The sequence below is a fragment of the Denticeps clupeoides genome, chromosome 15 (genome assembly GCF_900700375.1).
Source record: "Denticeps clupeoides chromosome 15, fDenClu1.1, whole genome shotgun sequence".
NCBI classification, from domain to species: domain Eukaryota; kingdom Metazoa; phylum Chordata; class Actinopteri; order Clupeiformes; family Denticipitidae; genus Denticeps; species Denticeps clupeoides.
This window is the reverse complement of record NC_041721.1, coordinates 18,434,697-18,506,785: the sequence shown is the minus strand read 5'-3', so window position 1 is coordinate 18,506,785 and position 72,089 is coordinate 18,434,697. Positions and strand designations below refer to the sequence as shown.

Sequence of the window (72,089 nt, the reverse complement as noted above, 5' to 3'; positions counted from 1 at the left end):
ACTTCATCAGCACTGGGGTGAGCACTACTGGGCGATAGTCATTCAGGCCGTTGCTCTGCCAGCTGCACTGCGCAGTTCCTCAGCAAACGTCCAGGAACGCCATAAACATTCCTGGGGTTAAAAACCTGGAGCAACCATCTCACCTCATAATACTCCACCTTAAGGGTAGGGGTGATGTTGATGTGAGCTGCTGCTGCTTATGTAACAGCTGCTTCGGGTGGCTCCACCTTAAAATGGGCAAAGAAGGGGTTCAGCTCCTCTGCCATTGAGGCATCACCTTCTGCAACTCCATGACTGCTCCTGTGATGTGCTGGACTCCCTGTCATACCTCCCTGCTGCAGGTTCCTGCCCAGGTTCTCCTCAAGCCCTCTTCACCCTCCTGGCACCTCTCTTCAGGTTGTTTTGTGCCATATTGTAGACAGCCTTATAGTCAGACCTGAAGCTGGTGTTCCTCTCCTTTTGCAGCCACTGGACCTCCTTTAGGATAGACTGGTTCTGGTTAGGATAGACCTAGCCGGATATGTTTCTTTACTGTCACAGTGTCATAGCACACTACACTGTAGAATTCCAGGTCAGGATGTTCAAAAACGTCCCAGTTATTCCTGTCAAAGCAGTCCTGCAGCTGCACAGAGGCATCCTCAGGTCACATTGTGATTGATCGTGTGATTGTTGGAGCAGATTTGCAGACGGGGGTGTATGCAGGAATCCACAACAGTGACATGTGGTCAGACTGGGCCAGGTGTGGAAACTTTTTAGCTCTAGCTCTAGCCTAGCTTGATGTTTGTTGATGTCTAGCAGCACACTTTACTTTTATCTAGTTCTTTCTTGAAGCTGACCATGGAAATCAAAGCCTATGTGATGAGTCTGTCTGCTTACTGGCCCACCAGGTGGCGCCATTTCCTTGTTATGTCTTGTCGTTAATTTAGTTCACCTGTACCTTATTCACTTGCTCCAGGCCGTATATAAATGCTGATGGACTTTTTAAATGTGTTATTTAATTTAAAAAAATTATCTTTTGCATTTGCACCTTGTGCTTTCTGTGTGACAACAGGTTCGATTGCTGGAAGCCTCACTTCTTTGGGAATAGTGAACTTTTTTTTTTACACTGGGCAATGCGCAAAGCTCCCAGGTAGCTGGCCTTCAGTGCACACTTGGACAGCATACACTCATTCCCAAGACATGAATCCAATTGAGCACATCTGGGACATCATGACTCATCAAGACTCCCAATCCTGACCTCCATGGGTTGATAAATTTTGATATCCATCAATATTTTTTTTGCTAAATAAATCATTTTGTTGTCAGCACATTCAACTATGTAAAGAAAAACAAGAATATCTAATTCATTCACATCTAGGATGTGTTCTTTTTATATTCCCTTTATTTTTTGAGCAGTGTATGATGTATGGCAAACCTTTTCCATGCTGAAGGAAGTGATATGCAGCTAATATAGCCTAGAAACATTGGAAACCGTATATTGCAATTGTGGATCTAGTGACCAACCACCGTAACAATGTGACAATCATTCCTTTGCAAATGTGTGGTTCATAACGTATTTGTAGTAAATTAACTAGTCTGCGCTTGTTGTGTAACACGTTATTTCTGCAAAATAAAATTTTTGTGTCTTGTCCAAGATGTATTTCATCTCACAGTTTCAATTTAATCTGTTGTCTAGTACATTCTCTTCCCCCACAATGTGGTCAGTGGAATAAGGCTCTCAGCACTTTGAAATAATTGTTATTGTTGCAGTCAGTTTCTGTGGTTGTTTCCCTCTTTTATGGACCCCTGGTCAATCAGTCACAACTATAGCTGCACGATTAATCTAATCGCAATCGTAATCGCGATGTCAGTCTGTGCGATTACATGAATGCAAAAAGCTGTGATTTAAATGATTAGTAAATGGATTGAATCAGCAACATATCACTCATTCTCTCAAAGTTTGCGAGCTGACTGAAGTCTCACTTCATTTACATTTACATTTACAACATTTATCAGACGCCCTTATCCAGAGCGACTTACAATCAGTAGTTACAGGGACAGTCCCCCCCTGGAGCAATTTAGGGTTAAGTGTCTTGCTCAGGGACACAATGGTAGTAAGTGGGATTTGAACCTGGGTCTTCTGGTTCATAGGGGAGTGTGTTACCCACTAGGCTACTACCACCCACATGACTTTCGATTCGGAGACCTCAGATTCATGACTCACATAGACATATGAGTAGATGCCGCATGACGAGCTGCATCGTACGTCAACGTCGCCGCCATATTGCGATAGGCTCTGCTGTGGCGTGAATCATATACGTCTATGGAGAGAAGTGCATAAAAATGCCTCACTCTTGTGCTGCTTGGGGCTGTACAAACCGCTGTACGCTCCAAACCAGGGATTACATTTCATAGGTAAGGCTGGACAATTGTTTTGAATATATTTGGCCATTATAAAATCCCGTTTTATAAGTCTTAACCTTAGCTAAGCTAGGCTAAGCTAGTGAAGCTATGCATTCCTGTGTTCAAGTCAGCCTCCAAACAACGTTTTGGCTAAACGTAGGCATTAACTATTTAGACTGTTTAGTTAACTTTCTCAAACTTTGAAGGTTTCAAAGTTTCACACCATATGATGAGTCTTTGCAGAGGTTCAAAGACATCACTGACTCAATAACACACTGCTTGGCAAAAAAGATATGATGCCCATTTACACCGTCAGCAATTTCAGAAAATGATTCGCACACTGGACAAGAGGTACCAGCTACCATCGCAAAATAATTTTTTTCTCAAGTTGCAGTCACAGAGCTTTTACAACAAATGTCGTGGCGAGGTTCACCTGGAAATGAATACGGTGAAGTTCTTTTCAACCACTACAGACCTGTGGTCAAGCAGAACGACTGAATTAGTATATTAGTTTAACTAAGGCACAGACTTCATCTTGCCATCGGTAAGAGAAATTGGTTATATATTTTGTTAGGTTACAGCAAATATTTTATACAACTGTATTTTGAAGCAATAGAATGAAATAAGTTTAGAATTGAATGCTATCTGTGTGCCAGAGACCCATTGCATTTAGAGCTAATTATAAGGAAAAACATTTTGTTCTAAACAAGTGTCTAAACATCTGCCTCAGATATGACATATGAATATTAACTGTATGTTGTAATTTATGTATTGTTGTTTTATGCCATTAGTGAGATTATAACCAAATTATAATCAAAGTTAATGTTTGCCAGTCTCACTGTAGTAACCATTCTTATCTGCATGTATCTCACAGAAAATGCTTTGAAAGATGATGCACAACGCATCAGCAGGGCTACTGGAACATGCAGAAAGATTGTGGGCCACTTCTCCCATAGCTGGAAGAAAAGAGTGGCTTTGAAGGAAGCACAAAGAGAGCTCAACCTCCAAGAGCATGCCATAGTGACAGACTGCCCAACACGATGGAGTTCTACTCAGAAAATGATAGCAAGAGTCCTGGAACAACAAAATGCTTTGTCCAAGGTTCTCTCTACAGACCGCAAATTTCGACACCTACTACCCTCATGGCAAGACCTGGAGGTCCTGGAATCTGTTAACAAGGCACTTGGTCCACTCCAGGACTTCACAGATGCCCTCTCTGGTGAAAGTTATGTGAGCATATCTTCGGTGAAGCCTTCACTGCATCTTCTGATCAGTTCTGGCTGAAGAGGAAGGGTCACCGATCTGACCAAATCACTGAAATAAAAAATTCTTAACTACCACAAGACCTGTTGAACATGACTACCTTCCTAGACCCAATACATATCCGCAGAAGAAACCCAAAGCTTAAAAGAACGGGTCATCTCAGAGTTGACAGTGAGTGAAACCACTGAGTTTACTTAACTTCTAATAACTCAGTGTAAGAGATTTCTAAAAGATTGTTTTATTTGTTTTAGGAGATTCTCCATCTGCAGCCTGTAGCACAAAGGACTGCCACAATGGAGAAAGATAACCTGGATGACGTGGAAAACCCACCTGCAGCTAAAGCCAAGAAGAAAAGTCTAGCAAGTTTTTTCAAGGGAAGTACACACACAGCATCACTGTCAGCAACATTTGATCCCATTGCACAGTTTAAAGAAGCAGTGGTTGCTGAACTGAATGCTTGCATTTACATGCCATCTTTAGACCATGAAATGGTGGAAGATCCATTGAAATGGTGGAAGGGCCACAAAATAAACTTCCCAAGGCTGTGCAAACTAGCACAAAAATATCTGTGCATACAAGCAACCAGCTCTGCGTCCGAGAGAGCTTTTAGCACTGGTGATAATGTAGTGTCAGCTCATTGCTCCTGTCTGAAACCAGATAAGGTGGACATGCTTGTTTTTTTGGCAAGGAATCTGTGAATAGATACATGGAACGTTTCTGAGAGATTTCTAAGCAAAAGTTGGTTATTTCCAATAAGCTTGAGATGTGAAAAAACTAATATATTCCATTTATATCCACCAGTTGATTTTTCAAGTAACTGTAGCAAGTATGTTGAATGTCTTTCTTAAAATGTACCTTTTATTTTTGACAAAAATGTTTTCTTTATAAGAAAAAGTAAGTTCTTATTTATTGTTTTATTTTATTTATTTCCACTAAACTGCAGTATTAGGAAAATAACATTTGCAGTAATGTAAAGAGCTTTTTGTGATTATTTAATTTAGTAGAATATTGTATTTTGAAAGCACTGGGCATTTCAAGTTGTTATAAGTAGTTTGTATGTTTCACTTTGAAATTAAACATTTCACCATTAGTAATTTGTATGCGACTTTTCATTGATATACAAGCAAGTGCCCTTTATCATATTGCAAAATATTGATCTCAATAATTGCAATATGACTTTTTTCGTGCAGCCCTAGTCACAACTGAGACCAATCAGGCCTGATTGACCAGGGGTTTATAAAAGAGGGAAACAACCACAGAAACTGACTGCAACAACAACAATAATCATATTGATGTCCCATTTCTGTGCCTCATTCTCCCTTCAACCCAAGTCGTGACCAAATGTTGCAGCCCAAACCCAAAGAACAGAAAGCCCAATAAGCAGAGAAGAAGACGACGAGCATGTAAGAGCAGCACACCTGGCAACGATGGCTATGGACACCAGAGCGGTCATCGTCGTGGGAGAGGGTTGTGCCGTGTTGAGGGAACGACCCCTGTGATCAGCGAGAGTGGTGTCACCCGTGTGACTGGGTTTCACCATGGCAGGGTGAGCCATGCTCCCCAGCAGTGCTCCCCACCGCACAGCATTTTTTCTCTTAGTGGTCAGCTATGTTAAAATAACTGTTCTGCATTAGAGAAAAGCTATTTTAAACCCCATTTGTTTTACACAGGAGCCAGCAGTTGCAAGAGATCTTCTTATTGCTGTGCAGTAAGTTGTCCAAAATAAGGCACTCTTCCCCAACACTGAAGCAAGGACTTCTTCCTCTTTGCTTTTCAAGGTGACATGGTGAAAATTCTTAAAGCATGCATCGATGAGCAGGGACTTTAACATTTAATGGATGGATTTAATGCACCGATTGTTTCCACAAATTGTTTCACTTATTTCCATGTTCATACTTGTACTACTAGAAGTTAAAGTAAAAAGTTTTGTATAAAGTCCTGTATTGTCAGACAATATATTGTCTTAGTTTTACAGTTAATTGATGTAGATGTACAGCGCAAACAAATGATCCATTCAAGTGTTAGGAAAATGTTTTCGGGTTATAGCAAATTGGTTGGCAGGTATCCATGGTTATGACACAATTCACATTGACAATATGACAACCTTTCATGGGACAACCCTTGAAGTTAACCAATATAGCCTTTTCATCCTCACAGTTACTGCAATGCATTTAAAAATCACTAAAATGCATTGTGGACAATTGTTTATTGCAATAAGCAAACAAGACAACAGCCAGCCAGTTGACTGACCCTGCAGCAAATCAGGGCTTATATATCGGCAACAATCTTATTTATCTGTGCTCCCTCACGCATACACAGACAGTTAAAGTTTGCACATAGTTTGACACAAAATTAGACAGTATTGATAATAGTCGTAACTAATGCCATACCGGCTCTGGAGGGCACAATGGCCAAAGTTAAACAAGATATGGCCAAACATGCCAGGCGCATAGAGGAAGCGGAAACCCAGGTGGCCGCGTCAGAGGAGACACTAGAGCACCCATTGGATCCATTTTTTTCTTCTTTGGTTGTACCCAGACCAGCATGGATATAAGAAGAGTGAGTGAACACTGATAGACTTCAGTCTGTTAAATACAAAAAGATGAATAACAATGTTCTGGAAGAGGACAAATGGACATGTTTTGGACATGAGTCTTTCTGACTTCTCCCCCCTCAGCACCTGCACTGTGACTGAAGGAGGTTTTTGTTCAGCTCTGTAGCACTGTGTGAACTCCCAGCTACTGCTGGGTACATGAGCAAAACAGTAATAATCTCCTGTATCTTCAGCCTGGCCCCACTGATGGTCAGACTGAATTCATCACCAGATCCACTGCCACTGAATCGAGATGGAGTCCCAGACTGGAGGCGGTTAATATAGTAGAGAAGAAGTTTAGGAGCTTCTCCAGGTTTCTGCAGGTACATTGTAGACTACACTCTCTAGTGATGTGTCCAGCACGTCTGCAGCTGATCTTCACTGTGTCTCAGTGAAGATCAGCTGTTGGACTTAATGCATCACAGTAACAGTAAGTCACAGTAACCTGTCCAGTGTAATCTAATATTTAAAAAATGTTTACAAACTAATAATAATTAATAAAAAATTAATAAACATAACCTAATTTACAGGACTACAAAAATATATATTGTCAGTTTAAGTTATGATTGGTCTCTGTGGTAATTTTTCTGTTTCACTTTCACAAAGAACCAGCACCATTGAAGATGGAGAAACTAATAAAAGAATAAATTCCCAAAATAGAGACATTAGAGAAGCTGCTGTTTCATACACAGACGCCAGCACTGAAGAGGTTTCCTACACCTGAAAAATTTTTTTTATATTTTAATGTATTAAATATATGTAATAAGACAGTAAATGATTTTCTGGAGGAACATCAGACATAAACTGGTAGTAATGAAAGGCAGCTCAGCTCAGTCCAGCTCAGACGCTTCAGAAGTGCTTGAGAAGGTAGTTTCAGATGACAGAACGTTATCTGGTGTGTTTGCTTGTTGAACGTGTGACTCTGACTGGTTTGGATTGTGGGTTTTACATTTACATTTACGTTACATTTAACATGCTTCCATGTTACCATCGATGAAGTGATCAGTTCTAGTTCATTAGGACCCTCAACTATGAATACAATCTTTTTATTCACTCGTGTTGTAGATTCTGTACATAAGTTAGACTATAAGAAAGTTACAAGTTAATCTAAATATTCTCTAAAGAGGAAGGTCTTGAGCTGCCGTTTGAAAATACTCAGTGACTGAGCTGTTCTGACCTCGAGGGGAAGTTCATTCCACAACCGAGGGGCCAAGACTGAGAAGAGTCTAGATTAATGTCTTCCTTGGAGGGAACGTAGCAGAGGGGTGGTGTGGCAGAATTTGGGAAGGTTGAAGATCAGTCATGCTGCTCCATTTTGTATGAGTTGTAGAGGTTGGTAGACCAGCCAGAAGGGAGTTACGGTAATCCAGCTGTGAGGTTACTAAGGACTGAACCAGTATCTGGGTGGCCTGTATTGACAGATAAGGGTGGATTCATCTGATATTGTAGAGAAGGAATCTACACGAGCGGGAAAGATTGCTGATGTGAGTCGAGAAGGAGAGTTGGTTGTCTATTGTTACTCCAAGGTTGTGTGCTGTTGTAGAAGGAGAGAGCTGTGAATTGTCCAGGTAAATAGCAAGATCCTGATGTGGTGAAGAATCTGCTGGAGCGAATATTAATTCAGTTTTGGTGGGATTGAGTTGGAGGTGATGGGCTGCCATCCAAGATGAGATGTCGGTTAGACATGCAGAGATTTTGGAAGCAGCATGTAGATCAGAGGGAGGCAAAGAGAAGAAGAGTTGTGTCATTGGCATAGCAGTGGAAGGATAATCCATGTGAGGAAATTACCTCACCAAATGATCTTGTGTAGAGGGAGAAAAGGAGAGGACCTAGCACCGAGCCTTGAGGGACACCAGTGGAGAGTCTACATGAGGTAGAGGTGGACCCTTTCCAAGTCACTTGGTAAGATCGGTCAATAAGGTAGGAAGCAAACCACTACCATGCTGAGCCCTGAATTCCAAGCCTCTTCAGGATTGACAAGAGAGTCTTGTGGTTAACGGTGTCAAATGCTGTAGAGAGGTCGAGGAGAATAAGTACAGATGACAGTTTTGCCAATCTGGCCACATGTAGCTGCTCAGTAACAGCCAGAAGGGCCGTCTCAGTAGAATGAGCTGTTCTGAAACCAGACTTGTTAGGATCCAGGAGGTTGTTCTGTGACAGATGACGTGATAGCTGATTGTGGACACAGCGCTCAAGGATTTTAGAAAGAAATGAGAGGAGGGAAACTGGTCTGTAGTTGTTGATGTCTGTAGGATCAGCAGTGGGTTTCTTTAGGATTGGAAGAACCCTGGCTGTTTTAAAGGCAGAGGGTACATGGCCCGATGACATTGAGCTGTTTATGATATAAGAAATGAAAGGGATGAGGTCAGGGGAGATGGTTTGAAGCATTGTAGAAGGGATTGGATCTAATGGACAGGTTGTTGGATTGCCTGTAGATATTATAGGAATCAGATGTGAGCTTGGAAAATTGATTTAGATCAGTTGTGGAATTTTCAGAGGGTAGTGTAGGATTTGTTTGAGAAGTAGATGACAGGGTGGGGTAGATTAGGTTGTCTGTAACAGAGCCTCTGCAGCGTGAGTATGTTTTCCTAGGCCTGTAAGAGATGGTTACTGGAATAGGTTTCAGACACATTGTTACTGTGAAGTTACAGGCTAAATGGAAAAGGAGGATTAAGGAAAGATGCCAGGTTTGGATTTGACAGCTGTTGTTTTAGGAGTGACCTTCACTATAAATCCCTAAATCCAGCCCCCTAATTTACACCTCAGGGAACCCTAAATTATCAGTGATTGACCAGCTGAGTAAGATAATAATGACAACACTTGGTGCTGCTTAAACACAATTTACCTTTCAATACACACCACACAGTACACACACGGTCACCTCAGTCATCTGTGACGCCACCTACAGCTCCCAGCCTGCTGTTACTGGGACACTGAGGAGAAGCAACTGTTCTGAGTAGAACCTGCTCACCCCTCACAGCAGCTACCTGCTCTTTAGTCTTCTATCTTTATTACTGATCACTTCATGAATTCACAATTTAAACCAAGTCTTCTTATGTGCTCTCTTATTGGTAGACTCTGATGTTTTATGCAATAATAAAAGTTTTACCTTCTTCATGCCTGAAACAATCATAAGGAAAAACTTGAATGCCAATCTCCCTGTAAATCTAATTCTGGACAAATATTGAAATGACTTTCAGTTCCTCAAAATGCTGACAGTTCCTCAAAATGCTGACAAATGCTGACATAAAAATGACAAAAATTCATCATTAAACTGGAACATGTAGCCTACACAGAAATCTGTAGAATAAGTACAACACAGCAGCAGATCCCCCTCGTCTTCAAACTGTCCTGCTCAGTTCTGTCCATTTGGACTGATGAACATCTGCGCTCAGAACCACCCAACTGTACCAATGCAAATATGATTCTCAACTCATAAACTCTGTATCCTGCTATAACCACACAGTCTGTGCATCACAGCAGCTGTAATGGAAATTATGAAACTGTTATAGAATATACAATTTATGTTTTCAATAAAAACAAAGCAAATTAACAAATTCATTCATTTAATTACATTTGAAAAAAATAAAGACTTTTTGTAATTGAATTAAGCAGTGAAAATAAGCAATAGTCGGCATGGTGCTTAGTTTTATATATATAAGTAATTTAAACTTATTTTTATATTCTTAAATAGAAATATAGATGAGGTGAATATATTTTTAAGAAAAGATTTACCCTCATGGATGGGGGACAGCCTTTTCATTGTCACCCTGTGTAACCAGGCCAATATTTGGGATTCTAGCCCACTTTTCTTCTGCTGCTGCTCTGTTCTTACAACGTGCTTTCAAGTTACCATTGATGAAGTGAACAGTTCTGGTTCATTAGGACCCCCAATTTTGAATACAATCTTTTTATGCACTTTTTATGCATTCTGTACATAAGTTCGACAATAAGAAAGTTACAGGTTAATCTAAATATTCTGTAAAGAGGAAGGTCTTGAGCTGCCATTTGAAAGTACTCAGTGACTGAGCTGTTCTGACCTCGAGGGGAAGTTCATTCCACCACCGAGGGGCCAAGACTGAGAAGAGTCTACAGGGAGTGCAGAATTATTAGGCAAATGAGTATTTTGTCCACATCATCCTCTTCATGCATGTTGTCTTACTCCAAGCTGTATAGGCTCGAAAGCCTACTACCATTTAAGCATATTAGGTGATGTGCATCTCTGTAATGAGAAGGGGTGTGGTCTAATGACATCAACACCCTATATCAGGTGTGCATAATAATTAGGCAACTTCCTTTCCTTTGGCAAAAGAAGGACTTGACAGGCTCAGAAAAGTCAAAAATAGTGAGATATCTTGCAGAGGGATGCAGCACTCTTAAAATTGCAAAGCTTCTGAAGCGTGATCATCGAACAATCAGGCGTTTCATTCAAAATAGTCAACAGGGTCGCAAGAAGCGTGTGGAAAAACCAAGGCACAAAATAACTGCCCATGAGCTGAGAAAAGTCAAGCGTGCAGCTGCCAAGATGCCACTTGCCACCAGTTTGGCCATATTTCAGAGCTGCAACATCACTGGAGTTCCCAAAATCACAAGGTGTGCAATACTCAGAGACATGGCCAAGGTAAGAAAGGCTGAACAACCACGACCACCACTGAACAAGACACACAAGCTGAAACGTCAAGACTGGGCCAAGAAATATCTCAAGACTGATTTTTAAAAAGGTTTTATGGACTGATGAAATGAGAGTGAGTCTTGATGGGCCAGATGGATGGGCCCGTGGCTGGATTGGTAAAGGGCAGAGAGCTCCAGTCCGACTCAGACGACAGCAAGGTGGAGGTGGAGTACTGGTTTGGGCTGGTATCATCAAAGATGAGCTTGTGGGGCCTTTTTGGGTTGAGGATGGAATCAAGCTCAACTCCCAGTCCTACTGCCAGTTTCTGGAAGACACCTTCTTCATGCAGTGGTACAGGAATAAGTCTGCATCCTTCAAGAAAAACATGATTTTCATGCAGGACAATGCTCCATCACACGCGTCCAAGTACTCCACAGCGTGGCTGGCAGAAAAGGGTATAAAAGAAGAAAAACTAATGACATGGCCTCCTTGTTCACCTGATCTGAACCCCATTGAGAACCTGTGGTCCATCATCAAATGTGACATTTACAAGGAGGGAAAACAGTACACCTCTCTGAACAGTGTCTGGGAGGCTGTGGTTGCTGCTGCATGCAATGTTGACGGTGAACAGATCAAAACACTGACAGAATCCATGGATGGCAGGCTTTTGTGTGTCCTTGCAAAGAAAGGTGGCTATATTGGTCGCTGATTTGTTTTTGTTTTGTTTTTGAATGTCAGAAATGTATATTTGTGAATGTGGAGATGTTATATTGGTTTCACTGGTAAAAATAAATAATTGAAATGGTATATATTTGTTTTTTTGTTAAGTTTCCTAATAATTATGCACAGTAATAGTCACCTGCACACACATATATCCCCCTAAAATAGTTAAAAATAAAAACAAACTAAAAACTACTTCCAAAAACATTCAGCTTTGATATTAATGAGTTTTGTGGGTTCATTGAGAACATGGTTGTTGTTCAATAATAAAATTATTCCTCAAAAATACAACTTGCCTAATAATTCTGCACTCCCTGTAGATGAATGTCTTCCTTTTATCTTCAGAGATGGAGGGACCAGGCGAGCAGTACTTGAGGCTGTCAGCATTTTGATGAACTGATGTCAGCATTTAGAGGAACTGAAAATCAATGACAAGGCTGTCCATGAGTTTAAAGTTTCCATTCTTTTCTAAAATATAGATTCTGTTCATCTATATTTCTATTTAAGAATTCGGAAAATGCTTGAATGAATCATTTGCACAAAGCAAAGCATCATGTCCAACTTCTGCTTAATTTTAACATTTAATTAAATTACTAAAAGTGTTCTTTAAATCTTTTACTTCATATTTTAAGAAAATTATGTAATTAGTCATTTGCTTGTTTTTGCTGAAAAGATAAAGTATATTCTATGATAATAATTCCCATTACAGCTACTGTGATGCACAGTGTGTGGTTATAGCAGGATACAGAGTTTATGAGTTTTAATTACAGCCTCAAGCCTTTTTGAATATGATGCCACATGCTTGGCACACCTCGCTTGGCCAGTTTGGCCCATTTCTCTCACAGCAGCAGATCCTCCTCGTCTTGAAACTGTCCTGCTCAGTTCTGTCCATTGGGACTGATGAACATCTGCGCTCAGAACCACCCAACTGTACCAATGCAAATATGATTCTCAACTCATAAACTCTGTATCCTGCTATAACCACACAGTCTGTGCATCACAGCAGCTGTAATGGGAATTATTAAACTGTTATAGAATATACACTTTATCTTTTCAACAAAATAAGCATTTTTTTTTTAAGTATTTTTGGAATTGAATTAAATACTGAAAATAAGCAAAAGTCGACATGGTGCTTGGTTATATATATATAAGTAATTTAAACTTATTTTTTTATATTCTTAAATAGAAATATAGATGAGGTGAATATATCTTTAAGAAAAGATTTACCCTCATGGATGGGGGACGGCCTTGTCATTGTCACCCTGTGTAACCAGGCCTGGTGTGAAGACTGCTTACTGAAACGCACCTTTCATTTTCAGGAAATTATGCTACATATTCTGAGGCCCAATATTTGGGATTCTGGTTTTGAATCGTGGACTGTAACTAATGCTAGCCACTAGAAAGCACTAGAAAATCAATTCCAATTCAAAACTTGTAATTTTTTGTGGTCAGATTAAGGTGACCGGGTGGTTCATGTCAAGAAGAACAGTATTTGTAAAATACCATTTGATTAATAGTTTCTGAATTTCACATCAGCACAAAGTTCTTGCTGTGCTGTGATTGGTCAGTGTCTTGCATGTGTCTCTCAAGTCACAGTGAAAGTGAAGTGATTGTCATTGTGAAACACAGCACAGCACACGGTGACACAACAAAATGTGTCCTCTGCTTTTAACCATCACCCTCAAACTCGGGTCAACTGCTTGGGAAGCAGCTATACTCACCACTACACCACCAAATGTTAATGTAAGACAGCAGGACAAGTTTTTCAATTCAGGAAACAAACCAGTCAAACTACAACGTGAAGAAGCTGAAGGTTTCCTCCCTGACATGAATCTGCTCATCCAGCTACAGCAGCAGCATGATTTACATAGAGGGGACACTTTGCATTGTCACCACATGCCTCAGTGCTCTCACAGAGTTTATAGCTGATTTAGGTGACGCACTTTCATGCTTCACAACAACACAAATGATCACAATGACGTTCATCATTGTTTTCTGGGTGTTTGCTCTGTGTGTACAAGGTAAATTACATTTAATACAGGAATACATATGTGTAAACTGAGCATTTAATTTTAATACTTTTCTCAAATGTTTTGTTTGATTCTATTTTTCAGAGGTCAGTGGGCAGGTTACTGTAACACAGACTCCCAGAGAAAGAACTTTTCAGCCACAAGATACAGTCATTCTAACCTGCAAAACCAGCTCTGGGATTCATAGTTACGGGTTTGCCTGGTACCAGCAGAAACCTGGAGAAGCTCCTAAACTCCTCATCTATGCTATTAATAGCCGCTACACTGGGACTCCAGAGCGGTTCAGTGGCAGTGGATCTAGAGGTGGATCTGATTTCACTCTGACCATCAGCAGCATTCAGGCTGAAGATGCAGGAGATTATTACTGTCAGAGTGTTCACTATATCAGTAGCAGCTATGTGTTCACACAGTGATACAGAGTCGTACAAAAACCTCCCTCAGTCAGACTGTACAGTGACTGCACTGCTGCAGCTGCTCCTACTGCAGGTGCTGCTGAGAGAGGAACATCTCATGTTCTGTGCTATGAATTCACTTCACTCAAGATTCTTGTGAAGGTCTGTCACACACGGAAAATCTCATTCAAAAACTTGAAGATGAGGTCACGTTGCTAACCACTGTGCTTTCATGCGGCCCAATCTGATTATGTGTCTGATTATGTGTGTAGTAATGTGTCTAGCACGTCTGCAGCTCTTCACTGTGTCTCCTAACTGAAGTGGATTTACTGCATCCTGAGTCACAGTAACCTTTCCACTGTAATATGATGGGGAGATAAAAATCTTACATCTTACAAAATCTTAGATTCACATGCTGTAAGAGTAATGATAATGTTCACCATGAATCCAGCAGATAAGAGAGAAGATGATGATGATAAATGTCCTTGTTGGTGAAGGTGTAGGATAAGCTGTGTGTCATGAACAATTATGGTGAAATAAGTGTAGTGCATGCAAAACTTGAGGTTTTATTTATTAACTATAGAAAATCTGAGAAAGCACATATACAGAATTATTCTCAGCCTTTGCCATGAGGCTCAAAATTGAGCTGAGGTGCATCCTGTTTCTCCTGATCATCCTTGAGATGTTTCTGCAGTATAAATGGAGTCACCCTGTGGAAAAAAACAGTTGACTGGACATAATTTGGAAAGACCCACAGCTTACAGTTCATGTCAGAGCACAAACCAAGCATGAAGTCAAAGTAATTGTCTGTAGACCTTTGAGACAGGATTGTGTTGAGGCACAAATCTGGGGAAGGTTACAGGAAAACTTCTGCTCCTTTGAAGGTCCAATGAGCACAGTGACCTCCATCATCAAGTTCAAAACCACCAGGAGTCTACCTAGAGCTGGCTGGCCACCTAAATTGAGCGATCAGAGTAGAAGCACAGGGAGGTAAATAAAAACCTGATGGTCACTCTGTCAGTGCTCAATAGGTCCACTGTGGGCAGAAAAGAACATTCTAGAAGGACAACCTTCTCTGCAGCAATTCATCAATCAGGGAAGCCACTCCTTAGTAAATGGCACATGGCAGCCCACCTGGAGTTTGCCAAAAGCTACCTGAAGGACTCTCAGACCATGAGAAGCAAAATCTGATGAGAGAAAATTGAACTCTTTGGTGTGAATGCCAGACGTTATGTTTGGAGGAAACCAGGCACCACTCATCACCAAGCCAATACAGTGATATCTCTACAGTGATACATGGTGGTAAGAGCATCATGCTGTGGGGATGCTTTTAAGCTGCAGTAACTGGGAGACTAGTCAGGATAGAGGGAAAGATGACGGCAACAATGTACAAAGACATCCTGGATGAAAACCTGCTCCAGAGCGCTCTTGAACTCAGACTGGGGCGACGGTTCATCTTTCAGTAGGGCAACGACCCGAAGCACAGAGCCAAGATATCAAAGGAGTGGCTTCAGGACAAGTCTGTGAATAACCTTGAGTGGCCCAGACTTGAATCTTATTTAACATGTTGGGGGCAGAACTGCAGAGACAGGAGGACGTAGACGTGTTTTCCATTAGCTCCTCAGAAGGGTGACTTTTTATATAATATTTATATTTTAAGGGCACTTGATTAACCCTCCTTATTGTACCAAGGGTTAGTGCCGAAGCTGCTCGCCTATTTTTTACCTATTTAGTGTATGGCACAATGGCTAACCACAGAAAAACCAAGCCGTCTAAGTCAGGCCGCAGTAAACATCGGTCTTCTCCTGAGCTAGAATTTACTCCACAGTCGGACGCTAATGAAAGTCTGCTGCTGGGTATGAGACGAATGATGCGAACGGACATCATTAACACATTTGACTCCATTATTTCTGAAACTGTCCAAAGGGAGATAACGGTGGCTCCGGAAGTTTTTGACGGCATGCTGGCTGCACAAGAAGAGACTTTATCAAACCGTGCATCAATCTCAATTAATATTTTTTTCAAGAAATTTAATCACACAAGAACACTGTGGCGACTTAATACTAGAGCTGTAATACTCGGATCCTTTTTAGGATTCGGCTCCCTCTGTGTCACTCACTAAACTGATCCGGGTGTGTGAGTCACTTGAGTCACTTGAGTCACTTGACTCAGTATTGCCAAATCGACAGCTGTGAGTCAACTGAAGCGGTTGAATCATCTTGTAAAAGAAAGTAAAATGCCTTGTGATGAGAATGAATCACTTTCAAAGATTTATTTAAACACATGAAAAAAGGAATAATACAAAACTTAAACACACATAGGCAAAAAGGCAAAATGTGCAAATTAGGAATAAATATGCAAACTAAGATCTGCAGTTGAAAGAAAATGTAAATCCTTTCATAAAATATAAAATGTTACAGATAAAAACACCAAACGAATGCAGAAAACAAGCTAAATGTGCAAAATCCGTAGTTGGCCAAATAAAATGCTACATGCAAATGCAGAATTTGCAAATGTCTTTCAACATAGTATGAAATGTGTTAAGTATAAGAACAACAACAAATGGGGCAAAAGGGCAAAATGTGCAAAGTGCTGAGCATTTAGTAATTAAATATAAAATACCAATTGGAGTAAACAAGCAACATGTGCAACTGAAACCAAGATTAAGAAATGCCTAAATAAGTACTGGAAATAAGTAACTATATACAAAGTCCTATGTAATTGCTTTATAGATTAGCATTTAAAAATACCAGCTCTTGTACTTTTGAAGTGCTGAGGCTGCTTCTCCTGTCTGAGATGATTTGTCCAGTTTTGGAGATATAACCCTCTGATATAAGTTGGGCAGCAATCGTTCTGAAATGGTTATCCTACTGGGAAGGACATATGAAGGCTCTAGTGCTTGTGTAAAAGCTCTGAAGCCCTTATCTTCAACCATAGAAAATGGCTGGAAGTCGATTGCGATCATTTTCACAAGCGCTTCGTCGACTTTATTCTGCTGTAGTGGCTGAATGGGTGGTCTCATAAACGTTTGTGTTGGCCATCTTCTAGTAACCTGTGGTGCTGGTGCAGTAGTTATTGTAATTGGGCCTACAGCAGTGGTGGCACCTGTCCCCGAAACTCCGCTAGTTGATGCCACAGAGCTAGATGTTGTTACTGCTGTTGTTGTTGTTGTTTCTGCTACTGCGCAGTCCGTATGTTCCAAAAGTGCAGTGGGGTTTATTTTTTAAATGCCTCCGCATGTTGGATGTGCTGCCTCCATGGATTGATATCATATTCTTGCAAATATGACATTTTGCCTGTGTTGGATTTACCTTGTCAAAATGCATCCAAACATTACTTTTCACACGACTGCTCATGTTCAACAATGAAACAATGTAATCCTTAGATTTGCTGCTTACTCCTTCTCTTGTCACTTCCCTCTGAGGTTTTCGGAGAATCTTATGGGGGATGGGGTACAGGGAGGATGGGGGATGACGCCTTACCTGTAAGATTGGTCTATTATCTGGGTTAAAGGTGAGGGGCCGGTCAAATTACCATTGCAACCTGACCCAGCCTACATACACTCACACAAGTTAGTGAGAGAAATGACCAAGATAATCAAACCTAAAGCCCAAAGGCATGATTTAGGGTAATATTAGACCATAATGTGCGTCTAATAATTATTTTTCTAATCTTTTTAATGTTGAGTCTTATAATTAGCCTATAATTTATATCATTCCAGACGGTGTTCTGGACCACCACCAAAATTTAATCGCCTTTTCACTGTCCTAATACCCACATTTTCCAAAAATTTCGTCCAAATCCATGCAGTACTTTTCGAGTTATTTTGCACACAGACTGACAAAAAAAATCTTCCGTGGATATAGTCCAAATAAAATGTATGCATGAATCATTGGGCTGTTATTTTTAATATTTTTTTTTCATCAGACATTGTGGTTTTGGGGTGTGCATATTTTGAACGTGAAATAAAGGCAGTGTGGTCAAATGAAGGATTGGGCTACATTCTTTCAGTTAATGAAGTCTAATCAGTGATGAGTGTGTGAACAAGTCTGTGGAACTCATGTGCTTTGCGCTGCGGCTGGTCTGAATCCCCCTTCCGCTCATATGAGCGATTCAGCTGTATTTGATCGGTGGATTCACTCATTACTGTTGTTCAGGGAGCGCTATCCCACTCATGTGAGTGATAAACCTGCTCGTTTGAGCGGTACAGATTCGGCTTCATGTTTTCGGCTGTGGAGGAACCGTGGAGGAATTCACTCATGACTCGGCCAATGTGCTTCGGGAGCGCTAACCCGCTCTCTGATCCGGGTGCGTGAGTCACTTGAGTCAGTAAGTCACTTGAGGCTGTAAAGGAAGGTAACCGGTGGATTCACTCGTGACTCTGGTCTGTGCTACAGGAGCGCTAACCTGTCTGTGAGCGATTCAGATTCACCTGCAGGGCTGTTTTCGGCTCTGACTGACACAAGGAGTCCACTAGGAGGATTCAACGTTGCGGGACGTTTGTAGGTTTGTAGGATAGACCTCATTGTGTGGTCGTGCAAAGAAACTGGAAGTTATGTAACTTTTATGGTAGTAATTGATGTTTTAATTATTATAAGATGTATTTATGTGATGGAGTTTACAATTTAGACATGGTGTAGTTAGGACTCGAATGGAGACCTCAGATTCGTGACTCATGAGTCATTTAAAGGATCCGGGTGATTAACGAATCGCACAGCTCTACTTAATACTCGGCTTCTTTTGAACAAAGAGTTTAACATGTTAATTTCACGACAGATTGACATAATTGTTAGCTTGAATAAAACCCCTGATATATCAGCGTCTCTGTTGAGGGAAACCCTGAAGGCTTATATAAGGGGCGGAGATTAACGCTTACTTAGGTTATGAGAAAAAACAAAGCGCAAACAGACTGAGCTGTTGCAGCGTATTTCTCATTTGGATAATGAATATGGCATCAATCAATCAATCCCCAGACTTATACAAGGAGCGTCTCTCTGTGCAAACAAAGTATGAAGCTGTTAGGACACATCAAGCTAAAAAAAACGATACTTCAATTCAGATCTAACTATTATGAACATGGAGACAAGGCCAGCAAGTTATTAGCACACCGGATACGTCAGACAGCAGCTTCAAGCAATACTCAATCTGAACCCCCCCCATCGTTTGACTAGACAGGGTTGCCCCTTAATCCCATTATTATTTGTGCTTTCAGTTGAACCTCTTTCAGTTGCACTTAGGTCTAGCACCTCAGATTACTGAAATTGTTAGGAATGGGATGGAGGTGAGAGTGTCCCTTTATGGAGATGATCTCTCGTTATCTGTAACCTACCGGTCTCAATCCCTGCTGCTCTTACTACCTTTCAATCATTCTCTTTGATTTCTGGTTTAAATTGAATTTGAATTAAAGGGAATTATTTCCCATTAGTATTGCTGCTAAGAATTACCCTCTTTATAGCTTACCCTTCAAAATTGCCCATCATAACTTTACATATCTTGGTATCTGTGTCACCACGAAATTTGAGGATCTTTTAAAGGTTAATTTTGTTTCCTTGCTGTCTAAGGTTCAAGAGGATTGTGAACGGTGGTCCATTCTCAATCTGTCCCTGACTGCACGTGTTAATCCGGTGAAAATATTTCTACCACGTTTTTCTTACTTATTTCATTGCAAACCAATATTTCTGCCTCAGTAATTTTTTCAGAAAGTTGACTCTGGAATAAGAAGGTTCCAAGACTACACAGACAGTACTTACAAAGACCAAGAAAACTTGGTTAGCCTTACCACAATTTAGGTTTTATTATTGGGCATCTAATACTAGGATCCTCAAATACTGGCTTCAGATGCTCAAATGAATTGGTTGGCGGTAGAAGCAAATTCGGTCAAACCTGTATCTCTGAAAGCTTTACTGCACTCTCCTATTCTGTCTTCCACTTTGCCTTATACCAAGAATAGGATTGTTAAAAGTTCTCTCAGAATTTGGGCTCAATTGAAACGTAACTTTGTGTTACAAACTTTTTCCACCTATGCCCCGCTGGCTGAATTTGTGAGGAAAAGAGTAGAGCCCAACCCGCTTGTGGCATTGTTTGGGGTTTTCTCCTCACCTCCTTCTGGGTCTGCCCATCAAAGGGACCTGCTGACCTTTTCTACCTTACTGGCAAGAAGATGAATTAAGACAAACTGGACATCCTCTAAACCTCCCAGCCAAATTCAATGGATACGAGATATTCTTTATTTCGTTAAACTGGAAAAGAAGACTTTCACTTTTAAAAACATTTGGGGTGCTTTTCTCAATCTGGTTAAGAATAAGGAAATATGAAATGTAATATGAAAATGTAAAGAAAAAATATATATACATCTCGGGAGGGATCTTAAAATGGCTGCACCAATGCATCCCATCCAACCTGAAGGAGCTTGAAAGGTGCTGCAAAGAGAAATGGGCCAAAATGGCCAAGGATACAGTACAGGCCAAAAGTTTCAAGAGGTTGTCATCTGAAATGGATTTCCAACAGTCTTGAAGGAGTTCCCAGAGGTGTTTAGCACTTGTTGGTCCCTTTGCCTTCAGTCTGCGGTCCAGCTCACCCCAAACCATCTCGATTGGGTTCAGGTCCAGTGACTGTGGAGGTCAGGTCTCCACTTTTTTTAAGTACATAACTCCACATGTGAAAGTGAACGTGAAAGTTAAGTGATTGTCACTTGTGATCCACAGCAGCACAGCACACGGTGCACACAGTGAAATTTGTCCTCTGCATTTAACCAGTGGGCAGCCATAACAGGAGTGGGGACGGTGCTTTGCTCAGTAGCACCTCAGTGGCACCTTGGCTACTGAGCAACCTTCTGATTATGGGGCCGCTTCCTTATCTGCTAGGCCACCACTGCCCATGTGTTCATTTATAGTTTTGATGCCTTCTGTGAGAATCTACCAATGTAAATTTACATTTACATTTACAGCATTTATCAGACGCCCTTATCCAGAGCGACTTACAATCAGTAGTTAGAGGGACAGTCTCCCTGGAGTGTCTTCCTCAGGGACACAATGGTAGTAAGTTGGATTCGAACCCGGGTCTTCTGGTTCATAGGCGAGTGTGTTACCCACTAGGCTACTACCACCCACTTCATAAATGGTCATGAAAATAAAGAAAACACATTGAATGAGAAGGTGTGTCCGAACTTTTGAATCTTTCAAAAAAAAAAAAAAAGGATTCTACACAAATTAAAAGCCACATGACACCAGAACCAGAACCAGTGAAGATGGAGAAACTAATAAAAGAATAAAGTCCCAACATGAAAATGTTAGAGGAGCTGCTATTTCATACAGAGACACCAGCACTGAAGCATGAAGAGGTTTTTGTACGGCGTCTCAGTTACACTCCATCACTGTGGTGGACGTTCGGTGGCGGAACCAAGCTGGAACTTGGCAGTAAGTAAAAATTTGGACAGTTTGTATTTTCTTCCACCTTTATTTGATATGTTTTGTTTATTTATTTGTTTCCTGATTAAAATTAGTAAACACAAAAAAATATTTATTATACATCTGGTTTGATGCTTTATTACTTGTTCTGAGATGATGATATAGTCTGTATGTTTTGTAAAATAATTTCCTGAATCATGTAAAAAGTATAAATTATAAATACATATAAGATATTACAAACCTGTTCACTACAGTTCCGGAGATACGAGTATCTGTCCTTCATTTATTCTACAGTTAAATCTAGTGCATATTTTGTTTTATTTCTGTGTGCTTTACACATTTTAATATTACACTTACTCTGATTTATACTTTTATGTATGTGTGTATTAATAGAATCAACATCTCCTAATAAGCAGGAGTGAAAGCAGTTTTAAATTCTTAATGGTTAAACAACCACAAACTTCACACTTAATATTGTTCACATCTCCACAGCTTCATACATCTCTGAGAAGGTAGTTTCAGATGACAGAATGTTATCTGGTGTGTTTGCTTGTTGAACGTGTGACTCTGACTGGTTTGGATTGTGGGTTTTGGCAGCTGCTTTCCCCTCTTTCCAGTACTGTGTACCAGCATTTAATCTTTTACTGGTAAACAGTACCAGACTGGACCCGTTTACTTACACACCTGATAATAAGTGAAATTACATGAAAAAAATGTAAATCCATCTGACACTCTTAGAAATAAATGTTGTAGTAAAATCATTTGTCTTTTATCTAATTTGGCTGAACCTGCATGTTTCACATTTACAGATCAGATCTAATGTGAGAACATAAGCAATGATTTACGAAAGTAAAGATGAATTGTAATTATTTCAAAATGTAAAGTGCAGAGACCCCAGTGTATGTTTTATGATTGTGGAGATTAACGTGAGGTTATATGATGAGACGTGTCTACATCAGAAACACTTCATAACTTCATTATTTATTGATCTAAATTGTCCTGTTTTTCTTTCCCAGCAATCACCCGTCCTACACTGACAGTCCTCCCCCCATCTAAAGACGAGGTGTCCAGTAAGGGTGCCGCCACGCTGGTGTGTCTGGCCAACAAGGGCGCCCCCTCTGGCTGGAGTCTGAGCTGGAAGGTGGATGGGAGCAGTAAGAGTGGGGAGGCCGGTCGTGGGGTCCTGCAGAAGGACGGCCTGTACAGCTGGAGCAGCACCCTGACTCTCAGGGCCACCGACTGGAACACGGTCACCTCAGTCACCTGTGACGCCACCTACAGCTCCCAGCCTGCTGTTACTGGGACACTGAGGAGAAGCAACTGTTCTGAGTAGAACCTGCTCACCCCTCACAGCAGCTACCTGCTCTTTAGTCTTCTGTCTTTATTACTGATCACTTCATGAATTCACAATTTAAACCAAGTCTTCTTACGTGCTCTCTTATTGGTAGACTGATGTTTTATGCAATAATAAAAGTTTTATCTGTTCTATCATGAACCTGCTTCTTCGTGCCTGATCTTTCATGTAAACATTCATAGAGAAAAACATGAATGCAAATCTTGGCTATAAAACTAATTCTGGACAAATATTGAAATGACTTTCAGTTCCTCAAAATGCTGACAGACGTTAAATAAAAATGACAAAAATTAATAATTAAACTGGAACATGTGGCCTACACAGAAATCTGAAGAATAAGTACAACACAGCAGCAGATCTCCCTCTTCTTCAAACTGTCCTGCTCAGTTCTGTCCATTTGGACTGATGAACATCTACGCTCAGAACCAACCAACTGTACCAATGCAAATATGATTCTCAACTCATAAACTCTGTATCCTGCTATAACCACACAGTCTGTGCATCACAGCAACTGTAAAAGGAATTATTAAACTGTTGTAGAATATACACTTTATCTTTTCAATTAAAGAAGTAAGTGACAAATTTCATGAAGTAAAAGATTTAAGGAACACTTTTTGTAATTTAAATAAAAATATTAAAATAAAAGTGGGACATGGTGATTGTTTTATGCATATAATTCAATCAAGCATTATCAGCATTCTTAAATAGAAATATTGACGAACAGAATATATATTTTAGAAAAGAATAGAAACTTTACACTCATGGATGGGGGACAGCCTTGTCATTGTCACCCTGTGTAACCAGGCCTGGTGTGAAGACTGCTTACTGAAACGCACCTTTCATTTTCAAATATTTTTTTTTGTAACTTACCTTAAGTTTAAGGTGACCAGATTGTCCATGTCAAGGAGGACAGAATTTGTAAAATACCATTTCAGTTAACAAGACCTGAATTAGACACTTCAGCACAGAGATTTTGCTGTGCTGTGATTGGTCAGTGTCTTGCATGTGTCTCTAATGTTAATGTAAGACAGCGAGACAAGTTTTTCAATCCAGGAAACAAACCAGTCAAACTACAAGAATAACTGAACTATTTAGCCAAGCAGACGGTTTTTCAGTATTTTGTAAAATGTAAAGAAGCTGAAAGTTTCCTCCCTGACATGAATCTGGTCGTCCAGCAACAGCAGCAGCATGATTTACATAGAGGGGACACTTTGCATTGTCACCACATGCCTCAGTGCTCTCACAGAGTTTATAGCTGATTTAGGTGACGCACTTTCATGCTTCACAACAACAGAAATGATCACAATGACGTTCATCATTGTTTTCTGGGTGTTTGCTCTGTGTGTACAAGGTAAATTACATTTAATACAGAAATAAATATGTATAAACTGAGCATTTAATTTATACTAATTTAATACTTTTCTCAAATGTTTTGTTTGATTCTATTTTTCAGAGGTCAGTGGGCAGGTTACTGTAACACAGACTCCCAGAGAAAGAACTTTTCAGCCACAAGATACAGTCGTTCTGAACTGCAAAACCAGCTCTGGGATTCATAGTAACCTTCTTGCCTGGTACCAGCAGAAACCTGGAGAAGCTCCTAAACTCCTCATCTATTATATTAATAACCGCTACACTGGGACTCCAGAGCGGTTCAGTGGCAGTGGATCTAGTGGTGGATCTGATTTCACTCTGACCATCAGCAGCATTCAGGCTGAAGATGCAGGAGATTATTACTGTCAGAGTGTACACTATATCAGTAGCAGCTATGTGTTCACACAGTGATACAGAGTCGTACAAAAACCTCCCTCAGTCAGACTGTACAGTGACTGCACTGCTGCAGCTGCTCCTACTGCAGGTGCTGCTGAGAGAGGAACATCTCATGTTCTGTGCTATGAATTCACTTCTGGTGCAGGTCTATCTATCAACGTCTGCTCTTTATAGTGTATCATGGCATGATCAAGGTTTTCAGAAAAATACTGATTGATGCTCATCCGGCTGGAAAACGTTTCAAAATCATCTCTAAAAAGTTTGAACTCCACCAGACCACAGACAGACAGGTTGTGTACAAATGGAGGAAAGTCAAGACCCTTGTTAACCTCCTAAGGAGTTGGGGTCTTGAAAATAATCTTATAATCATATAATCGATGCACCGCGATGCAGATGTGCATTGATATTGCATCGATGCAGTGCAAAACATAATCGATCATATCATAATGACGTTGTTGGTGATTTTCTGGAGGCGGTATAAAAATTATTCTTTAAAATTAGTGAAGGTAGTGACTGTGGTGGCCTTATCTACAGAGTACAGCGGCACTTCGGGTCGCCCGTGACGTGTTTTCATGCAACCAATAGAATCCAAGTGGGCGAGTTTTCTTTCTACCACTTTGAAACACACTCGAAGCGGGACTGGAGGAAAAGCTGATCTTTCTCTGAGTGTCCAGAGACCTACAACGTGACATTATCGTCTTACCAGGAGTTTAGAAAAATGCACTATTTTCACGCTGAGCCCTGCGGCACATGCAGCGCGTTCGGCCTGAAAAATGACGCCATGGACGTCTGAACCCGCCGTTTTCCTGCCATTTGTGGCATCAGGGGAGAGCAGACTGGAACGGAATTAATAAAATAAATGATTGTGTAACAGTACAACAATGCAACGGGGCAGTGGTGGCCTAGCAGTTAAGGAAGCGGCCCCGTAATCAGAACGTTGCCGGTTCGAATCCTGATCCACCAAGATGCAGTTGAGGTGCCATTGAGCAAAGCACCGTCCCCACACACTGCTCCCCGGGCGCCTGTCACGGCTGCCCACTGCTCACCAAGGGTGATGGGATAAATGCAGAGGACAAACTTCACTGTGTGCACCATGAGCAGAAGTGTATGCTGTGTGTATCACAAGTGACAATCACTTCACTTTTTTAAGTCGGTTCAATTCTTTACCTTCTGTCACTGCAGTGAAATTAGTAATTTAGTTTTGAAAAGTTACTAGTGGTTACAGCCGCCATCTTGGACGAGAACAATACAAACATTTTCTGCTCATTGTAGCAAATCAAAGCGTCCACACAGGCGTACGATTCTTGTATTGGAAAACATTAACTCTTGCATTGAAAAATATCATGTGATCATTTAGAAAATCGATATCGAGGCACTGATAACGTAATCGAATCGAATCGTGAGACCAGTGAAGCGTGGTCCTGATAAAGCATGGAATAGTAAGCAAGGTCACAAAGGACCCCGGGGGGACTTCTAATCAACTGAAGGCCTCTCTTACGCGGGCTAATGTCAATGTTCATGAGTCCAGCATCATGGGAACATTGAACATCAATGGTTTGCATGGCAGGGATAGAAGGAGAAAAAGAACATTGTTGCTTGTCTGCAGTTTGGAAAAATGTTTTGTGGATGAATGAGACCAACATAGAACTTTTTGTTTTAATTGCAAAGCATTATGTTGGGAGAAAGTACCTTGTTGCACCTTCATCAGGACTGAACAGTTTTTAATTTATTAACTTGGTCAGGTTACTATTGCAGTTACATGGAATTATTGTACGTAAAATGGTATCAAGGTTACAGAAAAATCCAAAGGAAATGAGAAAGAGAGAGCAGGGGTCCAAACTGCAGAGAGGGAGCCTGGACCTTAGAGAATAGGGGGGGGGGGGGGGGTGGGGGTAGCAGAGCCCAGAAGCCTAAGGAGAAAGCCCACATGAAGGTAGAAAAAGAGAGAGCCCGCAGCTGTGAAGAGAACCTCTTTTATATTCTGCATTCCAGTTGCAACAAGATTGGCACAGACCATCAGATTGCCGTTTGATCGTTCTGATTTGTCCAAAGAGAACTCCTGATTCAGGAACACAGTGGTAATATAGAAAATAGAATGTTTGGTAGAAAAACACTACACATGGAGACATGCAGACTGGGAACATGAGACAAGAAACATGCAGGCAAGCATCACAGAGACAAGCAGGAAAGAGACTGGACGCAGAACACTGGTGCAGGACTTCCTTTTAATGGAGGGGAAACAGGTGTGGGGAATCAGGAGAGGGCGTGGCCTGGACCATGGCTCCCAGCTACTGGTCTTATGATAACTCATACAGTAATAATCTCCTATATCTTCAGCCTGGACCACACTGATGGTCTGACTTGTATGTATATTAAGAGTGAATGTAAATCTTAAGAGAAGTGCACCGTGAAGGAGACGTCCTGTCATGGTTTGTCCAACACATGTTTGTCTATGTGTTTCCAACATACTGTTTTATGTCCCCCATCTTGTGAAAGTCCTGCCTGCACCAATGTTCTGTTCCTGACAGAAAGCTTGAGAGCAGAATGGTTTAGAGTGCTTCCAAAGCAATTTTATATAGAGACAGAGCGAAAGCTCTGCTTCTCCAACAACAAACCCTGGATTATCCCAGAAATAAAAATCACACATAAGCATAAAAGGAGGGCCTTCAAAGCTGGAGACAAAGAGGAGCTAAAAAAGGGAAGCTGAGGAGCAAAGGGAGCTGAAAGGATTGATCAGGGAGGGAAAAGACAGCTATAGGCAGATAATGGAGAACCAGCTACAACTCAACAATGTGAGTGAAGTATAGAGAGACCTTAGAACCATCTTGTGCCACAAAGATCAAAACTCTGTGTCAGTAGGCACAGAAGTGATTCATGAACTGAATCACTTCTTCAACGGTTTGATTCATCCAGAATGCAGTCTTAAACATCAGCTGCAGACACCCTCACCCCCACTGCTGTTCCACCTCATTCAGCTCAGCCACTTAAATCCTCCACCCTGCTCAGTGCACCTCATCCCCAACCCCAGCTGTGGACAGTGCTGCAGAGCAGACCTGGGTTGATCTAAGACTCTAGACATTAGAAAGACAATAGTGAGATATAAGCTGATTAAACAAGTGTTATGAGATAACAGAATGCAAGAATTCATGACAAAACATGGAACTGTAAGACAACAAAAAAAAAAAAGGAAAATAAACCGAAAAGACCACCTTAGTAGGACATGGTAGGGATAAGAATGTAACAAAAAAATGATACAGACAAAAGTGTAAATGTTTTTGTGTCCTGTTGGCATCGTCTGAACATCACAGAGTAGCATCAACCTTACCAGCAACTGAGGGGATTGGATTGTAGAGCTCTCCTTCATTATCTATCTTTCCAGGGTGGTAGTAGCCTAGTGGGTAACCAGAAGACCCGGTTCGAATCCCACTTACTACCATTGTGTCCCTGAGCAAGACACTTAACCCTAAGTTGCTCCAGGGGGACTGTCCCTGTAACTACTGATTGTAAGTCGCTCTGGATAAGGGCGTCTGATAAATGCTGTAAGTGTAAATGTAATCTTTCCTTCCTTCCTTCCTTCTCTCAAACATCAAAGGTAACAACACAACAGTAGAAATTACCAAACGTGGATAAGAACTGAAGAACATTTTATTAATAATAAAACAAAAACAGTGGTGTGTTCAGGAAAGGGCAGGAAGAAGCAAGATGCTAATCATGTCCTGTCCCAAATCATAATGGTAACTTTCTGTTGGCCATGTCGCGAAAAATGTCAGTGACTTCACTGTGGTCGACTGGAATATCCTTCTCAACTGCCAATAAAAGAAGCTCTGACAACCTCTCCTCTGAGCAAAGGGAGCGAAGTTTGGTTTTAACTAGCTTTAGCTTTGAGAAAGAACGTTCCACAGTTGCTGTGGACAGCGGAAGTGTGCCATATGTCTTCAGCACCTCTGTCATGTTGGGGAAGATCTAATGTGCATTGTTTTCTTTGACCACGGAAAGAATGGATGTCACATTGATTGGTGGGGGGCATGAGTTTGGAGCATGAAAGACCGTAAGTTCTGTCTGTAGTTTGTCTTCCTCCTCAATGCTATATAACTGTCACGTCCATGCTGGCATGACGCGGCGGGTGCACGGAGAGCTGGACGAAGAGTGACAAAAAGACGAGGAATGAAGGACACTTTCACCTGACATCACGAAACCGGGGTTTAATTGTGAATCGCAGGACAGGGGAGACATCCGAGACGTTGACAGTGGTGAACACGGAACATAACGTTAAAGACCTGACAGCGGACAGAAACGAACAGGGCAGCTTTATACAATTAACACAGGTGAAAACGATTAGGGAACATTACACATGACAACAATGATCCCGGACCGGAGTAACCCCTTTTCGGACCGGATCGTGACAAGAACTGGCAGAGTTTCTTCACAGCTTGGAGGGTCTCTGTTGAGAGTCTTGCTGTCTTCCAGTTCTCTGGAACCGTCAGGCAATGGAAGGCATTCAAGATTTCCCATGTGGAATTATCTCCTCCTTTAAAGCGCCTCAGAAGCTCCTGTGTCATTGTGTCCACAAAAACTTAGTACACCTTAATGCGGTAGTACTCTTGAGGAGTTGAAAAAGCATGGTCAGCAGTAGCTGTTGTGGCAACAAACTTAAACTTTGCTGGCACTTTCCTCCTTCTAGCTTGTCCAGGCACCTCAGATGGCGATATGCAGCTAGGTCAATGTCTTTCTGCTGCAATGCATCTGATGCAGTAGCAGTCATTTGGAAGATTGGACAAGTGATTTCCAGACACAGGAGGAATTCAAAATTGATGCTTCTGGATCAATTTTAAAGGATCTTTGCATCACCTGCTGAAGAGTCTGGGGGATCTTGCTGTGTTATTTCCTCAGGAAATTGCATGACAGCAGGGAGGACTTTCCTTATTGTCCTGAGGGCACTTTCTCTGCAGGCCCACCTAGTGTCCGACAGCTTCTGCAGCTCCAGTGGGCACTGATCAGGGTACAACTTCTTCTGCATTTTAATAAATGCAGAGTGTCGTTTATATGAGTTGGCTACAAAAGTGTAAAGTCTTTCAACTAAGTCTCCACTAACACCAGATTAAGGCAACGTACAAGGCACTGTCAGTCCCTTAAAGCGTCCACTCATGTTTGCAGCCCCATCATAACCTTGACCTCGGATGTTGTCCATCTTCAGGTTATTTTCTTCCAGTAGAGCCATTAGGGAAGCGCTCCTTGATTTCCATGTTGTGAACATATCTGACAACAAAGGAAACCTGTTTAGTGTGTGACATATCTGTGGTTTCATCCATCAATATAGAAAAGATTTCACACTCTTGCATTTCTTTTTGGATGATGCGTCTTACTGATATGGCCAAAGCTTTGATGATGTCGTTCTGACTTTTATTTGAGAGGAGAGAGACAAGAGGTCTTTTTCCAGGTCCCTGCTGCTCTTATATGGCATCAAGGTGTAATTTAATTACACTGTCATACTTGCTGAACAACTCAACTGACTCGATTTTGGCTTGACAAGGTCTCATCATCTCCCCTGAAAGGCATACCCTGTCTGGCTAGGTAAAGAGTGATGGATATCAAACGAGACAAAATTTCCCTGTTTCTCTCTCTCTCTTTGTCTTTTGCACTTCAAAATCTGCCTCTAATGATTTTTTCTTAAATGAATTCCACCTCACCATACCACACATGTGAGACTCTGAAGCACTGAGCTCTTTAACCTTTTGTAAAGACTTTCTCCACTGATCAAACCCTTCTGTTTTCCAGGCTTTGTGGCTTGTGTATTTTTCATCATTTAAGAAAAGACGGCAGCTGAAACAAAACATTAGAGAATACTCTAGCCATGGTTATTCTCATACCACTTCTTTTTAAATGAGCGTCCCTCTTCATTCTTTGGGTATGATGACAGTACTGGTTGGCATTGTCCAATATTATCACACATTTGAATAAAGGCTTCATTATACTTAATGTGGAATTGCAGGACATGGGAAGGATCAGTTGGGTGTGCAAGTCCAAGTAGATGTGAGAATGTCCTCTCTATGGTTTCACTCTCCTCTTCTCTGGGCTCTGACTCTGATTCTTTCACTCCAACCTCTGTCTCCTGGCTTGTCCTTTCCTCTACATCATCTCTAGGCGCTGCCTGTGACTCATTCTCTGCCTCTCTTTTTCCTTCCATCTCCTCCTCCTCTCTTTTTCCTTCCATCTCCTCCTCTGATCTATCACTTTCCACCTGCTGTCCATCTGAGAACAAGGCAAAATTTTCTATAGCATTAATCTACTATTTCATTATCCACACTAAACAACTCTTGCACCTAGTCCATAATAACGTAATGATCGATAAATGATATAAAACAAAAATATAGCTGCTGTTTTTATTATGTTTATTTATGTATTTTATACTTAAAAATATCTGCAATGCAACAACTGGTACATGTGGTATTCTTACCTGTTCTCTTTTTAATCCAGCTGGTAAGAGATCCATTGCATTTAGCAGCCTCATATAGCTCCTTTTGTCGCTGTTTCCACCTTCTCTCCTTACGAGGCATGTCTGGACAATGTTAAATCATGATTAATAAAAATGTCATACACATCAAAAACACACTTGCACAGATAGTGACATTTCATACTGTTTCCAGAATACTGTATATAGTTAGCTGCTAGCTATAACTAGCTGCTAACTGCTAACTATACTGTATATAGTTAGCAGTTAGCCAGAAGCTAACTGCAATATGTGAGTATGCATATTTGATAGTTTTAGTGAAATATAGGCCCCCCCAGAAAGGCTGGAAAAAACCTGTACCTTACTTAAAATGGTCACCAGAACCACACTTCAGAACTTAAAATGACAGGTAATGTTTTAACAACATGCATAATAGCCTGATACTCATGTGTAGTATAGTGGTATAGCAACCTTTTTAAAAATGTGGGGACTGGGCACTTACAGCTGACATGCACACATGTGTTTGCACACACATACAGTATGCATTAATTGACTTCGTTCACAAACTGTAACTAAAAAACACTGTATTAAACCTATATTTATTGAATATAGGTCTCTGAACCAGATGCCTCCTGCAGCTTCCTGTCCTAAACCCAAAGTCTGTAAACCAACAAGCTTTGAATGATTTGAATTATTTACGGTTCAGTTTACACAAAAATGTTTAATACCACAAATTAGTATATTTTTAATTGCAAATGATTTTCAGTAATTTCACCTAAAGGATGTCTGCCTTTTTCTTTTCAGCATCAGTGGAAAAAGGTCAATTAAAAGCTTGGCAGTGACATGATGAATCTGACTTAAAAAACAAACATCTGCTAACACGTCGTTCAGAAATACTATAGTACACTGGACTGGAGACTGGAGTGAATATATTCTTTCATTTTGATCTGAACGTTCAGCAGGTGAAAGTTACGTGATGAACTTGAATGCAACAAGAGCTGTCTGAACTGAAGCAGGCTGTGCGTGTGTGTCTCACAGGACGAGACTAGAGAAGAGAGGGGCTTGTGTAGCTGTTCGCTAGTAAAGCAACGACAATTAGCGAGTAGAACGTACGATGAAAGCACCAAATAAGCAACTTCAGTGTCAGTAGTACTGGAGTTGTGTCATCTAACTTAGCCTGAGCTAAATACACAAGACATGGGGATGAGGAATTTTAGTGATTCAAGAAGATGGGAAAACTAATCCGGTCAGATAAACAGGGAAGGGGAGGGGGACACACACTGAATGGAGAAAGAATAGCCATTTTTGAATAAACCGGGGTTAAACAATCTCACTGAAAAAGCCTGGGTGTAAAAATTCCCACATGTTCCCCCGCTCGGCCAACAATAAGCATTCATTGGTTATTGGTCATCATGTGACTGAAGGCGTCCTGATGATTTTATTGAACTAGAATTGTTTTTAATAGTTAAATGTTATTGTTGAGGGGCACAGGCAGGCCTACACATACACTGTTAATAATGAATTTATTTAAAAATAATTTTTAAAATAAAAAGGGCACTTGGGGCAATTGGTGCTTTGTTTTATGCATATAATTCACTCAAGCATTATCAGAATTCTTAAATAGAAATATAGAAGAACAGAATATATATATTTTAGAAAATAATAGAAACTTTACATTCATGGATGGGGGACAGCCTTGTCATTGTCACAGTGTGTAAATACTAAATACATTTTTTTCTAACTTGTGGTCAGATTAAGGTGTCCAGATTGTCCATGTCAAGGTGGACAGTATAAATAAAAGTCAAATACTACTTCAGTAAATAAGACCTGAATTAGACATTTCAGCACAGAGATCTTGCTGTGCTGTGATTGGTCAGTGTCTTGCATGTGTCTCTAATGTTAATGTAAGACAGCAGGACAAGTTTTTCAATCCAGGAAACAAACCAGTCAAACTACAAGAATAACTGAACTATTTTGCCAAGCAGAGGACACCTTCAGTTTTTGATTATTTTGTAAAATGTGAAAAAGCTGAAAGTTTCCTCCCTGACATGAATCTGGTCGTCCAGCAACAGCAGCAGCATGATTTACATAGAGGGGACACTTTGCATTGTCACCACATGCCTCAGTGCTCTCACAGAGTTTATAACTGATTTAGGTGACACACTTTCATGCTTCACAACAACAGAAATGATCACAATGACGTTCTTCATTGTTTTCTGGGTGTTTGCTCTGTGTGTACAAGGTAAATTACATTTAATACAGGAATAAATATGTATAAACTGAGCATTTAATTTTACTAATTTAATACTTTTCTAAAATGTTTTGTTTGATTCTATTTTTCAGAGGTTAGTGGGCAGGTTACTGTAACACAGACTCCCAGAGAAAGAACTTTTCAGCCACAAGATACAGTCGTTCTGAACTGCAAAACCAGTTCTGGGATTTATAGTAACGAGTTTGCCTGGTACCAGCAGAAACCTGGAGAAGCTCCTAAACTCCTCATCTATGTTATTAATAACCGATACACTGGGACTCCAGAGAGGTTCAGTGGCAGTGGATCTATTGGTGGATCCGATTTCACTCTGACCATCAGCAGCATTCAGGCTGAAGATGCAGGAGATTATTACTGTCAGAGTTTTCATGTTATCAGTAGCAGCTATGTGTTCACACAGTGATACAGAGTCGTACAAAAACCTCCCTCAGTCAGACTGTACAGTGACTGCACTGTTGCAGCTGCTCCTACTGCAGGTGCTGCTGAGAGAGGAACATCTCATGTTCTGTGCTATGAATTCACTTCTTGTGCAGGTCTATCTATCAATGTCTGCTTTCTACAGTGTATCATGGCAGGATCAAGATTTTCCTAAAAAGACTGATTGATGCTTATCCAGCTGGAAAAACTTTCAAAACCATCTGTAAAAAGTTTGAACTCACAGATAGACAGATTGTGTACAAGTGGACGAAATTCAAGACCCTCCCAGGGATTAGGGGAAATGAATCGTACAATCAATGCATCGCGATGCAGATATGCATTGATATTGCATCGATGCAGTGTAAAACACAATCGATCATATCATAATGATGTTGCTTGGTGATTTCCTGGAGGCGGTATAAAAATTCTGGTTAAAAATTAATGCCGGTAGTGACTGTATTGGCCTTATCTACAGAGTACAGCGCCGCTCCGTGCCCGCCATGAGGTATTTTCGTGCAACCAATAGAATCCAAGCGGGCGAGTTTTCTTTCTACCACTTTGAAACACACTCGAAGTGGGAATGGAGGAAAAGCTGATCTTTCTCTGACTGTCCAGAGACCTATAACATGACATTATCGTCTTACCAGGAGTTTAAAAAAACACACCCTTTTCCCACTGAGCCCCGCAACACTCGCAGTGCGTTCGGCCTGAAAACGGCTTTAGATTTTTGGTCTTTGTTCAGTCCGCGCTCACCTGATGCCACAGACGTCTGAACCAGACGTTTTTCTGCTCATTCTACCAAATCAAAGCATCCACACGGTGTACAGTTCTCACACGTGTACAGTTCTAAATCATTACACAGTCTAAATAGTCCCATCAAGGTATTGTTAATGGAACGATATTAGATAAAAAAAATGATTGTTATAAATCAGGTTTATAGTTACATCAAATTGTTTAAAATTCCAAATGTTATTTAATTTAATCTTGACAATAGAGGGCTTGAATGGAGTCTTTGTATTGTTCTCTTTCAAAGTGATTGCCTGTAACTTGTTTCAAAAGAAACAAGAGACGATAAAACACTGTTGATTTTTATTAAAGTAGAACAATAATGTCGGTTCAATTCTTTACCTTCTGTCACTGCAGTGAAATTAGTTATTTAGTTTTGAAAAGTTATTAGTGGTTACAGGCCGCCATCTTGGACGAGAACAATACAAACATTTTTCTGCTCATTGTAGCAAATCAAAGCTTCCACACATGCGTACGACTCTTGTATTGGAAAACATTAACTCTTGCATTGAAAAATTTCATGTGATCATTTCTAAATTTTATTGCGAAAATCGATATCGAGGCACTGATAATCGTAATCGAATCGTGAGACCAGTGAAGCGTGGTCCTGACAAAGCGTGTAATAGTAAGCAAGGTCACAAAGGACCCCGGGTAACTTCTAATCAACTGAAGGCCTCTCTCACACTGGCTAATGTCCAACATCAGGAGAACATTGAACATCAATGGTTTGCATGGCAGGGATGGAAGGAGAAAAAGAACATTGTTGCTTGTCTGCAGTTTGCTAAAGATCACATGGACAAGCCAGAAGGCTCTTGGCAAAATGTTTTGTGGATGTGTCATGGACGTTATTTCCATCACTGAGCATCTGAGGACTCACAATGAGAAACAGTTAAATGAATTTAGGTTTTATTTACATATACGAATCTTCAAAAGTCTGAACACAGTGACGTGTATATATATATATATATGGTCAAGTGATATCGCAACTGGTGTTTTTCTGTGTTTGTCCGTACCAGGCAGCCATTATCTCATACATCCTTAGAGATAAAACTGCAAAGCCAAAGATTTATAGCCTTGTTATGTTGGCTCTGCATGAGAAACACTAATTGGCCTCATTATTACCAGATATGTATGAGCCGAAATAGCTCAGTTGGGAGAGCGTTAGACTGAAGATCTAAAGGTCGCTGGTTCAATCCCTGGTTTTGGCAAAGCTTGTTGGACTGTGTACATGCAATTTTGGGGCAGTGGTGGCCTAGCAGTTAAGGAAGCGCCCCCGTAATCAGAAGGTTACAGGTTCAAATCCCAATCTGCCAAGGTGCTACTGAGGTGCCACTGAGCAAAGCACCGTCCCCACACACTGCTCCCCGGGTGCCTGTCATGGCTGCCCACATCTCACTCAGGGTGATGGGTTAAATGCAGAGGACAAATTTCACTGTGTGCACCGTGTATCACATGTGACAATCACTACACTTTACTATAATGAATCTTTTGACTCTGGCTGCCTTCCTCAAACCCTTTTGCAAACCACCATCTCACTGCATTTGAAAAAGGGCAAAGATCCTTTGTGTTGTTCGTCCTACCGCCCAATCAGCTTGTTGAATGCTGAATTTACCCTTCCGAGCATCATCTCTGTGTCTATTTATCCAAAACAGACACTCTTTCTCTAACCTTAGATGTCTGTTTAATTCAATTTATAACACTCCGGATCCCTCAGCTCAGGAGGCCTTCATATCACTGGATGCTGAAAAGGCTTTTGATAGAGTGGAATGGCCCTATCTTTTTCATACACTGGGGAGGTTTGGTTTTAAAACACACTTCATTTCATGGATTAGGATACTTTACTCCTCACCGCAAGCATCTGTTAGAACCAATAATACTCAATCTGAAAATGTCCCCCTCTATCATTCGACTAGACAGGGTTCCCCGTTAATCCCATTATTATTTGTGCTTGCAGTTTAACCTCTTTCAATTGCATTTAGGTCTAACACTCAGATTACTGGAATTGTTAGGAATGGGCGGGAGGTGAGAATGTCCCTTTATGCAGAAGATCTCTTGTTTTACTGTATATCTGTCAGGATTGCCTGCAGCTGGGCTCCACACCTGACTCCAATCCTGACGCCCCATAAATGCCGGAAGTTTCCACCCCTTCTGGGTCTCTGGCATTTTCGTGAACTCTCTGCACGAACTTGACCTGGTTTAGTTTCATGTGTTTTGAGTTCTGGCAATCGCCACATGCCTACGGGTTAGTTTCAGTTCCTTATTTAAGTTAAATCGTTTTTGGCCACCGCGCCATTGTTTATTTGTATTTCTTTGTTTATTGTATAATAAAACCCCCTTCCCAGTATGTCAGACCTCTGCGCTTCCTTCCCTCGTACGTCCGTAGTCGTGACAATATCTCTAACCTACCGATCTCAATCCCTGCTGCTCTTACTACCCTTCAATCATTCTCTCTGATTTCTGGTTTAAATTGAATTTGAATAAAAGTGAATTACTACTTTACTACTGCTGCTAAGAATTACCCTCTTTATAGCTTACCCTTCAAAATTGCCCATCATAACTTTACATATCTTGGTATCTGTGTCACCACGAAATTTGAGGATCTTTTAAAGGTTAATTTTGTTTTCTTGCTGTCTAAGGTTCAAGAGGATTGTGAACCGTGGTCCATTCTCAATCTGTCCTTGACAGCACGTGTTAATACGGTGAATTATATTTCTACCACGTTTTTCTTACTTATTTCATTACATACCAATATTTCTGCCTCAGTCATTTTTTCAGAAAGTTGACTCTGGAATAAGAAGGTTCCAAGACTACACAGACAGTACTTACAAAGGCCAAGAAAACTTGGTTAGCCTTACCACAATTTAGGTTTTATTATTATAATACTAGGATCCTCAAATACTGGCTTCAGATGCTCAAATGAATTGGTTGGCGGTAGAAGCAAATTCGGTCAAACCTGTATCTCTGAAAGCTTTACTGCACTCTCCTATTCTGTCTTCCACTTTACCTTATACCAAGAATAGGATTGTTAAAAGTTCTCTCAGAATTTGGGCTCAATTGAAACGTAACTTTGTGTTACAAACTGCTGGCTGCGAATCATTAGTTCCCTCCATCTTTCAATTATCACCGCTTTGCCCTTCTTTACACCAGTACTGGACTGAGATTTTTGACATGTTGTCAGAATTTGTGGGGAAAAGAGTAGAGCCCAACCCGCTTGGGGCATTGATTGGGGTTTTCTCCTCACCTCCTTCTGGGTCTGCCCATCAAAGGGACGTGCTGACCTTTTCTGTCTTACTGGCAAGAAGATGAATTAAGACAAACTGGAAATCTTCTAAACCTCAATCTGGTTAAGAATAAGGAAATATGAAATGTAATATGAAAATGTAAAGAAAAAAAATATATACATCTCGGGAGAGATCTTAAAATGGCTGCACCAATGCATCCCATCCAACCTGAAGGAGCTTGACAGGTGCTGCAAAGAGAAATGGGCCGAACTGGCCAAGGATACAGTACAGGCCAAAAGTTTCAAGAGGTCGTCACCTGAAATGGTTTTCCAACAGTCTTGAAGGAGTTCCCAGAGGTGTTTAGCACTTGTTGGCCCCTTTGCCTTCAGTCTGCGGTCCAGCTCACCCCAAACCATCTCAATTGGGTTCAGGTCCAGTGACTGTGGAGACCAGGTCTCCACTTTTTTTAAGTACATAACTCCACATGTGAAAGTGAACATGAAAGTGAAGTGATTGTCACTTGTGATACACAGCAGCACAGCACACGGTGCACACAGTGAAATTTGTGGAATGAAGCGTCCTTCATTCCACGTCTTCTCGTCACTCTTCGTCCTCCTCTCCGTTCACCCGCCGTGTCATGGCCGCATGGACGTGACAGAAAGACCTGACCCACATTTGGACGGCACCTGATGCAGCCCCGCTGAGATCGGAGGAGCCGCATCTCGCCGGGAGTCTTCCACGGCTTCTTGTCCTGCAGGGTCCCGACCCCTGCCTCTCAGTCCCATGTCTGGCGGCGTTGAAGGTGAGGAGCGGCCATTCAGCGGGCCGAGCCGGACACTGACAGGGACGGCGGACGAGGTGCCGGTACCAAACTGGCCCGAAGCCATCTGCGCCGGAGAACCGCCGCTCGTCCATCTGGAATACCGGACTATTCATTCATTCAGTCATTTATCATTCTGCTCTGTTCATCTCATCTTTTCTGGTTTTCGAATCGATTCTGTTCGATTCCTCCTGTCCACTCGGACTATTTAAGACTGTGTTTGGACTTTCCTCCTTCCTTCATGGACTGCTTCGTCTGGCCCGCCAGGGGTCGTGCCATAGGAGGGGGGATTCTGTCACGATCCTGTCCGAAATGGGGTTTCATTGTTGTCCTGTGTAATGTTCCCTAATCGTTTTCACCTGTGTTAATTGTATAAAGCTGCCCTGTTCGTTTCTGTTCGCCGTCAGGTCTTTAACGTTATGTTTCGTGTTCACCAGTGTCTACGTCTCGGATGTCTCCCCTGTCTTGTGCTTCACCAATTAAACCCTGGTTTCGTGATGTCAGGTGAAAGCGTCCTTCATTCCACGTCTTCTCGTCACTCTCCGTCCTACTCTCTGTGCACCTGCCGGCATGGACGTGACAGCTTCCTTATCTGCTAGGCCACCACTGCCCATGTGTTCATTTATAGTTTTGATGCATTCAGTGAGAATCTACCAATGTAAATGGTCATGAAAATAAAGAAAACACATTGAATGAGAAGGTGTGTCCAAACTTTTGAATCTTTCAAAAAAAAAACAAGGGGTCTACACAAATTAAAAGCCACATGACACCAGAACCAGAACCAGTGAAGATGGAGAAACTAATAAAAGAATAAAGTCCCAACATGAAAACGTTAGAGGAGCTGCTATTTCATACAGAGACACCAGCACTGAAGCATGAAGAGGTTTTTGTACGACGTCTCAGTTACACTCCATCACTGTGGTGGACGTTCGGTGGCGGCACCAAGCTGGAACTTGGCAGTAAGTAAAAATTTGGACAGTTTGTATTTTCTTCCACCTTTATTTGATATGGTTTGTTTATTTATTTGTTTCCTGATTAAAAATAATAATGAATAAATGGAATAAAATATATATTATGCATGTAGTTTGATGCTTTATTACTTATTTTGAGATGATGATATAGTCTGTGTGTTTTCATGTGTTAAAATTTCTAAAATAATTTCATGTAAAAAGTGTAAATTATAAATATCTATAATATATTACAAACCTGTTCACTACAGTTCCTGAGGTACAATTATCTGTCCTTCATTTATTCTACAGTTAAACCTAGTGCATATTATGTTTTATTTCTGTGTGCTTTACCCGTATATTACACATGCTGTGGTTTATGCTTTTATGCATCTGTGTATTAATAGAATCAACATCCCCTAATAAGCAGGAGTGAAAGTAGTTTTAAATTCTTGATGGTTAAACAACCACAAACTTCACACTTAATATTGTTCACCTCTCCACAGCTTCATACATCTCTAAAAAGATTAATAAATATTTTTAGAATATTTTTCAGATGACAGAACATTATCTGGTGTGTTTGCTTGTTCAACGTGTGACTCTGACTGGTTTGGATTGTGGGTTTTGGCAGCTGCTTTCCCCTCTTTCCAGTACTGTGTACCAGCATTTAATCTTTTACTGGTAAACAGTACCAGACTGGACCCGTCTACTTACACACCTGATAATAAATGAAATTATATGAAAAAATGTAAATCATTCTGACACTCTTAGAAATAAATTCTGTAGTAAAATAATTTGTCTTTAATTTGGCTGAACCTGCATGTTTCACATTTACAGATCAGATCAAATGTGAGAACATCAGCAATGATTTAATAAAGTAAAGATTAATTGTAATTATTCTAAAACCTAAAGTGCAGAAACCCCAGTGTATGTTTTATGATTGTGGAGATTAACGTGAGGTTATATGATGAGACGTGTCTACATCAGAAACACTTCATAACTTCATTATTTATTGATCTAAATGGTACTTTTCTTTCCCAGCAATCACCCGTCCTACACTGACAGTCCTCCCCCCATCTAAAGACGAGGTGTCCAGTAAGGGTGCCGCCACGCTGGTGTGTCTGGCCAACAAGGGCGCCCCCTCTGGCTGGAGTCTGAGCTGGAAGGTGGATGGGAGCAGTAAGAGTGGGGAGGCCGGTCGTGGGGTCCTGCAGAAGGACGGCCTGTACAGCTGGAGCAGCACCCTGACTCTCAGAGCCACCGACTGGAACACGGTCACCTCAGTCACCTGTGACGCCACCTACAGCTCCCAGCCTGCTGTTACTGGGACACTGAGGAGAAGCAACTGTTCTGAGTAGAACCTGCTCACCCCTCACAGCAGCTACCTGCTCTTTAGTCTTCTGTCTTTATTACTGATCACTTCATGAATTCACAATTTAAACCAAGTCTTCTTACATGTTCTCTTATTGTTAGACTCTGATGTTTTATGCAATAATAAAAGTTTTATCTGTTCTATCAGGAACCTGCTTCTTCATGTCTGTTCTTTCATGTAAATATTCATAAGGAAAAACATGAATGCAAATCTTGGCTGTAAAACTAATTCTGGACAAATGCTGACAGACATTAAATAAAAATTTAAAAAATTAATAATTAAACTGGAACATGTAGCCTACACAGAAATCTGTAGAATAAGTACAACACAGCAGCAGATCCTCCTCGTCTTCAAACTGTCCTGGTCAGTTCTGTCCATTTGGACTGATGAACATCTGCGCTCAGAACCACCCAACTGTACCAATGCAAATATGATTCTCAACTCATAAACTCTGTATCCTGCTATAACCACACAGTCTGTGCATCACAGCAACTGTAAAAGGAATTATTAAACTGTTGTAGAATATACACTTTATCTTTTCAATTAAAGAAGTAAGTGACAAATTTCATGAAGTAAAAGATTTAAGGAACACTTTTTGTAATTTAAATAAAAATATTAAAATAAAAGTGGGACATGGTGATTGTTTTATGCATATAATTCAATCAAGCATTATCAGCATTCTTAAATAGAAATATTGACGAACAGAATATATATTTTAGAAAAGAATAGAAACTTTACACTCATGGATGGGGGACAGCCTTGTCATTGTCACCCTGTGTAACCAGGCCTGGTGTGAAGACTGCTTACTGAAACGCACCTTTCATTTTCAAATATTTTTTTTTGTAACTTACCTTAAGTTTAAGGTGACCAGATTGTCCATGTCAAGGAGGACAGTATTTGTAAAATACCATTTCAGTTAACAAGACCTGAATTAGACACTTCAGCACAGAGATTTTGCTGTGCTGTGATTGGTCAGTGTCTTGCATGTGTCTCTAATGTTAATGTAAGACAGCGAGACAAGTTTTTCAATCCAGGAAACAAACCAGTCAAACTACAAGAATAACTGAACTATTTAGCCAAGCAGACGGTTTTTCAGTATTTTGTAAAATGTAAAGAAGCTGAAAGTTTCCTCCCTGACATGAATCTGGTCATCCAGCAACAGCAGCAGCATGATTTACATAGAGGGGACACTTTGCATTGTCACCACATGCCTCAGTGCTCTCACAGAGTTTATAGCTGATTTAGGTGACGCACTTTCATGCTTCACAACAACAGAAATGATCACAATGACGTTCATCATTGTTTTCTGGGTGTTTGCTCTGTGTCTACAAGGTAAATTACATTTAATACAGGAATAAATATGTATAAACTGAGCATTTAATTTTTACTAATTTAATACTTTTCTCAAATGTTTTGTTTGATTCTATTTTTCAGAGGTCAGTGGGCAGGTTACTGTAACACAGACTCCCAGAGAAAGAACTTTTCAGCCACAAGATACAGTCGTTCTGAACTGCAAAACCAGCTCTGGGATTTATAGTAACTACTTTGCCTGGTACCAGCAGAAACCTGGAGAAGCTCCTAAACTCCTCATCTATGCTATTAATAGCCGAAACACTGGGACTCCAGAGAGGTTCAGTGGCAGTGGATCTGGTGGTGGATCTGATTTCACTCTGACCATCAGCAGCATTCAGGCTGAAGATGCAGGAGATTATTACTGTCAGAGTTATCATAGCGTTGGTGTGTTCACACAGTGATACAGAGTCGTACAAAAACCTCCCTCAGTCAGACTGTACAGTGACTGCACTGCTGCAGCTGCTCCTACTGCAGGTGCTGCTGAGAGAGGAACATCTCATGTTCTGTGATATGAATTCACTTCTTGTGCAGGTCTATCTATCAACGTCTGCTCTTTACAGTGTATCATGGCAGGATCAAGATCTTCAGAAAAAGACTGATTGATGCTCATCCGGCTGGAAAACGTTTCAAAACCACAGACAGACAGATTGTGTAAAAAATGGAGGAAAGTCAAGACCCTTGTTAACCTCCTAAGGAGTTGGGGTCTTGAAAATAATCGTAGAATCGTATAATCGATGCAACGCAATGCAGATGTGCATTGATATTGCATCGATGCAGTGCAGAACATTATCATTCATATCATAATGACGTTGCTTGGTGATGTTCTGGGGGCGGAATAAAAATTCTTCCTTAAAATTAGTGAAGGTAGTGACTGTGGTGGCCTTATTTCCAGAGTACAACACTGCTCCGGGTCGCCTGTGACGTGTTTTCATGCAACCAATAGAATCCAAGCGGAAGAGTTTTCTTTCTACCACTTTGAAACACTCGAAGGGGAATGGAGGAAAAGCTGATCTTTCTCTGAGTGTCCAGAGATCTACAACGTGACATTATCGTCTTACCAGGAGTTTACAAAAAATTTTCACACTGAGCCCCGCGGCATCCTGAAAAATGACACGATGGACGTCTGAACCAGGCGTTTTTCTGCTGTTTGTGGCATCAGGGGAGTGCAGACTGGAACGGTATTAGACATTAAAATAAATGATTGTGTTATAAATCAAGTCTTCAGTTACATCAAATTGTTTACGATTCCAAATGTTATTTCATTTAATCTTGACAATAGAGGCCTTGAATTGAATCTTTGTATTGTTCTCTTTCAAAGTGATTGCCTGTAACTTGTTTCAAAAGAAAATGTCTAATTTCAATAAAACACTGAAAAACTGACATTTACTTATTCACTTTTGATTTGTATTACAGTACAACAATGCAACGGGGCAGTGGTGGCCAAGCAGTTAAGGAAGCGGCCCCGTTATCAGATTGCCGGTTCTAATCCCGATCTACCAAGATGCAACTGAGGTGCTACTGAACAAAGCACCGTCCCCACACACTGCTCCCCGGGCGCCTTTCATGGCTGCCCACTGCTCACTCAGGGATAAATGCAGAGGGCAAATTTCACTGTGTGCACTGTGTGCTGTGTTGCTGTGTATCACAAGTGACAATCACTTCACTTTTTTTATGTCGGTTCAATTCTTTACCTTCTGTCACTGTAGTGGTTACAGGCCGCCATCTTGAATGAGAACAATACAAACATTTTCTGCTCATTGTAGCAAATCATGGCGTCCACACAGGCGTATGACTCTTGTATTGGAAAATTTCATTTGAGACCAGTGAAGCGTGGTCCAGACAAAGCATGTAATAGTAAGTAAAGACACAAAGGCCCCGGGGGGACTTCTAATCAACTGAAGGTCTCTCTTACGATGGTTAATGTCAATGTTCATGGGTCCAACATCATGGGAACATTGAACATCAATGGTTTGCATGGCAGGGATAGAAGGAGAAAAAGAACATTGTTGCTTATCTGCAGTTTGCTAAAGATCACATGGACAAGACAGAAGGCTCTTGGCAAAATGTTTTGCGGATGGATGGACCAACTTAGAGCCTTTTGTTTTAATTGCAAAACATTATGTTGGGAGAAAGTACCTTTTTGCATCTTCATCAGGACAGAACAGGGAGCCTGGACCTTAGAGAATAAGGGGGGAATAGAGCAGAAGAGCCCAGAAGCCTAAGGAGAAAGAGCCCACATGAAGGTAGAAAAAGAGAGAACCTGTTTTATATTCTGCATTTCAGTTGCACAAAGGCCATTTGTTGGCCTTTTGGCACCCTGGTGATTCTTCTTGTTTGCGAGAGCAAGGCCTCAGCTTGGAGATAAACAGGGGGTCGTCATTAAAGCATTAAAAGTTATGGACCTGGAATTTCCTGTCTTACAAGGAAGAGACGAGACATAAATGCTGGTCATGTGACGATAACTATAACAAAATATATCATGTAATACTGTTGATGAATAAAAACAGATTAATACATTTCACAAGATGGTTCCTCTTGTTTAATCGTGTTATTATATTGCGGTTTCTGTTTCCTGTATCTCCCATTCGGTCGCATCACTTCCGCAGCATTAATTCGATTTAAGAATACTTCTGATGGGTGAGTAGATGACTGGGAGAAAATGACAAAGTGATCTTTGTAAGCACATTCTTTACAATAAAGTGGAAAAGAAAATAGAATGTTTAGTAGAAAAATGCTACACAAGGAGACATGCAGACTGGGAACATGAGACAAGAAACATGCAGGCAAGCATCGCAGAGACAAGCAGAGGGAAAAGACAGCTATAGGCAGACGATGGAGAACCAGCTACAACTCAACAATGTGAGTGAAGTATAGAGAGACCTTAGAACCATCTTGTGCCACAAAGATCAAAACTCTGTGTCAGTAGGGGATGTCATGTGAGCAAATGAACTGAATCACTTCTTCAACGGTTTGATTCATCCAGAATGCAGTCTTCAACATCAGTTGCAGACACCCACTGCTGTTCCACCCCCACTGCTGTTCCACCTCATTCAGCTCAGCCACTTAAATCCTCCACCCTGCTCAGTGCACCTCATCCCCAACCACAGCATCCAGTGCGCATCCAACACACATCCAGACTGTCTCTCTTAACCACCCAGGTAAGGAAGATACTGAGGAGGATTACAGCAAAAAAGTCAGAAGGTCCAGATGACATCAGCTCAGGGGTCATAAGGTCTCACGCAGATCAACTGTGTGGGGTGATGGAACACATTTTTAACCTGAGTCTGAAGCTGGGGAGAGTTCAGTGCCAAAGACTCCATGACCCAAAGACCTCCACAGTTACAGGCTGGTGGCTCTGACGTCCCTGATGAAGACTCTAGAGCTGCTGGTCCTGGCTCAGTTTCAGTCCCTGGTGAGCTCATCACTGGACCCACTTCAGTTTGCTTACCAGCCTGGCAAAGGTGTGGCTGGTGCCATCTTTCACCTCCTACATCGTTCCCTCTCTCACCTGGAGACCGCTGGGAGCACTGTGAAAATCATGTTCTTTGAACACCATCCTTCCCACAATCCTGAGGGACAAGCTGGAGGACACAGGAGTGAATCATCACCTCACAACATGGAACCTGGACTACCTCACCAACCGACCACAGTACAGTGGGTACAGAAAGTATTCAGACCCCCTTAAATATTTCATATATATTTCATATTGCAGCTATTTTCTGAAATCATTTAAGTTCATTTTTCCTCATAAATGAACACACAGCACCCCATACAGACAGAAAAACACAGAATTGTTGACATTTGTGCAGATTTATTAACAAAGAAAAACTGAAATATCACATGGTCACATTAAATAAGTGTAGCGCATGCAAAACCCCACCTCTATGTAAATTTACACCAGTTTTACCTCAATCTGCATTTTCTGCAGTCATGTACTGATGGACATAAAGGATTATTTAATATTTTTATTTTATTTTATTACATATGTACTTCAAATAGAAATCTGTTTAATCATCAATGTTCTTCATCACATATTACTAATAGACACAGACATTAATAAGATCCTCCATGTAAAATGTCACATACTAAATAAAATAAGTAATAAATGAATAAACTAGTTTAGATTCATAACCTAATTTACAGGACTATGAATTAAATCTTGTCAGTTTACGTCATGATTGGTGTCTGTGGTCGTTTTTCTGTGTTTCATTTTTAACATAAGGGAGTACATAGAACTGACCAGGGACTTTGTGGACTGGTGTCAGCAGAACTACCTACAGATCAACACCGGAAAAACCAAGGAGCTGGTGGTAGACTTCCGCAGGCACAAACATCCTCCACTGCAACCACTGAACATCCAGGGTATGGCCATTGAGGCTGTGGAGAGCTACAAGTACCTTGGTGTTCACCTGAACAATAAACTGGACTGGACTCATAACACTAATGCACTTTATAAAAAAGGGCAGAGCAGGCTGTACCTGCTGCGGAGGCTCAGGTCTTTTGGAGTACAGGGGCCAGACTTTTTATGACTCTGTAGTTGCATCAGCCATCTTTCACGGTGTGGTCTGCTGGGGCAGCAGCATCTCCGCTGGGGACAGAAAGAGACTGAACAGGCTGATCCAGAGGGCCAGCTCTGTTCTAAGATGCCCTCTTGACCCAGTGGAGGTGGTGAGTGACAGGAGAATGGTGACTAAGCTGTCATCCCTGTTGGACAACATCTCCCACCCCATGCAGGAGACCCTGACAGCACTGAGCAGCTCCTTCAGTGGCAGGCTACTGCACCCACGATGTGGGAAGGAGAGGTTCAGAAGGTCTTTTCTTCCAACCACTGTCAGACTCTATAACAAAGACCTCACAACTGACAACACACACACTTTGGTACATTTAGTTAAATTGTAAATTGTTTAAATTGTAAATTTGTAGATATATACAGATAAATTTTTGTGCTGCTATTACCTCTGTTTTTTGCTGCTATTACCTTCTTCTTCTATCCACTTTCTGCCATGACAATTGCAATTTCCCACTTGTGGGACTAATAAAGGTTGATCTTATCTTATCTTATCTTTCACAATAGAAATGTGGATTCTATACAAATTAAAAGCCAATGAACCAGAACCAGTGAAGATGGAGAAACTAATAAAAGAATAAAGTCACAATAATGAAAACATTAGAGGAGCTGCTATTTCATACAGAGACTCCAGCACTGAAGCATGAAGAGGTTTTTGTACGGCGTCTCAGTTACACTCCATCACTGTGGTACACGTTCGGTGGCGGCACCAAGCTGGAACTTGGCAGTAAGTAAAAATTTGTACAGTTTGTATTTTCTTCCACTATTATTTGATATGGTTTGTTTATTTATGTGTTTCCTGATTAAAAAATTAATAATGAATAAACAGAATAAAATATGTATTATACATCTAGTTTGGTGTAAATTATATATACATATAAGATCTTATAAACTTGTTCGCTACAGTTCCATCTGTCCTTCATTTATTTAAATCTAGTGCAGATTATGTTTTATTTCTGTGCGTTTTACTGGTATGTTTTAATATTACACTTGCTCTGGTTTATAATTTTATGTATCTGTGTATTAATATCATACACATCCCCTAATAAGCAGGAGTGAAAGTAGTTTTAAATTCTTGATGGTTAAACAACAACCAGCTTCACACTTATTATTGTTCACCTCTCCACAGCTTCATACATCTCTGAAAACATATTAATAAATAAGTTAATATTTATGTATTAAATATATTTAACAAGACAGTAAATGATTTTCTAGAGGAACATCAGACATAAACTGGTAGTAATGAAAGGCAGCTCAGCTCCGTCCAGCTCGGACGCTTCAGAAGTGCTTGAGAAGGTAGTTTCAGATGACCGAAGGTTATCTGGTGTGTTTGCTTGTTGAACATGTGACTCTGACTGGTTTGGATTGTGGGTTTTGGCAGCTGCTTTCCCCTCTTTCCAGTACTGTGTACCAGCATTTAATCTTTTACTGGTAAACAGTACCAGACTGGACCCATCTACTTACACACCTGATAATAAATGAAATTATATGAAAAAAATGTAAATCCATCTGACACTCTTAGAAATAAATGTTGTAGTAAAATCATTTGTCTTTATCTAATTTGGCTGAACCTGCATGTTTCACATTTACAGATCAGATCTAATGTGAGAACATAAGCAATGATTTACGAAAGTAAAGATGAATTGTAATTATTTCAAAATGTAACGTGCAGAGACCCCAGTGTATGTTTTATGATTGTGGAGATTATGGTGAGGTTATATGATGAGACGTGTCTACATCAGAAACACTTCATAACTTCATTATTTATTGATCTAAATTGTCCTGTTTTCTTTCCCAGCAATCACCCGTCCTACACTGACAGTCCTCCCCCCATCTAAAGACGAGGTGTCCAGTAAGGGTTCCGCCACGCTGGTGTGTCTGGCCAACAAGGGCGCCCCCTCTGGCTGGAGTCTGAGCTGGAAGGTGGATGGGAGCAGTAAGAGTGGGGAGGCCGGTCGTGGGGTCCTGCAGAAGGACGGCCTGTACAGCTGGAGCAGCACCCTGACTCTCAGAGCCACCGACTGGAACACGGTCACCTCAGTCACCTGTGACGCCACCTACAGCTCCCAGCCTGCTGTTACTGGGACACTGAGGAGAAGCAACTGTTCTGAGTAGAACCTGCTCACCCCTCACAGCAGCTACCTGCTCTTTAGTCTTCTGTCTTTATTACTGATCACTTCATGAATTCACAATTTAAACCAAGTCTTCTTATGTGCTCTCTTATTGGTAGACTCTGATGTTTTATGCAATAATAAAAGTTTTACCTTCTTCATGCCTGAAACAATGCCAATCTCCCTGTAAATCTAATTCTGGACAAATATTGAAATGACTCAGTTTCCAAAATGCTGACATTTTTCATATGTTAAATAAAAATGACAAAAATTAATAATTAAACTGGAACATGTAGCCTACACAGAAATCTGTAGAATAAGTACAACACAGCAGCAGATCCTCCTCGTCTTCAAACTGTCCTGCTCAGTTCTGTCCAGTTGGACTGATGTACCAATGCAAACTGTACCAATGCAAATATGATTCTCAACTCATAAACTCTGAATCCTGATATACCTACACAGTTTGTGCATCACAGCAGCTGTAATGGAAATTATTAAACTGTTATAGAATATACAATTTATGTTTTCAACAAAAACTAAGCAAATTAACAAATTCATTCATTTAATTAAAATATGAAAAAACTTTTTGTAATTGAATTAAGTGCTGAAAATAAGCAATAGTTGGCATGGTGCTTAGTTTTATATATATAAGTAATTTAAACTTATTTTTTATATTATTTAATAGAAATATAGATGAGGTGAATATATCTTTAAGAAAAGATTTACCCTCATGGATGGGGGACGGCCTTGTCATTGTCACCCTGTGTAACCAGGCCTGGTGTGAAGACTGCTTACTGAAACGCACCTTTCATTTTCAATAACTAACATCAATTAATGCTTACTGCTACAGAGGGCTAGAAAATAAATGTTTTAAATTTAAATACAAACTTATTTTTTTACCTTAAGATTAAAGTTACCCCATTTACATTTAAGGCATTTGGCAGACACCCTTATTCAGAGTGACTTACAACATGCTTTCAAGTTACCATCGATGAAGTGAACAGTTCTGGTTCATTAGGACCCTCAACTATGATTACAATCTTTTTATTCACTCTGTTGTAGATTCTGTACATAAGTTAGAAAACAAGAAAGTTACAAGTTAATCTAAATATTCTCTAAAGAGCTGCCATTTGAAAGTACTCAGTGACTGAGTTGTTCTGACCTCGAGGGGAAGTTCATTCCACCACCGAGGGGCCAAGACGGAGAAGAGTCTAGATGAATGTCTTCCTTTTACATTCAGAGATGGAGGGACCAGGCGAGCAGTACTGGAGGCTGTCAGCATTTTGATGAACTGATGTCAGCATTTAGAGGAACTGAAAGTCAATGACAAGGCTGTCCCCCATCCATGAGTGTAAAGTTTCCATTATTTTCGATAATATATATTCTGTTCATCTATATTTCTATTTAAGAATTCTGAAAATGCTTGAATGAATCATTTGCACAAAGCAAAGCATCATGTCCAACTTCTGCTTAATTTTAACATTTAATTAAATTACAAAAAAAGTGTTCTTTAAATCTTTTACTTTATATTTTAATAAAATTATGAAAAGATAAAGTGTATATTCTATGATAATAATTCCTACTACAGCTTCTGTGATGCACAGTGTTGTTATAGCAGGATACAGACTTTATGAGTTTTAATTACAGCCTCAAGCCTTTTTGAATATGATGCCACAGGCTTGGCACACCTCGCTTGGCCAGTTTGGCCCATTTCTCTCACAGCAGCAGATCCCCCTCATCTTGAAACTGTCCTGCTCAGTTCTGTCCATTGGGACTGATGAACATCTGCGCTCAGAACCACCCAACTGTACCAATGCAAATATGATTCTCAACTCATGAACTCTGTATCCTGCTATAACCACACAGTCTGTGCATCACAGCAGCTGTAATGGGAATTATTATTATCATAGAAGATGCACTTTATCTTTTCAACAAAATAAGCAAATGACAAGTTACATAATTTAATTAAAATATGAAAAAATAAAGTCTTTTTAGAATTGAATTAAGTACTGAAAATAAGCAAAATAAGTCAACATGGTGCTTGGTTTTTTAAATATATATAAGTAATTTAAACATTATCAGAATTCTTAAATAGAAATATAGATGAGGAGAATATATCTTTAATGTGGGAGAGACTTGTCATTGTCACCCTGTGTAACCAGGCCTGGTGTGAAGACTGCTTACTGAAACGCACCTTTAATTTTCAGGAAATTATGCTACATATTCTGATGCCCAATATTTGGGATTCTAGCCCACTTTTCTCCTGCTGCTGCTCTGTTCTGGTTTTGGATCCTGGACTGTAACTAATGCTAGCCACTAGAGAGCGCTAGAAAATCAATTGCAATACAAAACTTGTAATTTTTTTTAACTTGTGGTCAGATTAAGGTGACCGGGTTGTTCATGTCAAGAAGGACAGTATTTGTAAAATACCATTTTAAATAATAGTTTCTGAACTTCACATCAGCACAAAGTTCTTGCTGTGCTGTGATTGGTCAGAGTCTTGCATGCGTCTCTCAAGTCACAGTAATAGTGAAGTGATTGTCAATGTGAAACACAGCACAGCACACGGTGACACAACAAAACGGGTCCTCTGCTTTTAACCATCACCCTTGGTGAGCAGTGGGCAGCCATGACAGGCGCCGGGGAGAAGTGTGTGGGGACGGTGCTTTGCAAAGGTCAACTGCATTAGCTGGGAATTGAACTCGGGTCAACTGCTTGGGAAGCTGCTATACTCACCACTACACCACCAAATGTTAATGTAAGACAGCAGCAAGTTTTTCAATCCAGGAAACAAACCAGTCAAACTACAAGAATAACTGAACTATTTAGCCAAGCAGAGGACACCTTCAGTTTTTGAGTATTTTGTAAAACGTGAAGAAGCTGAAAGTTTCCTCCCTGACATGAATCTGGTCATCCAGCAACAGCAGCAGCAGCATGATTTACATAGAGGGGACACTTTGCATTGTCACCACATGTCTCAGTGCTCTCACAGAGTTTATAGCTGATTTAGGTGACGCACTTTCATGCTTCACAACAACAGAAATGATCACAATGACGTTCATCATTGTTTTCTGGGTGTTTGCTCTGTGTGTACAAGGTAAATTACATTTAATACAGGAATACATATGTATAAACTGAGCATTTAATTTGACTAATTTAATACTTTTCTCAAATGTTTTGTTTGATTCTATTTTTCAGAGGTCAGTGGGCAGGTTACTGTAACACAGACTCCCAGAGAAAGAACTTTTCAGCCACAAGATACAGTCGTTCTGAACTGCAGAACCAGCTCTGGGATTCATAGTAACTACTTTGCCTGGTACCAGCAGAAACTTGGAGAAGCTCCTAAACTCCTCATCTATGCTATTAATAACCGATACACTGGGACTCCAGAGCGGTTCAGTGGCAGTGGATCTAGAGGTGGATCTGATTTCACTCTGACCATCAGCAGCATTCAGGCTGAAGATGCAGGAGATTATTACTGTCAGAGTGTACACTATATCAGTAGCAGCTATGTGTTCACACAGTGATACAGAGTCGTACAAAAACCTCCCTCAGTCAGACTGTACAGTGACTGCACTGCTGCAGCTGCTCCTACTGCAGGTGCTGCTGAGAGAGGAACATCTCATGTTCTGTGCTATGAATTCACTTCTTGTGCAGGTCTATCTATCAACGTCTGCTCTTTACAGTGTATCATGGCATGATCAAGGTCTTCAGAAAAATACTGATTGATGCTCATCCGGCTGGAAAACGTTTCAAAATCATCTCTAAAAAGTTTGAACTCCACCAGACCACAGACAGACAGGTTGTGTACAAATGGAGGAAAGTCAAGACCCTTGTTAACCTCCTAAGGAGTTGGGGTCTTGAAAATAATCTTATAATCATATAATCGATGCACCGCGATGCAGATGTGCATTGATATTGCATCGATGCAGTGCAAAACATAATCTATCATATTAAAATGACGTTGTTGGTGATTTTCTGGAGGCGGTATAAAAATTATTCTTTAAAATTAGTGAAGGTAGTGACTGTGGTGGCCTTATTTCCAGAGTACAGCGCTGCTCCGGGTCGCCCGTGACGTGTTTTCATGCAACCAATAGAATCCAAGCGGGCGAGTTTTCTTTCTACCACTTTGAAACACACTCGAAGCGGTATTGGAGGAAAAGCTGATCTTTCTCTGAGTGTCCAGAGACCTACAACGTGACATTATCGTCTTACCAGGAGTTTAGAAAAATGCACTATTTTCACGCTGAGCCCTGTGGCACATGCAGCGCGTTCGGCCTGAAAAATGACGCCATGGACGTCTGAACCCGCCGTTTTCCTGCCGTTTGTGGCATCAGGGGAGAGCAGACTGGAACGGTATTAATAAAATAAATGATTGTGTAACAGTACAACAATGCAACGGGGCAGTGGTGGCCTAGCAGTTAAGGAAGCGGCCCCGTAATCAGAACGTTGCCAGTTCGAATCCTGATCCACCAAGATGCAGTTGAGGTGCCATTGAGCAAAGCACCGTCCCCACACACTGCTCCCCGGGCGCCTGTCATGGCTGCCCACTGCTCACCAAGGGTGATGGGATAAATGCAGAGGACAAACTTCACTGTGTGCACCATGAGCAGAAGTGTATGCTGTGTGTATCACAAGTGACAATCACTTCACTTTTTTAAGTCGGTTCAATTCTTTACCTTCTGTCACTGCAGTGAAATTAGTAATTTAGTTTTGAAAAGTTACTAGTGGTTACAGCCGCCATCTTGGACGAGAACAATACAAACATTTTCTGCTCATTGTAGCAAATCAAAGTGTCCACACAGGCGTACGATTCTTGTACTGGAAAACATTAACTCTTGCATTGAAAAATATAATGCGATCATTTAGAAAATCGATATCGAGGCACTGATAACGTAATCGAATCGAATCGTGAGACCAGTGAAGCGTGGTCCTGATAAAGCATGGAATAGTAAGCAAGGTCACAAAGGACCCCGGGGGGACTTCTAATCAACTGAAGGCCTCTCTTACGCGGGCTAATGTCAATGTTCATGAGTCCAGCATCATGGGAACATTGAACATCAATGGTTTGCATGGCAGGGATAGAAGGAGAAAAAGAACATTGTTGCTTGTCTGCAGTTTGGAAAAATGTTTTGTGGATGAATGAGACCAACATAGAACTTTTTGTTTTAATTGCAAAGCATTATGTTGGGAGAAAGTACCTTGTTGCACCTTCATCAGGACTGAACAGTTTTTAATTTATTAACTTGGTCAGGTTACTATTGCAGTTACATGGAATTATTGTACGTAAAATGGTATCAAGGTTACAGAAAAATCCAAAGGAAATGAGAAAGAGAGAGCAGGGGTCCAAACTGCAGAGAGGGGGGGGGGGGGGGGGGGGGGTAGCAGAGCCCAGAAGCCTAAGGAGAAAGCCCACATGAAGGTAGAAAAAGAGAGAGCCCGCAGCTGTGAAGAGAACCTCTTTTATATTCTGCATTCCAGTTGCAACAAGATTGGCACAGACCATCAGATTGCCGTTTGATCGTTCTGATTTGTCCAAAGAGAACTCCTGATTCAGGAACACAGTGGTAATATAGAAAATAGAATGTTTGGTAGAAAAACACTACACATGGAGACATGCAGACTGGGAACATGAGACAAGAAACATGCAGGCAAGCATCACAGAGACAAGCAGGAAAGAGACTGGACGCAGAACACTGGTGCAGGACTTCCTTTTAATGGAGGGGAAACAGGTGTGGGGAATCAGGAGAGGGCGTGGCCTGGACCATGGCTCCCAGCTACTGGTCTTATGATAACTCATACAGTAATAATCTCCTATATCTTCAGCCTGGACCACACTGATGGTCTGACTTGTATGTATATTAAGAGTGAATGTAAATCTTAAGAGAAGTGCACCGTGAAGGAGACGTCCTGTCATGGTTTGTCCAACACATGTTTGTCTATGTGTTTCCAACATACTGTTTTATGTCCCCCATCTTGTGAAAGTCCTGCCTGCACCAATGTTCTGTTCCTGACAGAAAGCTTGAGAGCAGAATGGTTTAGAGTGCTTCCAAACCAATTTTATATAGAGACAGAGCGAAAGCTCTGCTTCTCCAACAACAAACCCTGGATTATCCCAGAAATAAAAATCACACATAAGCATAAAAGGAGGGCCTTCAAAGCTGGAGACAAAGAGGAGCTAAAAAAGGGAAGCTGAGGAGCAAAGGGAGCTGAAAGGATTGATCAGGGAGGGAAAAGACAGCTATAGGCAGATAATGGAGAACCAGCTACAACTCAACAATGTGAGTGAAGTATAGAGAGACCTTAGAAACATCTTGTGCCACAGAGATCAAAACTCTGTGTCAGTAGGCACAGAAGTGATTCATGAACTGAATCACTTCTTCAACGGTTTGATTCATCCAGAATGCAGTCTTAAACATCAGCTGCAGACACCCCCACCCCCACCCCCACTGCTGTTCCACCTCATTCAGCTCAGCCACTTAAATCCTCCACCCTGCTCAGTGCACCTCATCCCCAACCCCAGCATCCAGTGCACATCCAACACACATCCAGACTATCTCTCTTAACCACCAAAGTAAGGAAGATACTGAGGAGGATTATAGGCATAAAACAGAAGGTCCAAATGGCATCAGCTCAGGGGTCATTAGGTCTCACTGATGACCCTGATGAAGATTCTAGAGCTGCTGGTCCTGGCTCAGCTTCAGTCCCTGGTGAGCAGGGATGTGCAGAGACCCTTGAAGGGGCAGGTGCTCAAAATTAAAAAAGGGGCACAAACAAGATTTTATAAGACCATATAACAATATAACTTACAGTATACCAAGCTGAATAAACAATCCATATTCATATCTAATGTGTAATTGCTCTATGCTTTATCAGTGTCATCAGGTGTGGACAATACAAAACTAAAGTAGCCTGTTTTACCTGATGCTGTTGATGGATTGTTGCTCTTGATACTGCTGTGGACAGTGCTGCAGAGCAGACCTGGGTTGATCTAAGACTCTAGACATTAGAAAGACAATAGTGAGATATTAGCTGATTAAACAAGTGTTATGAGATAACAGAATGCAAGAATTCATGACAAAACATGGAACTGTAAGACAACAAATAAAAAAAATAGGAAAATAAACCGAAAAGACCACCTTAGTAGGACATGGTAGGGATAAGAATGTAACTCAGCAACTGAGGGGATTGGATTGTAGAGCTCTCCTTCATTATCTATCTTTCCAGGGTGGTAGTAGCCTAGTGGGTAACACACTCGCCTATGAACCAGAAGACCCGGTTCGAATCCCACTTACTACCATTGTGTCCCTGAGCAAGACACTTAACCCTAAGTTGCTCCAGGGGGACTGTCCCTGTAACTACTGATTGTAAGTCGCTCTGGATAAGGGCGTCTGATAAATGCTGTAAGTGTAAATGTAATCTTTCCTTCCTTCCTTCCTTCTCTCAAACATCAAAGGTAACAACACAACAGTAGAAATTACCAAACGTGGATAAGAACTGAAGAACATTTTATTAATAATAAAACAAAAACAGTGGTGTGTTCAGGAAAGGGCAGGAAGAAGCAAGATGCTAATCATGTCCTGTCCCAAATCATAATGGTAACTTTCTGTTGGCCATGTCGCGAAAAATGTCAGTGACTTCACTGTGGTCGACTGGAATATCCTTCTCAACTGCCAATAAAAGAAGCTCTGACAACCTCTCCTCTGAGCAAAGGGAGCGAAGTTTGGTTTTAACTAGCTTTAGCTTTGAGAAAGAACGTTCCACAGTTGCTGTGGACAGCGGAAGTGTGCCATATGTCTTCAGCACCTCTGTCATGTTGGGGAAGATCAAATGTGCATTGTTTTCTTTCACCACGGAAAGAATGGATGTCACATTGATTGGTGGGGGGCATGAGTTTGGAGCATGAAAGACCTTAAGTTCTGTCTGTAGTTTGTCTTCCTCCTCAATGCTATATAACTGTCACGTCCATGCTGGCATGACGCGGTGGGTGCACGGAGAGCTGGACGAAGAGTGACGAAAAGATGAGGAATGAAGGACGCTTTCACCTGACATCACGAAACCGGGGTTTAATGGTGAATCACAGGACAGGGGAGACATCCGAGACGTTGACAGTGGTGAACACGGAACATAACGTTAAAGACCTGACAGCGGACAGAAACGAACAGGGCAGCTTTATACATTCAACACAGGTGAAAACGATTAGGGAACATTACACATGACAACAATGATCCCGGACCGGAGTAACCCCTTTTCGGACCGGATCGTGACAAGAACTGGCATAGTTTCTTCACAGCTTGGAGGGTCTCTGTTGAGAGTCTTGCTGTCTTCCAGTTCTCTGGAACCGTCAGGCAATGGAAGGCATTCAAGATTTCCCATGTGGAATTATCTCCTCCTTTAAAGCGCCTCAGAAGCTCCTGTGTCATTGTGTCCACAAAAACGTAGTACACCTTAATGCGGTAGTACTCTTGAGGAGTTGAAAAAGCATGGTCAGCAGTAGCTGTTGTGGCAACAAACTTAAACGTTGCTGGCACTTTCCTCCTTCTAGCTTGTCCAGGCACCTCAGATGGGGGGTCCAGGCCCACTGATGCAGCCTTCTCTGTAGCCTGTTCATACATTTTCTCAAACTCTTCCTCTGTTCTGCTCTGGGCCAGCCTCTGCAAAACTCCATCAACAATTTTGTATTATGCAGCTAGGTCAATGTCTTTCTGCTGCAATGCATCTGATGCAGTAGCAGTCATTTGGAAGATTGGACAAGTGATTTCCAGACACAGGAGGAATTCAAAATTGATGCTTCTGGATCAATTTTAAAGGATCTTTGCATCACCTGCTGAAGAGTCTGGGGGATCTTGCTGTGTTATTTCCTCAGGAAATTGCATGACAGCAGGGAGGACTTTCCTTATTGTCCTGAGGGCACTTTCTCTGCAGGCCCACCTAGTGTCCGACAGCTTCTGCAGCTCCAGTGGGCACTGATCAGGGTACAACTTCTTCTGCATTTTAATAAATGCAGAGTGTCGTTTAGATGAGTTGGCTAAAAAAGTGTAAAGTCTTTCAACTAAGTCTCCACTAACACCAGATTAAGGCAACGTACAAGGCACTGCCAGTCCCTTAAAGCGTCCACTCATGTTTGCAGCCCCATCATAACCTTGACCTCGGATGTTGTCCATCTTCAGGTTATTTTCTTCCAGTAGAGCCATTAGGGAAGCGCTCCTTGATTTCCATGTTGTGAACATATCTGACAACAAAGGAAACCTGTTCAGTGTGTGACATATCTGTGGTTTCATCCATCAATATAGAAAATCTTGCATTTCTTTTTGGATGATGCATCTTACTGATATGGCCAAAGCTTTGATGATGTCGTTCTGACTTTTATTTGAGAGGAGAGAGACAAGAGGTCTTTTTCCAGGTCCCTGCTGCTCTTATATGGCATCAAGGTGTAATTTAATTACACTGTCATACTTGCTGAACAACTCAACTGACTCGATTTTGGCTTGACAAGGTCTCATCATCTCCCCTGAAAGGCATACCCTGTCTGGCTAGGTAAAGAGTGATGGATATCAAACGAGACAAAATTTCCCTGTTTCTCTCTCTCTCTTTGTCTTTTGCACTTCAAAAGCTGCCTCCAATGATTTTTTCTTAAATGAATTCCACCTCACCATACCACACATGTGAGACTCTGAAGCACTGAGCTCTTTAACCTTTTGTAAAGACTTTCTCCACTGATCAAACCCTTCTGTTTTTCAGGCTTTGTGGCTTGTGTATTTTTCATCATTTAAGAAAAGACGGCAGCTGAAACAAAACATTAGAGAATACTCTAGCCATGGATTATTCTCATACCTCTTCATTCTGGGTATGATGACAGTACTGGTTGGCATTGTCCAATATTATCACACATTTGAATAAAGGCTTCATTATACTTAATGTGGAATTGCAGGACATGGGAAGGATCAGTTGGGTGTGCAAGTCCAAGTAGATGTGAGAATGTCCTCTCTATGGTTTCACTCTCCTCTTCTCTGGGCTCTGACTCTGATTCTTTCACTCCAACCTCTGTCTCCTGGCTTGCCCTTTCCTCTACATCATCTCTAGGCGCTGCCTGTGACTCATTCTCTGCCTCTCTTTTTCCTTCCACCTCCTCCTCCTCTCTTTTTCCTTCCATCTCCTCCTCTGATCTATCACTTTCCACCTGCTGTCCATCTGAGAACAAGGCAAAATTTTCTATAGCATTAATCTATTATTTCATTATCCACACTAAACAACTATTGCACCTAGTACATAATAACGTAATGATCGATAAATGTTATAAAACAAAAACAGGGCTGCTGTTTTTATTATGTTTTATACTTAAAAATGTCTGCAATGCAACAACTGGTACATGTGGTATTCTTACCTGTTCTCTTTTTAATCCAGCTGGTGAGAGATCCATTGCATTTAGCAGCCTCATATAGCTCCTTTTGTCGCTGTTTCCACCTTCTCTCCTTACGAGGCATGTCTGGACAATGTTAAATCATGATTAATAAAAATGTCATACACATCAAAAACACACTTGCACAGATAGTGACATTTCATACTGTTTCCAGAATACTGTATATACTATGGCCACAAGTTAACTGCATTATGTGAGTATGCATATTTGATAGTTTTAGAGAAATATAGGCCCCCCCAGAAAGGCTGGAAAAAACCTGTACCTTACTTAAAATGGTCACCAGAACCACACTTCAGAACTTAAAATGACAGGTAATGTCTTAACAACATGCATAATAGCCTGATACTCATGTGTAGTATAGTGGTATAGCAACCTTTTTAAAAATGTGGGGACTGGGAACTTACAGCTGACATGCACACATGTGTTTGCACACACACACAGTATGCATTAATTGACTTCGTTCACAAACTGTAACTAAAAAACACTGTATTAAACCTATATTTATTGAATATAGGTCTCTGAACCAGATGCCTCCTGCAGCTTCCTGTCCTAAACCCAAAGTCTGTAAACCAACAAGCTTTGAATGATTTGAATTATTTACGGTTCAGTTTACACAAAAATGTTTAATACCACAAATTACTATATTTTTAATTGAAAATGATTTTCAGTAATTTCACCTAAAGGATGTCTGCCTTTTTCTTTTCAGCATCAGTGGAAAAAAGGCAATTAAAAGCTTGGCAGTGACATGATGAATCTGACTTAAAAAACAAACATCTGCTAACACGTCGTTCAGAAATACTATAGTACACTGGACTGGAGACTGGAGTGAATATATTCTTTCATTTTGATCTGAACGTTCAGCAGGTGAAAGTTACGTGATGAACTTGAATGCAACAAGAGCTGTCTGAACTGAAGCAGGCTGTGCGTGTGTGTCTCGCAGGACGAGACTAGAGAAGAGAGGGGCTTGTGTAGCTGTTCGCTAGTAAAGCAACGACAATTAGCGAGTAGAACGTACGGTGAAAGCATCAAATAAGCAACTTCAGTGTCAGTAGTACTGGAGTTGTGTCATCTAACTTAGCTTGAGCTAAATACACAAGATATGGGGATGAGGAATTTTAGTGATTCAAGAAGATGGGAAAACTAATCCGGTCAGATAAACAGGGAAGGGGAGGGGGACACACACTGAATGGAGAAAGAATAGCCATTTTTGAATAAACCGGGGTTAAACAATCTCACTGAAAAAGCCTGGGTGTAAAAATTCCCACATGTTCCCCCGCTCGGCCAACAATAAGCTGTCAGGATTGCCTGCAGCTGGGCTCCACACCGGAAGCCAATCCTGACGCCCCATAAATGCCGGAAGTTTCCACCCGTTCGGGGTCGCTGGCATTTTCGTGAACTCGCTGCACGAACTTGACCTAGTTTTGTTTCATGTGTTTTGAGTTCTGGCAATCGCCACACGCCTACGGGTTAGTTTGTGTTATTTCCCTTTTATTTCCCGTTTTTGGCCACCGCGCCATTGTTTATTTGTGTATTGTTTATTTAATAATAAAACCCCCTTCCCAGTATGTCAGACCGCTGCGCTTCCTTCCCTCGTAAGTCCGTAGACGTGACATAAGCATTCATTGGTTATTGGTCATCATGTGACTGAAGGCGTCCTGATGATTTTATTGAACTAGAATTGTTTTTAATAGTTAAATGTTATTGTTGAGGGGCACAGGCAGGCCTACACATACACTGTTAATAATGAATTTATTTAAAAATAATTTTTAAAATAAAAAGGGCACTTGGGGCAATTGGTGCTTTGTTTTATGCATATAATTCACTCAAGCATTATCAGAATTCTTAAATAGAAATATAGAAGAACAGAATATATATATTTTAGAAAATAATAGAAACTTTACATTCATGGATGGGGGACAGCCTTGTCATTGTCACAGTGTGTAAATACTAAATACATTTTTTTCTAACTTGTGGTCAGATTAAGGTGTCCAGATTGTCCATGTCAAGGTGGACAGTATAAATAAAAGTCAAATACTACTTCAGTAAATAAGACCTGAATTAGACACTTCAGCACAGAGATCTTGCTGTGCTGTGATTGGCCAGTGTCTTGCATGTGTCTCTAATGTTAATGTAAGACAGCAGGACAAGTTTTTCAATCCAGGAAACAAACCAGTCAAACTACAAGAATAACTGAACTATTTTGCCAAGCAGAGGACAACTTCAGTTTTTGATTATTTTGTAAAATGTGAAAAAGCTGAAAGTTTCCTCCCTGACATGAATCTGGTCTTCCAGCAACAGCAGCAGCAGCATGATTTACATAGAGGGGACACTTTGCATTGTCACCACATGCCTCAGTGCTCTCACAGAGTTTATAACTGATTTAGGTGACACACTTTCATGCTTCACAACAACAGAAATGATCACAATGACGTTCTTCATTGTTTTCTGGGTGTTTGCTCTGTGTGTACAAGGTAAATTACATTTAATACAGGAATAAATATGTATAAACTGAGCATTTAATTTTACTAATTTAATACTTTTCTAAAATGTTTTGTTTGATTCTATTTTTCAGAGGTTAGTGGGCAGGTTACTGTAACACAGACTCCCAGAGAAAGAACTTTTCAGCCACAAGATACAGTCGTTCTGAACTGCAAAACCAGTTCTGGTATTTATAGTAACAAGTTTGCCTGGTACCAGCAGAAACCTGGAGAAGCTCCTAAACTCCTCATCTATGTTATTAATAGCCGAAACACTGGGACTCCAGAGAGGTTCAGTGGCAGTGGATCTAGTGGTGGATCTGATTTCACTCTGACCATCAGCAGCATTCAGGCTGAAGATGCAGGAGATTATTACTGTCAGAGTTTTCATGTTATCAGTAGCAGCTATGTGTTCACACAGTGATACAGAGTCGTACAAAAACCTCCCTCAGTCAGACTGTACAGTGACTGCACTGCTGCAGCTGCTCCTACTGCAGGTGCTGCTGAGAGAGGAACATCTCATGTTCTGTGCTATGAATTCACTTCTTGTGCAGGTGCATCTATCAACGTCTGCTCTTTACAGTGTATCATGGCAGGATCAAGATTTTCCTAAAAAGACTGATTGATGCTTATCCAGCTGGAAAAACTTTCAAAACCAACTGTAAAAAGTTTGAACTCACAGATAGACAGATTGTGTACAAGTGGACGAAATTCAAGACCCTCCCAGGGATTAGGGGAAATGAATCGTACAATCAATGCATCGCGATGCAGATATGCATTGATATTGCATTGATGCAGTGTAAAACACAATCGATCATATCATAATGATGTTGCTTGGCGATTTTCTGGAGGCGGTATAAAAATTCTGGTTAAAAATTAGTGCCGGTAGTGACTGTATTGGCCTTATCTACAGAGTACAGCGCCGCTCCGTGCCCGCCATGAGGTATTTTCGTGCAACCAATAGAATCCAAGCAGGCGAGTTTTCTTTCTACCACTTTGAAACACACTCGAAGTGGGAATGGAGGAAAAGCTGATCTTTCTCTGACTGTCCAGAGATCTACAACGTGACATTATCGTCTTACCAGGAGTTTAAAAAAACACACCCTTTTCCCACTGAGCCCCGCAACACTCGCAGTGCGTTCGGCCTGAAAACGGCTTTAGATTTTTGGTCTTTGTTCAGTCCGCGCTCACCTGATGCCACAGATGTCTGAACCAGACGTTTTTCTGCTCATTCTACCAAATCAAAGCATCCACACGGTGTACAGTTCTCACACGTGTACAGTTCTAAATCATTACACAGTCTAAATAGTCCCATCAAGGTATTGTTAATGGAACGATATTAGACATAAAAAAAATGATTGTTATAAATCAGGTTTATAGTTACATCAAATTGTTTAAAATTCCAAATGTTATTTAATTTAATCTTGAAAATAGAGGGCTTGAATGGAGTCTTTGTATTGTTCTCTTTCAAAGTGATTGCCTGTAACTTGTTTCAAAAGAAACAAGAGACGATAAAACACTGTTGATTTTTATTAAAGTAGAACAATAATGTTGGTTAAATTCTTTACCTTCTGTCACTGCAGTGAAATTAGTTATTTAGTTTTGAAAAGTTACTAGTGGTTACAGGCCGCCATCTTGGACGAGAACAATACAAACATTTTTCTGCTCATTGTAGCAAATCACAGCGTCCAAACAGGCGTACGACTCTTGTATTGGAAAACATTAACTCTTTCATTGAAAAAAATCATGTGATCATGCGAAAATCGATATCGAGGCACTGATAATCGTAATCGAATCGTGAGATCAGTGAAGCGTGGTCCTGACAAAGCGTGGAATAGTAAGCAAGGTCACAAAGGACCCCGGGGAACTTCTAATCAACTGAAGGCCTCTCTCACACTGGCTAATGTCCAACATCAGGAGAACATTGAACATCAATGGTTTGCATGGCAGGGATGGAAGGAGAAAAAGAACATTGTTGCTTGTCTGCAGTTTGCTAAAGATCACATGGACAAGCCAGAAGGCTCTTGGCAAAATGTTTTGTGGATGTGTCATGGACGTTATTTCCATCACTGAGCATCTGAGGAGTCACAATGAGAAACAGTTAAATGAATTTAGGTTTTATTTACATATACGAATCTTCAAAAGTCTGAACACAGTGACGTGTATGTATATATATATATATATGGTCAAGTGATTTCGCAACTGGTGTTTTTCTCTGTTTGTCCATACCAGGCAGTCATTATCTCATACATCCTTAGAGATAAAACTGCAAAGCCAAAGATTTATAGCCTTGTTATGTTGGATCTGCATGAGAAACACTTAAACATTAACTGGCCCCATTATTACCAGATATGTATGAGCCGAAATAGCTCAGTTGGGAGAGCGTTAGACTGAAGATCTAAAGGTCGCTGGTTCAATCTGGCGCTGGTTTTGGCAAAGCTTGTTGGACTGTGTACATGCAATTTTGGGGCAGTGGTGGCCTAGCAGTTAAGGAAGCGCCCCCGTAATCAGAAGGTTACAGGTTCTGCCAAGGTGCTACTGAGGTGACACTGAGCAAAGCACCGTCCCCACACACTGCTCCCCGGGTGCCTGTCATTTCTGCCCACTGCTCACTCAGGGTGATGGGTTAAATGCAGAGGACAAATTTCACTGTGTGCACCGTGTGCTGTGCTGCTGTGTATCACATGTGACAATCACTACACTTTACTATAATGAATCTTTTGACTCTGGCTGCCTTCCTCAAACCCTTTTGCAAGCCACCATCTCACTGCAACCTGCTTGGGGCATTGATTGGGGTTTTCTCCTCACCTCCTTCTGGGTCTGCCCATCAAAGGGACGTGCTGACCTTTTCTGTCTTACTGGCAAGAAGATGAATTAAGACAAACTGGAAATCTTCTAAACCTCAATCTGGTTAAGAATAAGGAAATATGAAATGTAATATGAAAATGTAAAGAAAAAAAATATATACATCTCGGGAGAGATCTTAAAATGGCTGCACCAATGCATCCCATCCAACCTGAAGGAGCTTGACAGGTGCTGCTAAGAGAAATGGGCCGAACTGGCCAAGGATACAGTACAGGCCAAAGGTTTCAAGAGGTCGTCACCTGAAATGGTTTTCCAACAGTCTTGAAGGAGTTCCCAGAGGTGTTTAGCACTTGTTGGCCCCTTTGCCTTCAGTCTGCGGTCCAGCTCACCCCAAACCATCTCGATTGGGTTCAGGTCCAGTGACTGTGGAGACCAGGTCTCCACTTTTTTTAAGTACATAACTCCACATGTGAAAGTGAACGTGAAGTGATTGTCACTTGTGATACACAGCAGCACAGCACACGGTGCACACAGTGAAATTTGTGGAATGAAGCGTCCTTCATTCCACATCTTCTCGTCACTCTTCGTCCTCCTCTCCGTTCACCCGCCGTGTCACGGCCGCATGGACGTGACAGAAAGACCTGACCCACATTTGGACGCCACCTGATGCAGCCCCGCTGAGATCGGAGGAGCCGCGTCTCGCCGGGAGGCTTCTTGTCCTGCAGGGTCCCGACCCCTGCCTCTCAGTCCCATGTCTGGCGGCGTTGAAGGTGAGGAGCGGCCATTCAGCGGGCCGAGCCGGACACTGACAGGGACGGCGGACGAGGTGCCGGTACCAAACTGGCCCGAAGCCATCTGCGCCGGAGAACCGCCGCTCGTCCATCTGGAATACCGGACTATTCATTCATTCAGTCATTTATCATTCCGCTCTGTTCATCTAATCTTTTCTGGTTTTCAAATCGATTCCGTTTGATTCCTCCTGTCCACTCGGACTATTTAAGACTGTGTTTGGACTTTCCTCCCTCCTTCATGGACTGCTTCGTCTGGCCCGCCAGGGGTCGTGCCATAGGAGGGGGGATTCTGTCACGATCCTGTCCGAAATGGGGTTACTCCGGTCCGGATCGCCGCGTCATGCCGGCATGGACGTGACAGCTTCCTTATCTGCTAGGCCACCACTTCCCATGTGTTCATTTATAGTTTTGATGCATTCAGTGAGAATCTACCAATGTAAATGATCATGAAAATATAGAAAACACATTGAATGAGAAGGTGTGTCCGAACTTTTGAATCTTTCAAAAAAAAAACAAGGGGTCTACACAAATTAAAAGCCACATGACACCAGAACCAGAACCAGTGAAGATGGAGAAACTAATAAAAGAATAAAGTCCCAACATGAAAACGTTAGAGGAGCTGCTGTTTTATACAGAGACACCAGCACTGAAGCATAAAGAGGATTTTGTACGGCGTCTCAGTTACACTCCATCACTGTGGTGGACGTTCGGTGGCGGCACCAAGCTGGAACTTGGCAGTAAGTAAAAATTTGAATGAATAAACGGAATAAAATATTTATTATGCATGTAGTTTGATGCTTTATTACTTATTTTGAGATGATGATATAGTCTGTGTGTTTTCATGTGTTAAAATTTCTAAAATAATTTCATGTAAAAAGTGTAAATTATAAATATACATAATATATTACAAACCTGTTCACTACAGTTCCTGAGGTACAATTATCTGTCCTTCATTTATTCTACAGTTAAACCTAGTGCATATTATGTTTTATTTCTGTGTGCTTTACCCGTATATTACACGTGCTGTGGTTTATGCTTTTATGCATCTGTGTATTAATAGAATCAACATCCCCTAATAAGCAGGAGTGAAAGTAGTTTTAAATTCTTGATGGTTAAACAACCACAAACTTCACACTTAATATTGTTCACATCTCCACAGCTTCATACATCTCTAAAAAGATTAATAAATATTTTTAGAATATTTTTCAGATGACAGAACATTATCTGGTGTGTTTGCTTGTTGAACGTGTGACTCTGACTGGTTTGGATTGTGGGTTTTGGCAGCTGCTTTCCCCTCTTTCCAGTACTGTGTACCAGCATTTAATCTTTTACTGGTAAACAGTACCAGACTGGACCAGTCTACTTTGGATAAAAGCGTCTGCCAAATAAAGTAAAGTAAAGTAAAGTAAAGTAAAGTACTTACACACCTGATAATAAATGAAATTATATGAAAAAATGTAAATCATTCTGACACTCTTAGAAATAAATTCTGTAGTAAAATCATTTGTCTTTAATTTGGCTGAACCTGCATGTTTCACATTTACAGATCAGATCAAATGTGAGAACATCAGCAATGATTTAATAAAGTAAAGATTAATTGTAATTATTCTAAAACCTAAAGTGCAGAGACCCCAGTGTATGTTTTAGGATTGTGGAGATTATTGTGAGGTTATATGATGAGACGTGTCTACATCAGAAACACTTCATAACTTCATTATTTATTGATCTAATTTGTCTTGTTTTCTTTCCCAGCAATCACACGTCCTACACTGACAGTCCTCCCCCCATCTAAAGACGAGGTGTCCAGTAAGGGTTCCGCCACGCTGGTGTGTCTGGCTAACAAGGGCGCCCCCTCTGGCTGGAGTCTGAGCTGGAAGGTGGATGGGAGCAGTAAGAGTGGGGAGGCCGGTCGTGGGGTCCTGCAGAAGGACGGCCTGTACAGCTGGAGCAGCACCCTGACTCTCAGTGTCAGTGACTGGAACACGGTCACCTCAGTCACCTGTGACGCCACCTACAGCTCCCAGCCTGCTGTTACTGGGACACTGAGGAGAAGCAACTGTTCTGAGTAGAACCTGCTCACCCCTCACAGCAGCTACCTGCTCTTTAGTCTTCTGTCTTTATTACTGATCACTTCATGAATTCACAATTTAAACCAAGTCTTCTTACGTGCTCTCTTATTGGTAGACTCTGATGTTTTATGCAATAATAAAAGGTTTATCTGTTCCATCACGAACCTGCTTCTTCTTGCCTGATCTTTCATGTAAACATTCATAAGGAAAAACATGAATACAAATCTTGGCTGTAAAACTAATTCTGGACAAATATTGAAATGACTTTCAGTTCCTCAAAATGCTGACAGACGTTAAATAAAAATGACAAAAATTAATAATTAAACTGGAACATGTGGCCTACACAGAAATCTGTAGAATAAATACACCACAGCAGCAGATCCCCCTCGTCTTCAAACTGTCCTGCTCAGTTCTGTCCATTTGGACTGATGAACATCTGCGCTCAGAACCACCCAACTGTACCAATGCAAATATGATTCTCAACTCATAAACTCTGTATCCTGCTATAACCACACAGTCTGTGCATCACAGCAGCTGTAATGGGAATTATTAAACTGAATATACACTTTATCTTTTCAACAAAAACAAGCAAATGAAAAATGTCATCATTTATTTAAAATATGAAAAAAGAAAGACTTTTTTTGTAATTGAATTAAGTACTGAAAATAAGCAAATTTGACATGGTGCTTAGATTTATACATAAGAAATTTAAACATTATCAGAATTCTTAAATAGAAATATGAATGAGGAGAATATATCTTTAAGAAAAGATTTACCCTCATGGATGGGGGACAGCCTTGTCATTGTCACCCTGTGTAAGCAGGCCTGGTGTGAAGACTGTTTACTGAAACGATCCTCTAAATTTCAGGAAATTCCGCTACATATTCTGATGCCCAAAATTTAGGATTCTAGCCCACTTTTCTCCTGGTGCTGCTCTGTTCTTGTCATTTTTTGTAATTTGTGGTCAGATTAAGGTGACTGGGTGGTTCATGTCAAGTAGGACAGTAATTGTAAAATACCATTTTAAATAATATTTCCTGAATTTAACATCAGCACAAAATTATTGCTGTGCTGTGATTGGTCAGTGTCTTGCATGTGTGCAAATTCAGTAAAAGTGAAGTGATTGTCATTGTGAAAAACAGCAGCACAGCACATAGTGACACGACAAAATGTGTCCTCTGCTTTTAACCATCACCCTTGGTGAGCAGTGGGCAGCCATGACAGGCGCCGGGGAGAAGTGTGTGGGGACGGTGCTTTGCAAACGTCAACTGCATATGCTGGGAATCGAACTCGGGTCAACTGCTTGGGAAGCAGCTATACTCACCACTACACCACCAAATGTTAATGTAAGACAGCAGGACAAGTTTTTCAATCCAGGAAACAAACCAGTCAAACTACAAGAATAACTGAACTATTTAGCCAAGCAGAGGACACCTTCAGTTTTTGAGTATTTTGTAAGACGTGAAGAAGCTGAAAGTTTCCTCCCTGACATGAATCTGGTCGTCCAGCAACAGCAGCAGCAGCATGATTTACATAGAGGGGACACTTTGCATCGTCAACACATGCCTCAGTGCTCTCACAGAGTTTATAGCTGATTTAGGTGACACACTTTCATGCTTCACAACAACAGAAATGATCACAATGATGTTCATCATTGTTTTCTGGGTGTTTGCTCTGTGTGTACAAGGTAAATTACATAAATATAAATATGTATAAACTGAGCATTTAATTTTAATATTTTAATACTTTTCTCAAAAGTTTTGTTTTATTCTATTTTTCAGAGGTCAGTGGGCAGGTTACTGTAACACAGACTCCCAGAGAAAGAACTTTTCAGCCACAAGATACAGTCGTTCTGAACTGCAGAACCAGCTCTGGGATTCATAGTAACTACTTTGCCTGGTACCAGCAGAAACCTGGAGATGCTCCTAAACTCCTCATCTATTATATTAATAACCGCTACACTGGGACTCCAGAGAGGTTCAGTGGCAGTGGATCTAGTGGTGGATCTGATTTCACTCTGACCATCAGCAGCATTCAGGCTGAAGATGCAGGAGATTATTACTGTCAGAGTGTACACTATATCAGTAGCAGCTATGTGTTCACACAGTGATACAGAGTCGTACAAAAACCTCCCTCAGTCAGACTGTACAGTGACTGCACTGCTGCAGCTGCTCCTACTGCAGGTGCTGCTGAGAGAGGAACATCTCATGTTCTGTGCTATGAATTCACTTCTTGTGCAGGTCTATCTATCAACGTCTGCTCTTTACAGTGTATCATGGCAGGATCAAGGTCTTCAGAAAAAGACTGATTGATGCTCATCCGGCTGGGAAACATTTCAAAACCAACTCTAAAAAGTTTGAACCAGACCACAGACAGACAGATTGTGTACAAATGGAGGAAAGTCAAGACCCTTGTTAACCTCCTAAGGAGTTGGGGTCTTGAAAATAATTGGATATTGCATCGATGCAGTGCAGAACATAATCGATCATATCATAATGACGTTGCTTGGTGATTTTCTGGGGGCGGTATAAAAATTCTTCTTTAAAAGTTGTGCTGGTAGTGACTATGGCAACCTAATCTGCAGAGTACAGCACCGCTCCGGGTCGCCCGTGACTTATTTTCGTGCAACCAATAGAATCCAAGCGGGGGAGTTTTCTTTCTACCACTTTGAAACACACTTGAAGCGGGACAGGAGGAAAACCTGATCTTTCTCTGACTGACCAGAGATCTACAACATGACATTATTGTCTTACCAGGAGTTTAGAACAACGCACTATTTTCGCTCTGAGCCCCGCGGCACCCGCAGCGCATTTGGCCTAAAAAATTATGCCATGCACGTCTGAACCAGGTGTTTTTCTGCCGTTTGTGGCATCAGGGGAGCGCAGACTGGAACATTAAAATAAATGATTGTGTTATAAATAGAGGTGGGCATAGATTAATTCTCACTGTAATCTTGGAATTAATCTAGATTAATCTAGAGTAAGCAAAATTAATCTAGATTCTAGATTAATCTACATTAATCTACATTAAAATGGATCATTTGAATTCTGTTGAAGGCATTCAGAATATATGTGTTACCCAAATAATGACTAAAAGTAAGTCTTTGAGAACAGGTTTCTCAAGCCAGGTGGCGTATTAGACCAGGGGCTCATCTCCTGTTTCCAAAATGCATCACAAACTGCTTGAGAAAGCTGTTCTACTATGATAGTTGGTGATGAAAACAAATTATGTTCAATAAGATGTACTTTTGTTTACCAACTGTTTATTCAGTTAAATAGCTGCATCCATGTTACCGCGTCACGTTTAATGTGGTAATTTCACAGTTCGAAGACTCGTTCTCGCCCCCTACAGTGCAATTCGGCTAGGTATACATCCGCGCTAAAATATCAAGGTGAAAGTCATCATAGTGTAGCGGTTCTTCTTCTGCGTTGTGTAACTTTTTGATTTCGTTTCTTGAACCACAAATGATGAGCTGACATCCAAGAGATTTTCTGTGCAAAGTGTATTCTGTACAAAAAGGTCGCGTCAGAACATCGCGTCTTTCTGCACCTCTCTCTACAATAAACAGTATTAAAAGAACATAAAAAAAAATGTTCACAAAATAACACACATGCAAAATATTCCTAATATGTACATATATTAAAATGAAAGAAATAACTTTTTGCACACAAACCCCACGCACCTCTCACAGCTCACGCCATGTGTCCAAGAGACCTGAACCGGGTCTCAAAAACAAAATAAAAGTCTTTAGAAAATAAGAAAATAAAAGACACAAGAAAGAAGAAATATACTTGTATAAATCTAGTGTAACCATTTAACTCCGGCACAATAGCTTGCGTAGTATAGACCCAGCTCCCAACCCAACTTTGTGAATAGATTAACGGCGATATTTTTTTTATCGCCCGATAAGAGTCTCGCGTTAACGCAGCACGTTAACGCCGATAACGGCCCACCACTAGTTATAAATCAAGTCTACAGTTACATCAAATTGTTTACAATTCCAAATATTATTTCATTTCATCTTGACAACAGAGGCCTTGAATGGAATCTTTGTATTGTTCTCTTTCAAAGTGATTGCCTGTAACTTGTTTCAAAAGAAAATGTGTAATAAAACACTGAAAAACTGGCATTTACTTATTCACTTTTGATTTGTATTATAGTACAACAATGCAACAGGGCAGTGGTGGCAGAGCGGTTAAGGAAGTGGCCCCGTAATCAGAAGGTTGCCGGTTCGAATCCCGATACACCAAGATGCAACTGAGGTGCTACTGAGCAAAGCACCGTCCCCACACACTGCTCCCCGAGCGCCTGTCATGGCTGCCCACTACTCACACAGGGATAAATGCAGAGGGCAAATTTCACTGTGTGCACTGTATGCTGTGCGGCTGTGTATAACAAGTGACAATCACTTCACTTTTTTATGTCGGTTCAATTCTTTACCTTCTGTCACTGCAGTGAAATTAGATATTTAGTTTTGAAAAGTTACTAGTGGTTACACAAGCACAGCACACGGCGACACAACAAAATGTGTCCTCTGCTTTTAACCATCACTCTTGGTGAGAAGTGGGCAGCCATGACAGGCGCAGTGTGTTGGGACGGTACCTTGCTCAAGGGGACCTCAATGGCAAATGGGATTTGAACCTGCAACCTTCCAATTATGAGAACACTTCCATAGGGACAGTGGTGGCCTAGCGGTT

General features: G+C 41.0%; 1 protein-coding gene and 5 gene segments (V, D, J or C); all 6 read left to right on the top strand.

Moving 5' to 3' along the window:
* The first annotated feature begins 13,514 nt into the window (after positions 1-13,514).
* On the top strand, positions 13,515-22,830 carry LOC114764637 (Ig kappa chain V-V region MOPC 21-like). The segment is given in 4 exon segments: positions 13,515-13,591; positions 13,685-14,004; positions 21,374-21,407; positions 22,415-22,830. Coding segments are annotated over 4 exon segments (726 nt in total).
* A 1,220-nt stretch (positions 22,831-24,050) lies between these two features.
* LOC114764310 (Ig kappa chain V-V region MOPC 21-like) lies at positions 24,051-40,871 on the top strand. The segment is given in 4 exon segments: positions 24,051-24,103; positions 24,206-24,525; positions 39,406-39,439; positions 40,469-40,871. Coding segments are annotated over 4 exon segments (717 nt in total).
* LOC114764311 (immunoglobulin kappa variable 3-20-like) lies at positions 33,164-33,639 on the top strand. The segment is given in 2 exon segments: positions 33,164-33,209; positions 33,311-33,639. Coding segments are annotated over 2 exon segments (375 nt in total).
* Positions 40,872-42,040: 1,169 nt separating the features above from the next.
* Positions 42,041-49,185, top strand: LOC114764553 (immunoglobulin kappa light chain-like). Its single transcript, XM_028954262.1, has 4 exons — positions 42,041-42,131; positions 42,234-42,540; positions 47,391-47,446; positions 48,518-49,185. The coding sequence occupies exons 1-4, from the start codon at positions 42,077-42,079 to the stop codon at positions 48,832-48,834; spliced, it is 735 nt and encodes a 244-aa protein (XP_028810095.1). The 5' UTR covers positions 42,041-42,076; the 3' UTR covers positions 48,835-49,185.
* A 2,686-nt stretch (positions 49,186-51,871) lies between these two features.
* Positions 51,872-52,357, top strand: LOC114765264 (immunoglobulin kappa variable 3-20-like). The segment is given in 2 exon segments: positions 51,872-51,927; positions 52,029-52,357. Coding segments are annotated over 2 exon segments (384 nt in total).
* Positions 52,358-69,025: 16,668 nt separating this feature from the next.
* Positions 69,026-72,089, top strand: part of LOC114765262 (Ig kappa chain V-V region MOPC 21-like) — a 12,340-nt gene continuing 9,276 nt past the window's right edge. The window contains 2 exon segments of the V gene segment in view: positions 69,026-69,079; positions 69,174-69,493. Coding sequence covers positions 69,034-69,079; positions 69,174-69,493 — 366 coding nt within the window.

What these genes read in the sequence shown, in the direction of transcription:
- LOC114764553 (XM_028954262.1), top strand. Translation starts at nt 42,077, where the DNA reads ATGATCACAATGACGTTCATCATTGTTTTCTGGGTGTTTGCTCTGTGT. An exon ending in GTTTGCTCTGTGTCTACAAG is followed by an intron (nt 42,132 to 42,233) that starts GTAAATTACATT and finishes TCTATTTTTCAG; the next exon opens with AGGTCAGTGGGCAGGTTACT. An exon ending in AGTTATCATAGCGTTGGTGT is followed by an intron (nt 42,541 to 47,390) that starts GTTCACACAGTG and finishes ACGGCGTCTCAG; the next exon opens with TTACACTCCATCACTGTGGT.